Raw genomic sequence first — 72,089 nt, 5'->3', positions numbered from 1 at the left:
ATTTGGTGTACATGACAGAGTTGGGACTATTTGGTGTACATGACAGAGTTGGGACTATGTGCTGTACATGACAGAGTTGGGACTATGTGCTGTACATGACAGAGTTGGGACTATGTGCTGTACATGACAGAGTTGGGACTATGTGCTGTACATGACAGATTTGTGACTGTGGTGTATATGACAGAGTTGGGACTATGTGCTGTACATGACAGAGTTGGGACTATGTGCTGTACATGACAGAGTTGGGACTATGTGCTGTACATGACAGAGTTGTGACTGTGGTGTATATGACAGAGTTGGGACTATGTGCTGTACATGACAGAGTTGGGACTATGTGCTGTACATGACAGAGTTGGGACTATGTGCTGTACATGACAGATTTGTGACTATGTGCTGTATATGACAGAGTTGGGACTATGTGGTGTATATGACAGATTTGTGACTGTGGGGTTCTCAGATTCTACTCGTATGCAGACAATGAGCCTCATGAAGCAACATTCTCTTACATTCGTCTTACATTTTCTCTTCATTTTCTGTTTAGAGAAAAACTAAGTCAACTCCAGGTGCAAAAAATGTTCTTAACCATCCAAATCTGGTCTTACCCTGGCGTGCTGAATGATCAATCCCACCTGTTCATAAATTGGAGGCGCGTGGACGTTTGTTATTAGCATAGGTAACGCCCCCTGAACACTATATAAGGGCAGGTGTTATCAAAATACTCTGGCACATGCTCAAGTCTTGGAGAGATGCCACCGGAAAAAGGCTGTAAGAAGAGGAACTTCAGCAGTAGTGAAATCGACGTTCTTTAAATAAATGTGTATGTAATTTTGATTATATGGTATTCGGATATTTTTATGTTCCTCAAATTTGAAACGTATGTTAGTGTGCTGTTAATCAGTCGAAAAATGTTCTCTTACCTAAGAGAAGAGAAATAATAAGATAAAGTAAGAAAATCAATGGAGGTACTTACAAACTAAGAACAAATTGTTGATACGAACAAAAATAAGAGGACAGTTGTTTGTATATCACTTCCTGAATAAGGCCCATTGTCCGTATCATCAGTTTGTGATTTGTAACATGTATACAGCCATCATCTCCATGGCAACGACACTGGCGCAAATGACCCAGAACTAAATTAAGACGTAAATATATGGAACACGCAACATTTCCATGAGGGGGGTTAAGACATTTCATGTTGCAATCTGCTACAAATAAAATCAATGGAATCAAATGACAAATAGAAGAAAAAAAAAGAATAGCAAGAACCTGTCAGATCAACCATCAATCAAACAGCGAGGAAACAGATCCCGGAGAAAAAGAGCGATGTGCGCAGAAAACAAAACTGCTGCTTGGACAGAAAGACCTCACAGAGTTGCAGTAGTGAGCCAGGCTACTTTAACAAGTATAAATATATCTCTTCCTGGGGGCATCTCCTGCTGGAGAGATGACTCACACACACACACGCACACACACACACAAACACACAAACACCAACACCAACACAAACACACAAACACCAACACAAACACACACACACACACACACACACACACACACAGGGACACACATAGGTGGCTGCAAAGGTCAGAGGCAGGAGGTTGTCTTCACCAACGCTGGGCCAAGAGGTGTCTCTCTCTCTCCCCCAGTCCAGCCTACACAGCACTGGACTTCCAAGCCTCCCACCCAGGCTTGGCCTCCACACACAGCCATACTGCACTCTACACACAGGCTCATACTCTGTCCACACACAGGCTCATACTCTCTCCACACACAGGCTCAGTCAGTTCACCCATGCCTACGTATTCGTACTCGGTTAGAAGAAGTCTCACTCCTCATGTAACATGGATCTCTGTGATACTGACCAGAACAAAGGGTCGTCTTTCTCAAAGAAAAAAATCAGTGGATTCAATTCATTTGTAAAAACCAGGCCACTTCACTTCCTCCAGAGAGAGGGCTCCAGGCAGCACACTTGGCACCCAACACAACACCTCTTATTTCAGTCAATGATAAATAGGTTACACTGCATGTACTATACTTCACTCTTCACAGCACTGGGAACACAAGATGGTCTCTTATTATTAAATATTATCCTTCAAGTAAAAAAAAAAAAAAAACATCTACATGAATCGCAGTTTTGTGTCTGTATTTGTGCTGCCCATCTGTTGCATGTATAATAGCCTTAAAGATGTCCACTGAATAAGAACGTGCACGCTAGCTAGCAGTGCTTCAGTGAGGGGAATATGATGTTAAGTGGCTATCGGCGCATCAACACCCTCTTAGGCTGGGGGGCACTGTAGCTCACATAGTAGCCTCAACCACATTCGGGCTTGAAGCTCCAGGAGGTCATGGGTTTCCATTTCCATTCCTCCTGTCCACTCCCCACATCTTCTCCCTCTCATTTCCTGTCCAACTCTACACTGATCTATCCATTAAAGGCATAAAAGGCCAAAAACAAATCTTTAAAAAAAAAAAAAAAAAAAAAAAAAAAAAAAACACCCTCTGAGGACGAGAGCCTGAGGAGTGAGTGCCCGTGTGTGCTGGCAGTGGCACGCTGCGGCAGAGATGGGCGCCGCTGTGCCCGTGTGCCAGTGGGTGTATGGGTCAGGCTGTGAACACATGGGGCCGACCCCTGGCAGGCTGCACACACAGGCAGCCCCCCCCCCCTCCCCCGCCCCCCCCAGAGACACCAGCCCCTGGCACTCGGGCCAGATGGAACAACTCCCTGGCAGGACGCCACTCAGGGGGTCAGAGGACGTCACCGCAGAGAGCGGGACGCCCCCCCCCGGCAGGACTCGGAGCACAGGCAGTGCTGCCTCAGTGCTGTGCTGCTCGGCATTGCGCCCCGCAGCTCACTGTGGCGGATGAGCAGTAGGGCAAGGGGATCTCTGGCAAGCAGAGTTACTGTCAAGCCAGCGTTTTTGTGGGGATGGGGATTCCTGCTGTGTAGAGGTGGACACGAATGAAAACGGGGAACAGAAAAAAAAAGAGAACGAAATATGAAGCAGCTCGAGAGGGAAACAAGACAAGACTCGGACCATTTAAGTCATCAGATAATGTCTGAAGGTACACCTGCATTCTTCACAGGCCTTAGCGAAGGGTTAATTTCTTCAACAGGCCACTGGCGATTAACACTTATGACCCAAAACAAAAGGACGTCAGATTAATGGTTTTCCCCCAGCGTGGAGTTCATGCTGCATCCTAATTCAGGGAATTTCAGTCGTCTACCTCCTCCAGTGCTTAGAACGTGACAGCCTTAATCCTCTTACTTAAATATAGTTGGAAGTCTACAGCATGCTAAAGCCTTATTGAAGACAGATCTTCCAAACTGCTGACAGGCTACAAGCCACAGAGAGTTTAGAAGTCGGGCGGGAGTGGGGGCTTCAAAGACAGAAAGATAGACGGAAAGAGATTTCTGTTACTGTTTAGTGTACACACACTGTCAACGAAAGCCTTGGTGATATGAACTTTCCCATACCTGCATTCCCAACGCGCTAATGGAATATTCAATGGAACACATGCAGTCTTCTGGATTTAGTTTGAAAATGTTTTTAAAAAATTGTCATTTTAGGGGAAGAAAGAAATGTCAATAAATGTCATTAGAAGGAAAATGCTAATAGGTAAAATATGGATTATATGATTTGAAGTAGTCATAAACCAAAGCCTTGGCATGATGAAAGCCTTTCAAAGCAAGAGGAGGGAGACAGAGAAGAGGGAGCCACATGTGATAATTCAGTCACCACAGTCTATGCCTCTATAAAAGGCCCAAGAACATGACTGTGAAACCTGCTTGGTGTCTGTGTGTGTGTGTGTGTGTCTGTGTGCTCTGAAGCCGCTTGAGAGCAGGAGGGATGCAGGTTCCTACATGTCAAAAGGATCCGTGGTGTTTGTGTGTATGGGTTTGTGTGTGTGTGTGTGTGTGTGTTTGTGTGTGTGTGTTTGTGTGTGTGTGTGGGGGGGGGGGGGGGGGGGGAGTATTTATTTTTGGAACAACAGATAACAGATAACGCAACATCTACACAACATTTCACCTTTAAACAGACCCCAACTAAAGCTCAAACTAAGAAAATGTGTGTGTATGTGTGTGTGTGTGTGTATGTGTATGTGTGTGTATGTGTATGTGTATGTGTATAAGAGAAATGTATCTAATTCGCTCATTTCTGTTTGCTTTTTTTAACCTACTATGTTCTCCTTATGTTTGCCACAATTCACTAGCTTTGGCACCGTGGATATCAGCCATGCTTTGAGTATACCACTACATGCTCTGAGTATACCAATACATTGGTGTAATTACTAGCTTTGGCAACCCTGTATTGCGTTCATGCTATACAATTTCAAAACTTTGAATTTGAGCTCCGCTGATATTTACTTCATGATTATTTTACCCTTGACCTCTCTGGGGTGCAATTACTTCAGCAATGAACTCCAATATTAATAGTAAGTAAGTAAATAAGTAAGTAAGACTTTATTTATATAGCACATTTCGTACAAGAGTTGCAATTCAAAGTGCTTTACATAAAATCAATTAAAGCAAGCAGCAGGAGCAATACATAGTAAAAGATAAATACAAAATTATTATCAATTATCATAGTCCTCCGAAACTAAGCAAGATTTTGGATCAAACAGCGGGTCATTGCCTCAAGGGCGTCTAATGTTTGATATGTACCCAGTCTGCTAGGGAAAACATACAAAGGAATGAACCAGTTAAAATACTGTTTTATTCAATGTCCCAGAACAATTGGTTACACTGCAGACTCTCTCTTTTGAACAATCCAGTTAATTATTTAGTATTATAAAGCATTTCCTTTCTGGTTTACAACCCAAAACTCTATGTCAAATTCATGGTTTGATTAACTCTCACAGAAGAAAAAAAAAAAAAGCTAAATATGGGAGTCATATCAGCAGGCCTCACTTAAGACTGTGCCTGTGTTCAACTACTGTATGTAACTTTACTGACCAAAGCGAGTGCTTGAATCAGGCCTATCTGAGTAGCCTCCACCACAGCGCTTTGAGGGCGTTCTTGGCAGGCTTAGCGTGGACATCCGTGACAAGCCCAAATCCACTCTGACACTTCAGCCTCCCCAATGAGTGAGGAACGCAGGTCTAGCATGCATCGGGGCTCTTAATGGAGGTGCATGGACACTGTAGGAGATGCTGTACTTCCTGAGGGAATGGGCCATGAAGCGACTTATCTTAAGATATCTGTCCGAGGACGGGTTTGTCCCCCAGCAGGCACTGTTTGGGAAGACAGGCCGACTCGGTTCCTCGTGCTCGGGAGGAAAAAGTGTTTGGTTTTAAAATTTGCGTCATGCACAACGGCCTCCTAGCCGTCCTCTTTACATTAGCCATGCCATGCTTTCCTGGCAGTACCTGTCCTTGATGCTGTGTGTGTGTGTCTGTGTGTCTGTGTGTCTGTGTGTCTGTGTGTCTGTGTGTCTGTGTGTCTGTGTGTGTGTGTGTGTGTGTGTGCGCACGTGCTTACCCATGTGTGTGTATATATTGACTGATGCATGACTGTGTGTAAGATGACCAGTGAATCGAAGGCTCAAATCAGACATGATAACATGCCTGTATGTTCATTAATATTACATGGAGAAGCGCATCAAGCAGTCTTGAGTACAACCCTTGGGTGATGGTTCAGAGTGCTTGTTTCACTACACATTCTACGCGGATGGATCAGGGTTGTCATAGACACACGCTAACACATCAGACATCAGGCAGAATTAATCACGGTTAGGCCCATTCAAATAGTTTAAAGCTACAGTATAAAAATGGTCTATGCAGACTCAATACAATGAAGGTTAGCTAATAAAGAAACACCTCATTAACAAGAATGGGAGCATTCAGAGAATGCAAACCTCCGCCTTGTGACCTGACCTTTGACCTTGACATCTGAAAATCGAATCAATTATTGCCATTATATTACCCACTCTCCCCACAAAGTTTGATGGAAATCGGTCCATGCGTTTCTGCGTATTCCTGCTGACAAACAAACATACAGGGGAGAAAACATAACCTCCTTGGCGGAGGTAATTAACAGAGGCTCGCTAGGCTTCCGTATACTGCAACACATGGGCAGATAGGATCCATTCCACTTTCCCGTTGGGCCCAGTGACCCCTACTCACTCGCATGGAGAAAGTGCTATTTAAAGTGACCGACTCTGACCCGCTAATGATGCTAGCTTCAAACTTATCCATAGCCAGGGTCAGCTTCATGTCAGGCTCTCTAAACATCCCCTACCTCGGCCACAGTGGCCATTTGCTGTTCCACCCTCTAAGCAGGCCAATAGGATTAGTTGGGTCATTCTGATAGACTCCTTCCTGTAACACTTAGTTATTTTTAGCGCTCTGACTGGGGATTAGTAAACTACACAATGGCGGATCACGTGACCCGTTCCGTTTTGAGTCACGTCACTATTCGCAACGAGAGGAGAATAACGGAAGGCTCTATACAGAAACTGACAAAAGCGGACTATTGAAGGTGGAGGCTATTTCACAGGCAGGTATAAAAAAGCAGAGCAATGTGAAAAGTCAGATCATTACGCATATTCAATACTCCATAAGAACTCCATTAACATGTCACTACCAATGAACTTAGGATCCAAGCACTCTTTAAAAGGTACAGTCCGTGATTCTGGTGAAGCCGCTGTGTTCATTTCCAAGTTGTAGCCGTAGGACTGCGTGCGAACACCGGAGAATTTTTGAGTACAGACTTAGCTAGGGTCTGACAGTTAGAAGACCGCAAGAAGCCATTCATTGAAATTGACAGGAAGTGTCTGGAATTAGAATTGTGAACTGCGCCTTTAAATATCCCATTTTCTGTTACTGATGTAGAGGTCACACCCCCACATGACTGTGTGTGTATATATATATATATACACACACACACACACACACACACACACACACACACACACACACACACACATTGAAAAAAGAAGCTACCTGTGGCATCATCCACACAGGAACTCAGGGGAGGGAAATCAATGGCCTTTCCTCCGAAGCACGAACCATCGGAGCCCACACAGCCCGCCCGAAGGTGGCCGCCTGAGAGAGGCCCCACGCAGTAGGAGAAAGGCTTCATCATCGCACGCAACATGGAGGAACCCCACGCAGTAGGAGCAGGGCTTGATCATCGCACGGAACATGGAGGAACCCCACACAGTAGGAGCAAGGCTTCATCAGCGCACGGAACATGGAGGAACCCCACGCAGCAGGAGCAGGGCTTGATCATCGCACGGAACATGGAGGAACCCCACACAGTAGGAGCAAGGCTTCATCAGCACACGCAACATGGAGGAACCATCTAAAAATGGCTGGACTGGTGGTGGGATACTGACACAGTGTACCAGATAAAACACTAAAGCATTTGGAGCAAGTGTAGGAGTTTGAATTTTATTTTTATTTTTTTCTGTCTTTGCAGTGACACAGAGAGTGAGCCCCGCAAAGCTTACATAACAAGTCAATGGAGCGGCTGGGAATCAGAGATACATTATGATGTTGTGTCGTGTGCTGCTGACTGAAGGCTGGGGGTTGGGTTGGTTATACGTGCTTCAACATGGCTTAAAATAGAATGAGACACTCTGTATCTTCTCAGTACACACACACACACACACACACACACACACACACACACACACACACACACACACACACACACACACACACACACACACACACACACACACACACACACACACACACACACACACACACACACACACACACACACACACACACACACACACACACACACACACACACACACACACACACACACAAACATACACTCCAGTGACTTCACATGCAAGCAAAGGTAACCAAATGCTTCCACAGAGCAGTGCAAAGAACCGCCAACTTGTGAAGTGCTTTAACCGCCTAAGAGCCCCAAGCTAATTACCTCTATTCGACTTCATAGAAAAACACACTTGAGGTTGTAGTTTTCAAAGGCTACTTATCCAGCTGCAGGTGCATGCTTTAGTTTTCAAAACGCATTTTGAATCAGAAGATTTCAGCTGATACAGATAATCTTAAATTTCACAGTGGATTTAGGACATTTTAGCGGGCTAAAATTAGCCTTGCCGAAACCCTGAAGCGGTTCCTTCTCTTATCAGGATGTTTATTCAGAATACAGAGCGGATCCTCAACGTACCAACTGTACATAACTGAATGCATTACAAGAGTCAAGGCGCTGCAATAGGCAGTTCCGCACTGACTTCGCCTTACAGTGGTATATTTACCATAGCCCATATTAACCATGGCCTACTGCTATGTGATTCATACACATCTAGATCCTATCTCACGAAAAACAAATGTTGTTAAAGTAGTATGATGGACATGATAAATGCAAATAACTGTGGTATATTTGTGATGTCAGTCACATCGCTTCCCAATGTGCCAATCCCATATGTAATATGTATGAATGTCAAATCATGCATTTGTTTTATGTGCTATACGTTGATACAGTCAGGTCATAGCAACCAGTCTTTTATCCGCATCACTAGGGTTGGGAAAAAAAAAATCGATTCATCTCTTTTTCTCGATTCTCTCTAAAACGATTCTGTCTCGATTCAGAAAAATGTATAATCGATTTTGTAATTAAAAAAAAAAACATTTTATGTTGAAATCGATAATCGGTTTAAAATCGATAATCGATTTAGAATCGAATCGTTGACCTCTGAATCGAAATAGAATCGTGAGGTGCCAAGAGATTCCCACCCCTACGCATCACCTGTGACGAAAGATACAGTAACTCTACCAAGCAGACCAGATGTACACCTGAATAAGGTTTCCTTCACTTTTTGTCATGGTAGAAGGTCCAAGGGAAAATTAGCACAGGCCACAGCCAACAATACCTTGTGAGATTCACACTAGGAGCCGAAAGAGTTTCCACTGAACTCACTCGAGTACGACAGGGTGCAAACTCTAAATTATAGCCTCCCAAAAAGATTAGCCCTGAAAAAGGAAACCCACACGTCACTCTAGACTTCATCTTACACACGGACCAAAATAACACCCTTTGTTGACTCCTCACATCAAAGCGGAAAAACAAACAATTCTTGGGAGCAAACAGGCCATAAAACAAAGCCTGTAAGAACATGCACAAACCTTTCCCTTTATCTTTTTAGTGTTTTAATTTCCCACCAGAAAGGAGTACACAAAGAAGATTTACTCTTTAGTACTCAATGCCAACACTTGGGAGTCCAAGGCCTGTTAGACTCTTTCTGACATGCCTTGATATTTTTTTATATTTCACCTAAAATGTCAACTAAAAACATTGAGGCAAAAGTGTCATAAATTATTATATTCTAGAAGACCTCAGTAATAACAACATGAGAGTAAAAGGAATGTAGTAAAAGATTTTTGCTGGGGTTCCAGTAAACACATTTCGGAGAGGATTTACAGCAGCTTGGAGTAACTGGTGACCCAAAGGGACACACACACACACACACACAGCAGGGAGAACACAGGGCAGAACCCAGATCTGGACGAGTACAGCAGAGCGCTGAAATCAGCCAGCCAGCCTCTCAGTCTAAAACCAGACAGAAGAGAGAGAGAGAGACCACGCGTTACATGTGACTGACTGCTGAAATATTTACCATTTACCGCGTCTCAGCTCAGCACTGAAAAAACACCCCAGCCTCACAGGGCAGAAGGAGCAAGCTAAGAGGTAATAGTTCATCACACTACTCTGATCTGGTAACACCAAAAGATACTGTTTAAACCAGTGCAGTCGCACTTAATGAACTCTGTGATTGTCCAGCCTGTGTCCCCGACACTGATCCCTGCTGTAGAGCCGAATGTTTATTTATGGTGTGGCAAGATGGCGGCGCCCTGTGAGGCTGCGGCCAAGCCGGCTCCCGATAAGAATGTGTGTTTTATGTTAAATGTACTGTCAAAATCGTCTTCGAAAATCGCGTACAACAGGAGTACACTACTGGGACTTAGAAATAACAACAGCACAAAGGACTTTACTGTTGCACCTATTGACCACTGATTGTACTTCTACTGCTATGTGTGTGTGTGTGTGTGTGTGTGTGTGTTTGTGTGGGTGTGTGTGCAGGGATTAAAGCAAAAAAAAATCATCTGACTGAAAAAAAAAAAAAAATCGGCCCTCATTTTGGGTCGTGGCTGCATACCGCCTCGATATTTGAACTTCACGTGGTCTATTATCACTTACTAGTTCAAAGCTAGGGCATAAAACCAATATTTTTTGCAAGACTTCACCATTCTTGTTAATGGGCTATAAATGACAAAATGATTTACTGAAATCCAGGGGCATTTAACAAAAAAATTGGGGGCACTTTTAGAAACTTGTGAAAGAACATTTAACCTTTGTTCAAAATAATAAACACACTTATTTAGGCTTACAGTATATGAATATGAACAATTGTCATCAAATGGCAATAATAAGACTATTAGGCATTAGTCTACAGATTCAAAGTGTTTTCTTAGATTTTTTGAACAAAAACCAAACAGACAACGTAAATTAGACAATCGTATTCTTCTTTCTTTGTGGTTATTAGTCGTTATAGTAACAACAACTAATACAATATTTTTAAAAGAAAAAAAATGTTTTAAACAACTATTAACAATCGTTTTTGTTTCTTTGTTTTTTAATAATAATAACACATTATATTTATGGATTTTTGTGTTACCTTTATTCATGTACCTACCATAGTAGGCCTACAGGAAATACAGATTAGACTAGTTAGCTAGTTTGCAAGCAAGCCTTTGTAGCCAATGTACTATCAGAGATAGCTAACGTTAGCTAACTAACATTAAACTAGCTTAACCTAACTAAATCATTTCTAAAAGTATTATTACTAGTTATCATTCACCGTAGGTGATGCGTGTTGTTTGACGCTTGGTGAAAGTACCATATATTTCTGAACGTTTTCGCTCCCCTTGATGGAGCCAGTAGAAGAATTTACCTGTGCTGGTTTGACAACGATTTGGGCAACTCGTTGTCCACAATTCCGACATGCCTTGAAAACAAAACCGGGTCTTTTTATCAACGTCGTCGTCATCCTCCACCACAAGCCAATTTAGCTTTCATTTTTGACAGTCGCTGGGTGTGTGAATTTTATCTTTTAGAACCTGAGATGGTGACAGAGACTGCGCTGGTCCTCATCTCTCCTCACTCTCGCAGTCACAGGTCTGATTAGGAAGCGCTCCAAATGTGTTTTGTTAGAACGTTTGGTTCTTCACGCAACAGTCAAGGCGAAAATCAAAACATTAAATGGCAACTGACCGGGTCATATAGGCTACAATGTTTTTGACACGTTCATTGAATAAGTATTACTCTCCTAGTAATTTTAGGGGCAAAATTATATTTCTTAGGGGTAGTTTTGCCCTTTGCTCTCGTGTATTTCCGACGCTGAAATGTGCAAATCATATCAGTGTCTCATTTTTGGCCTTATGCGAGCCGAGTTGACGGAAATCCGTCATAGCGACGGAAAACTTTAATCCATGTGTGTGTGTGTGTGTGTGTGTGTGTGTGTGTGTGTGTGTGTGTGTGTGTGTGTTGGTAACACTTTATTTGAAGCCGTCTACATAAGGGTGACATGACACTGTCATAAGAATGACATGACACATGTCATACACATTAATGACACGTTATTTTTGTTCATGACTGTTGTCATAATGTGTCATTCGGTGTTTGTACACACAGCTAACCCTAACCCTAACCCTACAAACACCGAATGACACATTATGACAACAGTCATGAACCAGTCATGAACAAAAATAACGTGTCATTAATGTGTATGACATGTGTCATGTCATTCTTATGACAGTGTCATGTCACCCTTATTTAGACGGCTTCAAATAAAGTGTAACCGTTTATTTATGGTGTCGGGAGATCTTCATACAAGGGTGAAGGCTGTTTCTTTTTTTTTCTCATAACCTTACAGACACACTTACTTACGCAGGGCATCCTGGACTGCTCTCCACCAGGGCTATTGTAAATGTGGGCTTTAATTTCAGTCGAGCACAAAACAGTCTTGAGAAAACTGACCTCCTCCAACAAACTGCCGTTGTCACCTGTGTCGCCCAAAGGCGTATGGTAATGAGCAACAACCCAAAGTAAGTCAAGCCATCTGGGCTCCAGTAACCTTCGGGGTGAGAGACACAAACCCTCCCCCAACAGTTGACCACCTGCATCAGCCGAGATACTGTACGACCCCTTACATGCCACCACAAGGGCAAGAACATCACCCATTTTTAGTTACTTGGACACACATTGAGCGATGGCGGTGCATGCCTTTTATTTTTAACCGAAGGAACGCAAAGTGTTTGTAAAAGCACGGCGTACAAGTTCCACTCGGCATCAAGCCAATTGCCTAACCACATCAGCGCTGTTAGCAGTTTTTCTGAAGCCGTTGAGCTTTAGAGACGGACAAATCGATGTGAGATTGGTGACAATCATCTGAGAACCAGTCAAAGACATCATGAGCAAACACAGAGTCTGTGAGGACTCAACTGACACACCTGGTATACAGGTACATCTATACAAACAAGGGCTGCTTCTACGGAGACTATGAAGTCAAGAGAGGTCGTGGGGACTTGCCAAACATAAGAGCAACAATCACAGGAAAGCCAGGGCTAACTGCACACTGTAGCTTAAACTAAGAGACACATCAGTCACATTTGGTCAAAGGCCTTGAGGCCGATGGTTGGAAACCAGCAAGTGTGGATATATTAAGATATAACTGTAGTACGCGTCATTCTCAAATTGCATCAAGCACCATGACATCACTCTGAATGCATTATACGGACTACAGACCATTACGGCCAACATGAATCTCAGCCGAACAGCTCCAACACATTTAACTAGGCATGCAGATAGTCATGAATATTTGAACATGCTTTTAAGACGGCAATCAGTACAATGAGTGAACCCCTCTCAACCATGACGTAATATTCTTCTTCAGGGAATGAGTATGTTAAATATGGGAGTCCTGAAAGCCGATTCACTAGATTACTATCCTTCCTCTGTAGAGTGAGAGAGTAGCTTTCGAGCATTTGGATAAAAAAAACTGCATTACAAACTGTATCCTGTATCCTGCTTAAAAGCATAAGCCCATGCTCTTCAACACGCTATAACAGTATAGACTTAAAGTTATAGCTATAAGGTTATTTAAAAAAAAAAAAAGAAAAGAATAAGCCCGCATCACACACCCATTCTATCCAAAAGCTGTGTGTGTCCACTGATTCACCACACAGTCTCAGAACAACACTAATTGCCAGTGCACAAGACAATGCTTGTGATCCTGAGGTGGCCAAACAGCGTGACAGTGCTTTTCAAACAGTCTCCCAGCTCAGTGGCTGCTTTTGGCTTCACATCAATTATAACGGCACAGGGGTTTCAAAGAGGCTCATTATCAGCAGCCAGGGTCTGAAGTTTTCCGGCAAGTTCTGACATGACATCTCAATGGATGCAGCTGCAGTGGGCTTAAGACCCCCCCTCATAGCCAATCTCAGCCTAGATAGATCACAAAGATGCGGACTGATGTTGACGGATGCACACAACTTAAAGACACGAGAGAAAAGAAGGTTGGGGGGACGCTGGTATAGAAAGCAACCATTACAAAGCAAGGCAGGGCAACGACTTTTCAACCACATACACAATTTCCCCATTGAAGCAAGTAAGAAAAGACGGCGGGTCGAAGACACAAAGCTAAGGACAACCACTGGCGATTCACAGACACATCCTGCAGACATAGAGTGTGAACGATGCAGAGACACCGCTGGAAGAGACCGAGAGAGCAGAGCGCTCCTTCCCTCCTTCCCTCCAGCTCTCGCTCCATCTCACGCTCACGCTCACGCTCACTCGCTCACAGCCCCGCTCTCTCTCTCCTCCTGGCTCTCTCACACACACTCCGTTTTCCTTACCTTAGTTGTGACAATACACAAACAATCCATTCTGGGCAGTAGCAGCTCAACCGGTTCTTGTATTCATCACCACCAAATTAACAAGACAAGGGAGGGTGATGAGAGGGGGAGAGGAGTAAGGGGGGGTAGTAAGCCACCACGGAAGAAAAGGCACTCAAGATAGCTAGTGGAAACGGCCCCCCTCTGAGAAACAGGAGTCCTCCTCCACAGCACCGAAGGCAGGCATGTTCCTTTAGCACGATCTCAATGTCCAGCACACGTCCACCCAGCACAGAGCTCAACGGGTCTGCCTGGGCTGCTTTTATGCCATAGCATTCCTCCTCGCTCCTCTCTCTCTCTCTCTCTCCCTCTCTCTCTCTATCACTCTCACTCTCTGTCTCTCTCTCTCTCTCTCTCCACTGACGACTGTGCACAGAGTGGAGGGGAGAGCACTGGCGATGCTAACAGCTGAACCGGGCAGCTAAGCGGAAAGAATCCGCTTTCCACAGACCAGCCTCACTCTCAGAAGCCGCAGAAAACAGCCATGTTCTCAATGCTGATGCCTCAGTCTTTGGCTCTTTAATAGGCTGTGTATGCGTGTGTGTGTGTGTGTGTGTGTGTGTGTAGGTGTGTGTGTGTATGTGCATGTGTAATCATTCATTGAATAATTTTGTTCAAATACACAAGATCTTAATATGTTTTCCTTCGGGTATAAAATAGACATACAGACGCTCACATAGATGCATTCAAAACTGACGTTTACGCCCTTGCGCTTCTCATTGAGTTTAAGTGTGTAAATGGCAACTTATTATAATTCAATTATTTGAAAGTTTATTTTCACCAAATCTTAAGTAGGAAGGGGTCAAAGTGATATCACAACAACTGTAAATGTTCAGTGCTTAATGCGATGGACTATTCATTTAACATCAAACACAACTGTAGTGTCAGGATTGAAGGGATAAGGACCCAAATAGCCATAACAGAAACATGTGGACCATTCTAAATGAGACTAATTAGCCTAATGTACCATTCTTATGGAAGCGACAATCTTAACCGTTTCCTGAGCTGCAGTTGTGGGTGAAATCGATGGTGATGTGATTCCTCCCACAGAGAGAGAGAGAGAGAGAAAGAGAAAGAGAGAGAGTGTGTGTGTGTGTGTGTGTGTGTGTGTGTGTGTGTGTGTGTGTGTGTCAGCGCCCCTCCCAGCCGTGCGCAGCCTGAGCCTGGTGCAGAGATGGACTCTGGGGTTCTCTGTATGAATCATACTGAGGTGGGAACCTACTGCTGCTGCTGCTGCTGCTGCTGCTGTGATGCTACTGCTACTGCTGCTGCCTAAGCCCCATCCTTACTCCCTCACACTCACACACGCTCACTCACACACACGCTCACTCACACACACGCTCACTCAAACACACGCTCACTCACACACACACGCGCACACTCACAGACACACTCACTCACAGACACACTCACTCACGCACACACACACACGCACAGACCAACACACTCACACACAAGCAAAGACACGACTCAAGACGAAAAAAGAAAAGAATAAAGCAGAGCAGCAGAGGTGGCTGGGTATGAGATGGGCTTTCAACAAATCTAAGAGATATTCATAGACATGACACCTGATTAATCTGATAAAAACAGAGAGAGAACAGAGAGAGTTGCGGAGGAGGCAGAGAACGGGGGGGGGAGGGGGGGGGGAGATCACAGTTACCTACTCCCAAAACAAGAGCTTTTTTAAGCCAACACTACCCAGACAAATGAAGAAGAACTGGGAGCCCTGGCTGCCCTGCCAGAATGACGTGTATGCACACAGGGAAGCAAACCAAAGAAGAGAATGGAAAACAAATGAGTGGGAACAACCTTTGTCAAATAGCATCTCTGAAAAAGGAAATACTATCAAATGCAATGATGTGCTTGCATGATTTAACTCTGTTCTTCAGGTAACTACTGTGAAATAGTCTAATATCTAAGGATACATTGAACAAATAAAACACCTAACTCACATTGAAAAACCATAGCCAGGGATTTTATATTTTATTTTGCAAGAAAAAAAAAAACAATTTGGATACAGAATGTAACAAACAATTCTACCCCAATTGAGATTCTAACAGTAATTATTACTAATTATGGCCAAACACAGGTAAATATTAAGAAACACCTTCTTTGGCAGATAGCTTTGACAGATCTGCTTTCCTACTTTAGAAATTCTGTGCTATGCCAACGACTCCTATCTAGTCAAGAAATATTCAGTTCTCCCATCATTTGGCATTGAAGTGACAAGATGTGTCTTTCCTCAGAGCTACAGATTGTGCTACAGAGTGATCACCGTCACCTACACCGAACCTTATCGCATTAACAGATCCCCCTCCTGTTCAACCAGCTGTATCCCCGAGTTGAGCTTTAGCCTACCTGCTGGCCCCACAAAACTGCGTCGTCAAGCTGAACTTCCTCACAGAGCACAGCTTCGATCATTTGTGTGCATGACAGTGCCGCCGCCGCACAATGGCTTCGGTGTACGGCCATGAGGACCGGCTACTCTTTCTAACAGATGGATCCCAAAGAGGCTTTCCGTGATCACATTATGGAGACAGAGTGCTTTAACTTCCTTTGCACTGCCCTCTCCGTTAAGAGGTAGAGAGCAGCAAAGGTCATGGTGGGGGTAAATGGTTCTCACAAGGCAACCGCGCTGGTGTTGGAGCAAAGAGTTTTCGAGAAATTCGTCACCAACCATAGAGATATCCCACACAAGTGGTCGCACATTTATGAAAATGTCAGAAAAATCTAATTGAATGGTGATAATACTATAAATTTACACCACCAGAGTAAAATAATAATATAACAAGATAAAATACTAGACAAGAATAACATAACTAAATTCATATCATCGTTCAGTGTGGTGATTCAAACTGAAATTCACAATGCTCTCTAAGAAATAATGCAATTGTAAATAGAATTAACTATTTAGCAGGACGGAAAAAAATATGTAAGTCGACATTCTTGGTCTGTCTGTGTGTGTGTGTGTGTGTGTGTGTGTGTGTGTGTGTAGTTTTATGCAGTCAGTAACTGCCTAGCCTTAGAAAAAAACCTCATCAATAGCTTGGATAATTGCTTTTCTAATTTCATTAAATATCTACACACAGAGTTATGTCAAAGCATTATGAAGTTGCGTCCTACAATCACTTTGCCTACTCCATTTCATCTTTGCCTGCAGCCTATAAAACGTAACCCTAACCAACCAGATCTAAAACACAGGCTATTGCCTAAGGTTCCATAACAACACACAACAGAGTCATGCTATGACATTAAGATGTAACTGTTCTGCTTGTGAAGATTTCTGCGCAGTTGAACAGATGTTTGTCTCGTACCAATCAAAGGCTAAACTGATGCTTGACCTCTGACCTCTGCTCTGAGGCTTGAGAAGCAAACAGTAAAGGCCTACAGGATACACACACAAGAGAACGCTACATAGGACTTCATTACCCTGACACAAAACATGCATCAATGTCATATCACTTGTTTCTGATCAACTGACAACTTAAATTGCATTGTTCAACATCTCCTCTCATTTTGTGCCATTTGTTTTCCAGTTGCGCTTCGTAGCATGTGATACGCAAAATTTTGCACCAAGTTGTGCACCAGCTGTCATCCAATTTGGACAGTTTCAGACCGTTATTAATGACGCAACCTCTTAGTCGTTTCCCTCTTACAGAAAGCAAGGAAATGTGACTAAACGTACTGAACGCACATCCCATCAGCCTCTTCCCGCAGCCTCTTAGTTGTTTCCCTCTTACAGAAAGCAAGGAAATGTGACTAAACGTACTGAACTCACATCCCATCAGCTACTGTAGTATGTAAACACCCCACCCCCATGTGTACATGTTCTCCCTATGTGTATTGTTTTGGTTTTTATTGTGATTTTTGTATTTATTGTGATTCATGTTTGTTTGTAAGTGTAAGCTACTGGATGACCTTAATTTCCCTCGGGATCAATAAAGTATCCATCTATCTATCTATCTATCTATCTAGTACAGATGCACTACTACTACTGCTGGATATCATGAAGCCCCCATTCCAACCAGCCTCTTAGTCGTTTCCCTCTTACGGAAAGCAAGGAAATGTGACTAAACATACTGAACGCACATCCCATCAGCCTCTTCCCGCAGCCTCTTAGTCGTTTCCCTCTTACAGAAAGCAAGGAAATGTGACTAAACATACTGAACGCACATCCCATCAGCCTCTTCCCGCAGCCTCTTAGTCGTTTCCCTCTTACAGAAAGCAAGGAAATGTGACTAAACATACTGAACGCACATCCCATCAGCCTCTTCCCGCAGCCTCTTAGTCGTTTCCCTCTTACAGAAAGCAAGGAAATGTGACTAAACATACTGAACGCACATCCCATCAGCCTCTTCCCGCAGCCTCTTAGTCGTTTCCCTCTTACAGAAAGCAAGGAAATGTGACTAAACATACTGAACGCACATCCCATCAGCCTCTTCCCGCAGCCTCTTAGTCGTTTCCCTCTTACAGAAAGCAAGGAAATGTGACTAAACATACTGAACGCACATCCCATCAGCCTCTTCCCGCAGCCTCTTAGTCGTTTCCCTCTTACAGAAAGCAAGGAAATGTGACTAAACGCACTGAACTCACATCCCATCAGCTACTGTAGTACAGATGCACTACTACTACTACTACTACTAGATATCATGAAGCCCCCAGTCCAGGCCCAAGGCACACCAGCACTGCTGCAGCTTGGCCAGGACAGGGGGCCAGGTCTCACTCTTATCCGTTCTTCCAGATTTTCGCCAATTCTGCGACTTGTAAATTCAACGCAATATCAGCAATTTTACGCTTTTTTTTTTCACAACGCTGCATATTTTCTTATTTACCATATAAATTGTGCACAAAACTGCAGAAAATAAGCTTGGTGTCCAGTTGCAACTTATTTCCTCTTCTTCTGGTGTCCTGATGGTGGTATGCGGGTATGCAAAGTCTGTCTCAACCACTGCTACAGCTTCATGTCCCACTTGTTTGGTGTCAGGTGTGTGATGGACTAATGACTGAGGTGAGGTTAGTTTGGTATTAGACATTCGCTTGACATTCACAGCGTAGCTGTATCTATAACTGTTAATTAACGTTAACATGCAGGATACATGAACTAAACTTCTAAACTGCAGATTATGTTATTCTGCCTTGTATTCGGTTGTGAAATAGAAATTAGATTGCTTAATATTTAGCAGGCCTAAATAGTGTCTTAACATGATATTTAACTTGATGGTGTGATACAATGCCATATTGTTGCGTAAAAGCCCATTCCTAAATCCAAGCATTGACCTATTCAAGGGTTACTTGAGTGAGATCTTGGTTCTGGGTTTAACTACTGTTCTGTCAACCAAGGCTCTCATCTCCTGGATGCAGTAGAAATCAAATATTAATAAAGGTTAGGTTTTACGTAACACAAAACATGCAGTAATCTTATTTAAAACAGCTAATAGGAATCATAATTAAATCATAAAACCCCGAAAACAAAACCAATATTTTTATCTCAAAACCAAGGAAACCAAACTTGAGACCTTCTGATTCCCAGGCCTGCAGCAGCCCACTGCTCATTAGTTTCCCTGGAGAGCTGTGAGCGTAAATGTCTGTCTGCTGTGTGTGTGTGTGTGTGTCTGTGTGTCTGTGTGTCTGTGTCTGTGTGTGTGTGTGTGTGTGTGTGTGTGTGTGTGTGTGTGTGTGTGTGTGTAATGCTGAAGGTGTCGGTGAGCTGACTGGGTGGGCGACCGCTGGCAATTACTGCTGATCCTGCTGCCTTCCCCACCACGAGGAGAGCAGGGAAGCGGGGAAAAAAACATCCCCAAAGACCTTGAATGCAGCATCCACTGGAGATGCTCCATCATTAGAGCCCAGCGCATGAGGGAGCTCAGACACCCTACCACCGTAACACCACTGCGCTTGCTCCTTACTTGAGAGTCTGGTGGCGTGTATCTGTACATTTTCAGTGAAACTATGGAAATTAAAGTGTGTGTGTGTGGGAGTACCTTTAATTCAATGGGTGTGTGTTTTGCTAAAGAAACAAGAATCTCTTCCGACAGGAAGGTCGAAAGCACAGACCTTTTATGGACATGCAATACAAGCGCTCAAAAATGAGGCGATTCCCAACCTCTCCACTGGACAGGTTTGTGTATAAAAACCTCTCGAAATGGAAATAAGAGGTCAAACTCTGCTTTGAGAAATGTTCAGATCCCTTGCTGATTACACCACAGCAGTAATTAGCGCTGCTCTCAAAGAGCTGGGAGAGCACCTCTCACAGCCGCCCACGCCTACGCCAGGCGCCAGGACGCAGGACCTTTTATCAGAAGAGGTGCACTTAAAACTGGCTCCAATCCTAACGGTCAGGAGGCAATGCTGCGCTCGCACAGCGCTCAGAAAGCATAAACGCTCTAACACACACACACACAATTCTCAAAGTCTGCTAACATCTTACAGTTGTAAAAAATTCTCTCTTTTCCGGGGGAAAAAAGAAAAAAAAAGATATGGAAATTAAAATGCACTTTGAACCAAAATGCGCAAACTGCCAAATGCTTTAAAAACCACCAGCCATAAAGATGATACTTTTTTTCTATTGCAGCTCTTGGATCAACCAATCCCAATGAGAGTGCGTCCTTTTCATGCGTAACAAATGTGTGCGTAATGAACAGACGGTGAGCTGTTCCAGAGGAGGATGTGAGTTCATATGTGTGTTGTCTCTGTGATGTAATAGTATATATATCCAATAATGCATAGTATATACATCCAATAATGCATAGTATATATATCCAATAATGCATTCACACGGTTTCGGGAAAGCAGCATCACTCACCTCTGTGGCTGTAGCTGTGGGTGTGGCTGTAGCTGTGGGTGTGGCTGTGGTTGTGGCTGTGACTGTGACTGTGACGGTGCTGTCCTCTGTTCTCGCCTTTTCATTGAAGTCTGTGCTACTAGACTCAGTCTGCTGAAAGATGAGAACAAATAAAAAAACAATTCAGGGCATTGGAAGTGTAAGTGATGGCCATTAGCCATTAGTTATTTGGTTTAAAGGTGTTATTATTTATGATGAAATATTGATGAATTCTGTTTACATGTGTAGCCTTGATCAGTGATATCTCTACCAGCTGCGTTCACATAAAGCTGCTGATAAACAAATACAAATGATAAGGGTTTTTGCATTGTTTATTACGAGACATACATGCGGACATTACATTACTTATTACATTTTAGAGCTAAAAAATAACCCTAACGATCAACACGTAATCTCTCAGATTACACTGTACTGAGGAGACAAATGAGCAGTACAGGGTGAAATCAAACAGACACACTGCCCATAGCCATCCCAAGGAGACTCTCTCCAGGCTGATTCTTCACAGACACAACTGTGCATTATGTAACACGATGCACTGAGAGCACAATCAGCCAGGAGAAGAAAGCTTGGCGAGGCTTAGCCAGCCCTTGGAGCGCACGGTGCAATGGGCCTGCCTACTGCTGGAGGAGGGGACGTAGAGGGTTAAATGAGTGGCACCAACAACACCCCAGGGTGTAAGAAGCAGGGCAAGAAGACAGCATTATAGACTGCCAATCACAGAAGAACTTGTCTAATCCACCCTGTTGATCCCCATCCAGCTACTTACTTCCACAGCTATTTATGCACCACAGCTATTTTTGCAGTGTGTGCGTGTTTGTTTGTTTGTGTGTGTGTGTGTGTTTGGGTTTGAGTGCGTGTGTGTGTGTGTGTGTGGGTGTGTGTACACGCAAAGTCCAAAACAAAACATCCAAAAGTGCATCTTTTCATTTTCACGTGCCAGGGTCAGTGAAGGTGGTCTGTGAAAGTCAGCACAAGTGAGCCGTACTGCGTGCCCTGCTGGACCAAGCAGAGCGGTCATCTTGGTTGAGATTCATTGACTTGAGAAAGACAGTGACTTTTATCTCTGCAACTTTATAAAAAGTGTCAAGATTTATGGAGAAAATACAAAGCAATGCAAATTTTCCAAATGGAGGCATTTTTCTAGCCATATCAACTGGAAGTGAACCTACTTAACAAAGGTATTGTAATGTTCTATAACACAATTATTTCATACCACATCATCTTAAAATGTCCCTTCTTTTCGAGCTTCTGCTTTTCTGTAACCGCACAGGTGGTATTGGCAACGTAAGTCACATTCATCAATAAATGCAATCATTCTTCTCCAGCTGTTAGTGAAATAATGCTACAACAAATCAAAAGCCTGATGAAGAATTGACATCAACTAACTAATTTAACACCTGCACTGGAGACATGCCAAGGCCATAAGTGGAAAAAAGGAGCATGATACCCAGTAAGGTATACAGGACACATCCATACATGATGACAGCACTGGGGTCGTCATCACACAAATGATCACTGCATTCATTCTGGTCTCAACATGCTGTGCAGGGGGGTTGCTTGAGTTAGGGGGCGCTGCGTGTTTGTTTGTTTGTGTGTGTGTGTGTGTTTGAGTGTGTGTGTGTGTGTGTGTGTGTGTGTACACCCAAAGCCCAAAACAAAACATCCAAAAGTGCATCTTTTCATTAGTTCTCCCCCCTAGTGGACGAACACAAAATAAACCTGCAAAATATTGCTTATGGATACAGAGCGAAAGCACACCTTAAGGGATTTGGATCAGATCATAGTTAACTTACCACACCCAGCAACCTAAGCAGCCACAGCATCGTTGCCCCTAAGAGAGGCCTCCGAAAAGACTTTCTGCTCAGGTGTCAAGCAAATACATCCAAAAGAAACATCCATAACTTATGAGCACACTGATTCAGCAGCCACATCTTGGCGCATCCACAGCCAAAGGTGTATGGTCAGCTGGTTTTCAAATAACTGGACTTCCTCTTTGCTATTATCTAATCCATTGGCCTAAGCTTGTTGATTGGTCCAGTGAGAAATATACCCGGCCAATCAGTCCTCAACTAAGGATTTAAAGACTATATTCACAGGGAACACTTGCCAAGGCTGAGAGAAGCAGGCTAGGATGCTGATTAAGCAACAATATTCAACATTAAATTTAGCAATATTCAAGATTTCCAACCACAATATCACTAAATAATTTAAATTAGTGGAAAGCTGAAATTCTAGCAACAATGTTTAACGGTTAGACATCTTTATATAATATTATAATTAACGTTTTTTAAGGGTTAAGCATATATTTATTATAGAATAATTAAAAATGAAGGCCAAGCATGACTTGATGAACATAAAGATGGTAACTTAGACCAACAACATAAGAAGGTGATACCTTAGTGTCACCAGGGGATGTTGCAGTAAGACTTTTCACAAAGAGCTAGCTCCCCCCTAGTGGACGAACACAAAATAAACCTGCAAATTCACTCAGAGAAGGTGGCATAGTAAAGAGACTATAAAAAGGAACAGTTGATATGGTGTAGGGTTTGCAATTAATATATGATTATGATTTAATTAAAAAAAGTCTTAATATATATGACTATGATTTCATAAAAAAAAGTCTTAATATATATGATTTCATTAAAATAGAAGGTTTTCTTTGGAATTGGAACAGCAAATAAAAAGCCTACTTACAAAAAAAACACAGGCTACAATAGCTCAATAATTCTATACCATGGTCTTCGGCATTAGACTATAATGTCCTATGTTACAATGATACATTATAGTGGTGTCAGAGAGAGGGGGGGTAAAATATGATGTTTTTTCAGGCTTTCAAATAAGGCCTTTTGTAATCTAAACCAGTCCAGTGCTCCATTCTTTTCATTTAATTAGAATGTCACCGGGCCTTTCCAGACCCATAGATCACAGGAAGGTCCTCTAAACACAGCGACTAGCCGACTCCCCATCCATTAAAGGCAGGGCACTTAGTAAGACAGGTCAAAGGCCTTTTCACTCAGCAACATGCAGAGACATACATTAGCAAAAAATAAATACAAAATCGGCAAGACCACTGGAGGACAGTCTTTTCCTTGAGACAGAGTGCACCGTGATGATCTGTTTGAGGTAAATAAGCACGAGGCAAGTGAAAGAGGTCATTTGTAACTAACTGCTGAATCCTCACAGGGCTCTCGAGTTAAAAGCTTACCTATATAGGACACACCAGTTTGCAGGATTTGAGTACGGCCGACATTATTATTAGAACATGCTAATCACAGACATTTTATCACCTTCCATGATCTTAATCGCAAAATGTACCATTTTTTTTAAGAAACTAAATACAGCTTACCTCCACTTGCCTAATAAGCCTAATATTCTGAGATATTGAAATAATTTACACAGCTTGTGTGAAACTCCATGAAGCTTCTGTGAAGACTCATACATACCGCTATGACTTACACGTTATTGGGGTTAGGAAAGCATAAAACATGTAAGAGCATCAATTCTTCAGGTCGACAACGTCCTGGATGTGGGTGACAGAGTGCTTCAAAATAAAAAACATACATTGGGGCGAGTTAAGGTGCCATTAGGGTACTCAAACGGTCGCGTCGGATAGTCGGGGCGTTGAGCGGGTGGCCGGATAGTACGTACTAGTTAGCATTTGTGTCCCGTTATGGTGCTCCAACGGCCGTGGGTGCTGAAAACAATTCACTGCCACAACAGCAGGCGGGGTAGCGGTTTACCTGCCGCAGACAAGCTAATTCTTGACGTTTTTCTGCGATGAAAATCGTTAGTTGGCCTAAAAAAACATACATTGGGGCGAGTTAGCGTGTGGACTGTGTGGAAAGCGGGCCGGTGTTGTTTGGGGATAATCTCACCTCGTGTGACGGCTGGCCGTGGTGCAGCGTGACGGCAGGAGAGCCGGGGGACTCCCACTTCTCTGCCATGTGGTTGACCTCCTCCAGCTTCTGCTCACAGCTCTTGAGGGAGTTCAGCAGCGTCCCTTCATAAAACTCCTGGATATCTAAGCCCAAAAAAAGACAAGCCTGTGAGTTTATCTGCAGAAACACACACACACACACACACACACACACACACACACAAATCCACACACACAAACACAAACACACACACACACACACACTCACACACACATCCACACACACACACACACAAATCCACACACACACACACACACACACACACACTCACACACAAATCCACACACACACACACACACACACACACACACACACACACACACACACTCCCTTTCTAGTTCCAATCCCCCCCTTTGGATTAAAACCCTCGTAAGTACTCCATTGGCTGCATACCAAATGAAATGGGGGCAATTTATTAAATGTATTTGTTGGCACCAACATTTTTTTTGCAATACGTTTGAATAATACAGCCCAAATGCTCAGCTAAGTCCTGCTCCCACTGTCACACACAAGAGGTCATGCACAACGTCCAGCACGCTAATCACATTCCTCCCCCCGCCCCGCCCCGCCCTGATGCGGTACTTTAATTCATAATGCTAACGAAGCGCTTAAACTGATGTGAGGCAGTGTGTCATTGTCCAGATTAGATATTCTAAGTCATGACCGTCTGTGTCAGTTAAACACATGGGGCCCTAATTTTAATCGATGTCCACTGCGCATGAGCCAAAGCTAACGTAATAACTTTGCAGAATAGTTTTAGCTAATTTAATACCATGACCAAGATCCTAACCGCAAACATGGGTGGTCAGGGCAATGCCCCTTCAATATGTTTAGTTCATGCACGACAGATCCTCGTTCATCGCTCCTTGCCTGTCAATGAAATTAGGGCCGTGTGTGTTTGCACAAGTGTAGAAACAAGCCTGAAACGCAGCAATGGCAACAGACAGATATTATTAGACCAGACTTCAGCTAATGGTCTTTAGTGTGAACCGTGCCAGTCTCAAGTTCATCCATTCATACCAATTAAACTGGAAATAAGCAAAGACAAACCAACTCACCGCTGTTCAAAAGACAGAGCAATGCTTATTAAATACCACTGCTCTGGGCAACACTTTCCCCAAAGCAGCCACAAAGATATGTAGGCACTTAATCCCCCCCACGCCATGATCAAAATCAGAATCTGTCGCTCGATTTGTGCCTATAATTGTATGTTGGCATGGCTGAGAGCAACAGCTTCTTCAGCCCCAGAGTCAGAAGAGGGTGAGAGAGCTGGGCAAAGCCCCAAAGCCAACTGAAACACCACAGCTTTAGCACTACTCAGCTAACTTAGCCTGGCATACAGTAGCCTCTGGCCTAATACATCAAGATCTCAGCAACACTACTTGGGTCTCATTCAGTTACTGCACAGCCTGCACATTGAATTGATAAGCATAAGCTTAGCATAAGGAAGCGTTGTAATGCATCCAATGTATTTATTGTCGATGATGGTTGTTATTTTAGGTTCTTTAAAGGTTCAGTCAGTGACTGAAAAAAAAGACTTCTGGACAGACAGTAATGTAATTAAGACACATACACATACACACACACATACACACATGAAGCACTTTATACATTCTTCATACAGAGAAAGTTAACAAACTGGTTATACAACACAATATGACCACAATCGTAACAGACCTATACTGTATCTGTAAGGTGATAGTCATACGTTTTCTATGCTAGTTAATACTTTGTTTGCCAGCTCCGGACAGGTAAACAAATGCATAGTGAATAACTGACAGAGTAAATGAGGCTATGAGAGTTGCACCTTTATCCAGAAGCATTTTCATTTATTTTTAAAAGAAGAGAAATACAAAAATAAAAAGTAGCCTGGAGCAACCAGGCTTGCAAAATCCACTTCTCATGCCTTTTTAGCTTGCCTCAACACTTGTCATTGTGCTTACTGCTAGAGTGCTACGAGCAGAAACACTGTTTTGAACGTCTGCCACCTTATACAGTATGATGGTGAGCAGACCCCTAAATATTTATGTCAGCCCCCAAGAGCAGCCTGCACATTCACTGGGGACAGGCTACACTCTTGCCTCTAACCCAGATGAACTGGTGTGCACACAGGCTCAGTGGTGTAGTCCAGGGTATAAACAGGTATACGGAGTATACCCACTTCTTTTAAAGTCAGCATTGCGTTTACTTACTTCTCAAAACAGGGCGTTTATCTCGTGCTGTATGGGCTGCTTAAAAAAAAATAAGAGTATACCCACTTCTCCAGGGACCACTACCCCACTGCACAGGCTGGTGTGGTAAATTAGCTGAACTGGTGAGCACACACACAGACTGGTGGGGTAAATGAGCTGAACTGGTGAGCACACACACAGGCTGGTGTGGTAAATTAGCTAAACTGGTGAGCACACACACAGGCTGGTGTGGTAAATGACTGGAATTCACACAGGCTGGTCTGGTTCATGAGTGAATGATAAAACCTAAACCTAATCCACTCAAAGACTTCAATCTAAAACATTGTCGACTTTTCCACATTACTGTGCATCTCACTCTGTGTCATGGAATTCCCTCAAATCTGCCCAACCCACAGTACCCTCTGACAGCTGACAGCTTTACAGCATCAAATGATCTACAACTGTTTAACTGTCTGAGGTTAGCGAAGGCACATGGAGGTTAGTGATGGCATCGTCATATTGAAAAGTTCTCGGACGGCATTTAGTCTTTCTTACATCTGAGGAGCTGTAGCCTCACACTAAACTGTCCCCCAAATGACTCCAAAAAGGTTTTGCCACGTTTCTGTTGGTCATAGATTTCTCAATTAGGTAACAAATGAAAGCATTACAGCTCTATTATCCCACATAGACGGATAAATAACTACATGATTACAATATATATTTCTACAAATATTTCTACAATATAACTTCAACAGTTCAACTATGTTACAAATTCAATACTTGAATCTAAGATCAAATAAAGTAACACATGTCAAAAACGATCATCAAGGAACAGAGCTTGCTCACACAACAGCATCCAAGTTGGCAAACAGAGTTGTTAAAAAGATAGTTCATGCTTTTTTTATCCAAAAACAGCTCAGCTCTTGAAAGAGACACAAAAAGACCCTTTCCATGAGCCCCCTCTTTCTAAGTAGAGACGAACAAAGTGCATCACATCATCCTGACTCAAATGTATGCAAATCCAACACTCTGCGCGTCGGCTGGGGCACAATAGCCCCAGAAACACATACAGATTTATCAACGCTAGCTAGCTTTCAGGGAAGTTTCCCAGACTCTCCTCTCCCAAGTTAGTCTCTACCTGGAAAAAAAAACACATCCGTACAGACAAGCCTCAGAAGTTTTTTTTTTAAAGAGCTATGTGACTTACAGTGAAGTAACACTTCCTGCGTGTCCACGGACATGCCCAACAGCCTGCGCCTTGGAAGCGTGTGTAGAGGAAGTGGCAGATGCTGGTGCTAGCAGCATCTGAGCAGCCAGCCTTAATCCGACGGGAGGCCTCCTGTTCCCTCCAATAGAGACAATGACCTTACACCCCCCAGCATCCCTCTCATTATACGACAGCTGATTTCCAATGCAGCGCTGCGGCGTACTTAATGCCGCCGTGCAGCTCAAAACAAGCCCCCTTTTTTTCTTCTTCTTTGCTGTAGAGCCACAGATTCCACGTATAAACATGCCCTTTTAAGACGAGTCGTGTGGAGAGGGGTGTCGGGACTGGGCTGACAGGGGGGCTGGAGCCAGTGCTGCTGGAATGGTGTGTGTGTGTGTGTGTGTGTGTGTGCGTGTGTGCCCACTTGAGCCTCTGGTGTTTAAGACTCCCAGCCTCCGAGAGGACGGCACACTTGAGCCTCTCAGGACAGACACGAAGGCTAGCGCGGGTCCCAGTCAGTATGGCACACTTGAGCCACTCATGACAGGCACGCAGGCTAACGCAAGCTAGCGCGGATCCCAGTCAGTAGGGCACACTTGAGCCTCTCAGGCCAGGCGCGCAGGCTAACGCAAGCTAGCGCGGGTCCCAGTCATGAGGCAGAGACTTGGTGTGCGCACAGACCCTGCTCAAACACATTCTCTCTACTGGCTTACGGGCGATACACATCTTAGACGTTATGCATTCTTGCTAAAGGGTGGGAGGAAGACTTTACAAGTTACAACAGGAGGACATCAACAATCACAACCTGGGTTTGCTCACAATGGACACCTGTGTCCTGTGCTTCCACAGTCTAAATGATGTTAGCTCCAGAACGACATTGTCTCTACATGACGGACAACTGATTAAGCAGGAGGGGAGACCGTCAGCTTTGGCTATACATTCTGGGATCCGTGCAGGTGAACGTCCTCTGGTGACCACCCTGATGAAGATAAAGATGGGAAAACCTAACGACACGCAATATCATTAACCAGCCTGTTTGCGTGTCTCTTGACATCCCTATAGGAATTCCTGAAAAGTAATTATCCTCAAAGCGATTACTTTCTTCAAATGCTAATTACAGATGAAGAGAAAAATGAGTTACTCCACAAGGGAAAACTGCTGTGATAACCACAGAGCAATATTCCTCTCCACTTACCACATGTTGCACAGCATAGGATCCCTTGGTCTTGTCCCTCAACTACAGCAGTGCGTTTCTCCAAGGTTCTGTGGGCTCCCCCAAACAACTTGATATGGGACAACTTGTGAATGAATGATATCAGAAGTCAACGCGACACAAAGGCAAAGGAATAAAAATGTTCATTATGCAACGGCATTAAAGACTGTATGAGAATACTCGATGCTATGTGGCAGCGCACGAAAGATTAAGCTTGTACTTTAACCTCCGTCTGTCTGTGACCATACGGGACGTTTTTTTTCTTTCCTTCTCCGTAGCGAGTTTTCTCTTAAGGCTTTCTTGCTTCTCATCCCAAGCCTAACTTCATTTGCTGAAGAGGGTTCATTCTTCCAGTGCTGGGAGGAGATTGAATCTAAGGTTCAAGGTGCAGCTGACTATGCGTGTGTGTGTGTGTGTGTGTGTGTGTGTGTGTGTGTGTGTGTGTGTGTGTGTGTGTGTGTGTGTGTGTGTGTGTGTGTGTATGTGTACATGTACGTGTGTGGTGGGGAAAGGGGATTACCCAGACCATGCAATCAAAATAATCAAGTCCTGATTTTCCAGACTGTGGAACAGACTAGTCTCCACATGGTCTCATGCTGGGTCCACCAACACTGGCTGTACAGAGACCTAACAATGCCCAATAAACCAGCACAAACAAATTAAGCACACAGTTAAGCCAGGTCACAATAGGTGCGCCCAAAAAGCAGCTTAATTATACTAATCCTCAAATGCCCACACTAAAAGTCAGCGTGCTACACACATTGCCTGGTAACCACATTGCGCAAGAGAGTTTTGGAAGATATCCCAGCTCACTCATTTCTAGACAGCATCGAAGCTTAGCTTCAGCACTTAGCGATGTTGACGCTGCAGCCCAGTCTGCGCTTTTAGCAGCTGCTAAAGCTGTGGAAGGCTGCCCAGTCACTACACTGAACACACACTGGCACTGGAACCAGAGCCGTTCACACACACACATTTCCTTCTCCCACGGAAGTTTTCACACGAAGTGTTACAGAGCTAGGTCCTAAAAAAACTCCCCACCTAAATAATGAAATAAAGAAGCGTTGGCACCACATGGACCAATATTGTGATTGAGAGGGCTGGTACTTGCGCAATAGCACTCAAACACACAATTTTTACAAAACTATGAGCTCTGATGAATTTAGGCCACATCTACACAAAAGCTACGACAGGGTTACATCATTTCATTGTATCAAGATAAGTATTCTCTTTATTTCACCCTGCATATGGCTATGTAGCAGTCTACTTGAGGACAGCTGTATTTATGAAGGACTGCCTGTGGGCATCTGTCCAGTCAAATATGAAAATTTAATGTACATCACATCCATTTTGAACTTGCGTATGAACACCACTTGCAAAATGGAGCCACAGGCACAAGGTGGGACAGGACTATTTGTGCCACTAATACAATGCTTCTCCATGACCCTCTGATCACAAGACTGTCGACTTTATCTAAGGTAATTTGGCACACAACCGAGCTTATCTTGCGTTCCGGAAAATACTTGCTTTGCAGACAATTATCACACTTTCAGGTTCCAATCAACCGAGGATTGCCAGGGATCCAAGTCATCCACTGGGTTTCCAAGGCAACGGTTTCAGTGGCACTGGAAAGGCACACATCCACAGCGGCAAACACGCACACAATGCAGATCCACTGTGTCCCCACCACCACCGCCACCACCACCACCACTCCCACCACCACCACCACCACGGTTATGTAAGGGGTGGGTGGAGTGGGCTCATCCCTGTAATCTGCCCTTCTCTTCAGGGAGCGATAATTCCTGCTTCCTCCATCACCCCATGGACAGACCTCCTCCACACTGACAGAAATCCCAGATGATATTTCCAAATTCTTAGTCAACGACAGATTGCAACTACATACTGACTGGCAACTGGACGCACCAACAAGCCTAGCAACGCTTCATAGCTAGCCTTCAGTCATCATTGACCAAATGCATTGCTGGAATAACTAACTGCCGCTATGTGCCAAGAAATAAACAGTCCTGAATCTTCAGATATGGTCATTCTGACAACAATTTCACATATAAAATGTTTTTTTTAAGCCAGTCCAACTTCAAACGCACTATAACAACACATTACACACACTACACTCTCTACTAAGCTATAGGGCCAATGATGACCACTATGAAAGATTCCCATCTGCCTAATATCTCTCTCGAACACATCAACTTGGAAATCCCTGTACACTACACAAGATGCATAAGACATCTTAGTGGTTCCGCCACTCTTGAATGAACGGAGAGTGATGATTCATTGAGAGGTGGCTGAACATCGAGTGGGAGTACCGCCCTTGTGTGCAGCTTGAAACAGAACGTATAGCCTGGATACGAGTGGGGATACGAGTGGGGTGTGAGCCTTCCTGCTGCAGCCCACTCACTGCAGCTCACACCACCATCTCCACCGGCAAACCAGAGCTTCACAGAGCCACTATGCTCCACCGCCAAACCAGAGCTTCACAGAGCCACTATATGCTCCACCGCCAAACCAGAGCTTCACAGAGCCACTATATGCTCCACCGGCAAACCAGAGCTTCACAGAGCCACTATGCTCCACCGGCAAACCAGAGCTTCACAGAGCCACTATATGCTCCACCGCCAAACCAGAGCTTCACAGAGCCACTATGCTCCACCGGCAAACCAGAGCTTCACAGAGCCACTATGCTCCACCGCCAAACCAGAGCTTCACAGAGCCACTATGCTCCACCGGCAAACCAGAGCTTCACAGAGCCACTATGCTCCACCGGCAAACCAGAGCTTCACAGAGCCACTATGCTCCACCGGCAAACCAGAGCTTCACAGAGCCACTATGCTCCACCGGCAAACCAGAGCTTCACAGAGCCACTATGCTCCACCGGCAAACCAGAGCTTCACAGAGCCACTATGCTCCACCGCCAAACCAGAGCTACACAGAGCCACTATGCTCCACCGGCAAACCAGAGCTTCACAGAGCCACTATGCTCCACCGGCAAACCAGAGCTTCACAGAGCCATTATATGCTCCACCGCTCCCAGACACCCACTCAGACATCAGAGGTCAGGGGTCAGGGGTCAGGCTGAAGGGGACAAAAGGACTAAACATGAAGGGAGGTGAGGAGTGAGCTTCAATTTTATGGCTCATTTGTGCTTTTGAAAAGCGCTCTGGCCTCGCGGGCAAACACAACTGAATTCCGTTTGGGGATCCAGGAGGGAAAGCTAATAACAGCTGAATGAATTAATCAATCAGATGGCTTATTTATGGTAAATAAAAAATTATGAAGAATGTCACTGTTATTCATTTAATACTTTAAGTCACTAGGAGTAAAAGTCAACAGACTCTTCAAAACACCAACAACAGCACAACTGGCACTGCTAGCAGCTAGCTAGTAGGTTGACTGTTGCATTTTGGCAACATATTTTGCCATATAAGTCATGCTGTAAAAACTGTTCTTACACTTTCACAGAGTTTAAGACCTTAGATCATAACTACAGCCGCGGAAAAAATTAAGAGACCACTTCAAAATTATCAGTTTCTCTGGTTTTACTATTTATTGGTATGTGTTAAAGTAAAATGTACATTTTTGTTTTATTCTATAACCTACTGGCAACATTCCTACCAAATTTCAAATAAAAATATTGTCATTTAGATCATTTATTTGCAGAAAAATGACAATTGGTCAAAATAGCAAAAAAGATGCAGTGTCTTCAGATCTCGAATAATGCAAAGAAAACAAGCTCATATTCATTTTTAAACTACACAATACTAATGCTTACACTTAGGAAGAGTTCAGAAATCAATATTTGGTGGAAAAACCTTGATTTAAAATCACAACTTTCATGTGTCTTGGCATGCTCTCCACCAGTCTTTCACATTGCCGTTGGGTGACTTTATGCTACTCCTGGCGCAAGAATTCAAGCAGCTCGGCTTCTTTTCATGGCTTGTGACCATCCATCTTCCTCTTGATCACATTTCAGAGGTTTTTGATGGGATTCAGGTCTCGAAATTGGGCTGGCCATGACAGGGTCCTGATCTGGTGGTACTCCATCCACACCTTTACTGGCCTGGCTGTGTGGCATGGAGCATTGCCCTGCTGGAAAAAACATTTCTCAGAGTTGGGGAACATTGTCAGAGCTAAAGGAAGCAAGTTTTTCTTCCGGGACAACGTTGTACTTTGCCTGGCTGAGGTTTGTAAAAGACCATAAGGATTGAAAAAAGCGGACTGGAGGGTCTTCTAGTTCGTCTTCTCTGATGAGTCCAATTTTCAGCTTTGCCCAACACATGGTCGTCTGATGGTTAGACGGAGACCTGGAGAGGCCTACAAGCCAGAGAGTCTTGCACCTACTGTGAAATCGGACTCATCAGAGAAGACGAACTTAGAAGAACCTCCAGTCCGCTTTTTCAATCCTTATGGTCTTTTACAAACCTCAGCCAGGCAAAGTACAACGTTGTCCCGGAAGAAAAACTTGCTTCCTTTTGCTCTGACAATGTTCCCCAACTCTGAGAAGTGTTTTTTCCAGCAGGGCAATGCTCCATGCCACACAGCCAGGCCAGTAAAGGTGTGGATGGAGTACCACCAGATCAGGACCCTGTCATGGCCAGCCCAATTTCGAGACCTGAATCCCATAAAAAAACCTCTGAAATGTGATCAAGAGGAAGATGGATGGTCACAAGCCATGAAAAGAAGCCGAGCTGCTTGAATTCTTGCGCCAGGAGTAGCATAAAGTCTCCCAACGGCAATGTGAAAGACTGGTGGAGAGCATGCCAAGACACATGAAAGTTGTGATTTTAAATCAAGGTTATTCCACCAAATATTGATTTCTGAACTCTTCCTAAGTGTAAGCATTAGTATTGTGTAGTTTAAAAATGAATATGAGCTTGTTTTCTTTGCATTATTCGAGATCTGAAGACACTGCATCAATTTTGCTATTTTGACCAATTGTCATTTTTCTGCAAATAAATGATCTAAATGACAATATTTTTATTTGAAATTTGGTAGGAATGTTGCCAGTAGGTTATAGAATAAAACAAAAATGTACATTTTACTTTAACACATACCAATAAATAGTAAAACCAGAGAAACTGAAAATTTTGAAGTGGTCTCTTAATTTTTTCCGCGGCTGTATATAGTGAGAATAGTCTGGATGGAAACGCTAGGGTTTTTATTGGTCCTTCACATAACCAAAATGAGAAACATTCCTCAAAAAGCGGTACAGTGAGGCAAGCTGTTGTTTCATTACCACGTTTAAAGAAATCCTGGATGGCATTATACCTGACTGTAATTCTACAGGAGTATAAAGTGCACATGGTATACCAGTAAAATAAAAGGCTGAACACATTTGGGAGCCAGAACTTTCAAAAAAAGTTTTTACACCAACCCAAAGCACTCAACCACAGTAAAGTACACATCCTTTCCTTGGATCATCTGAACATCAGGGATACAAATTTTTTTCCTATTTAGTCTGAGATGCTCAAGTGAAAATGTACGTTACACTTCCAATAATATGGAGAAGCTTCCCCATTGGCAGATGGAAGAGTGCAACAGACGGAGGTCTAGTTTTTGTCTTCAGACTCTTGGCTCATGATTAGATTACAGACCCAAAATTGTTGTAAGGGTGGGACTATCAGGTTATGAAAGCATCCTGAAAATAAAAAAATATAATAATTGATTTCTAAATAATCAGTCACAATAGGATAAAGGTATTACTAGCACCTGCAAAGGACTAGGCATTGACTTCCAAATAATTTTACAATACAACGGTCAGTTGTCATATAATAGCAAAACATACACTAAGAGTGCCCCCTAGTGGACCACTACTGCCATGAGCAACACCAGTCTATAACCTGATTCTTTCAGCAGATAGACCAGACCAGCACTGCGGTCCAAATCCAGAAAGATCATAAGTCTTTATGTATTTTTCTATATACACATCACAAAAACAGCAAAAAGCTCATATTTGGCTAGAGAGGAAGTACCAGTGTACAGTCTCCAAATAGCCTGCCCCACCTAACAAGCAAGGCCCAGGCATCATTGTGCCCTCACCCAGAGGATAGGGAATGTATTGGGGAACATCTCTCTGTTTATAAAAACATGTTCCATCCTAACCAAGGAGAAACTGAATACGTTTTAGAAAGGAGCAAACGGAACAGATTGTGGCCACAGAACAAAGCTATCATTCATTCTTTTTTTTTTTTTTTTTTTTTTTACAGACTACTTGGTGCCAAACATAACTTGTTCTTCTGCTTTTCTTGTTTTTAGATTTAAATCTTCATAGAATGAAATGTTGATTTCAACCCTGTCTTAGCATCTGTGAAGGAGCCTAGTTCAGAACCAGTGAAAGAGCCTAGTTTAACACCAGTGAAAGAGCCTAGTTTAACACCAGTGAAAGAGCCTAGTTTAACAACAGTGAAAGAGCCTAGTTTAACACCAGTGAAAGAGCCTAGTTTAACACCAGTGCAAGAGCCTACTTTAACACCAGTGAAAGAGTCTAGTTTAACACCAGTGAAAGAGCCTAGTTTAACCTCACAAGAGCCTAGTTTAGCACCAGTGAAAGAGCCTAGTTTAACACCAGTGAAAGAGCATAGTTTAACACCAGTGAAAGAGCCTAGTTTAACACCAGTGAAAGAGCCTAGTTTAACACCAGTGAAAGAGCCTAGTTCAACACCAGTGAAAGAGCCTAGTTCAACACCAGTGAAAGAGTCTAGTTTCACACCAGTGCAAGAGCCTAGTTCAACACCAGTGAAAGAGTCTAGTTTAACACCAGTGAAAGAGCCTAGTTTAACATCAGTGTAGGGTCAGCAAAAGGATATCTGGGCACTAAACTACCAGAGGATGACATTCATACTCTTCTCTGTAATGTCAGCATTGTGGGATACAGTTCTTAGGCCAACCAATGAGAGGACAGTCTATCTTAATCTTAAAAACATGGACAACCCAATTCCAACACATTCCTGGGCTTTGTGACATATAAAGCGGCATTAATGCACAAATCCGATACATACTGGCTATTTACAATGGGTCCTACACACATCCACCACAGCCAAAATAACTAAATACATACAAATAAATAAAAACAGTTATAAAAAATAAGAATATAAAACCTCTAAACATGATAAAAGAACAGCAAAGTCCTCCCTGAGAAAGCCAAAAAATAACCTTAACAAGACTCAGGAAATGTGCAAACATTCAACACATTACTATAGATTGTAATGAGTCCAACATGTATTTAGAATATCTCAGTGGGCACTCATTAGGGATATTGACCCAATGGTCGCTGGGTTAACAGCATTTAGGTAAGCCTCGATTCACTTTAATTCCTCTGCTTTTCAGCCTGTAACCCTTTGGCATGATTTGCACACAACCAGTCTAGTCTAGTCTCTTCTCTCCTCCCCTCCCCAATGTTATGCTGTATTTCTTCCCTATCTTTAGCCAGTTTCACTCTGGCAGGGGGACTGCCAATGAAAACTAGCCTTTTGGCTACAATTGGGTGCATTTACATGTTATTGTTTATTAATGCACACTGTCCCTCTTTCATCAAATAAACAAATCAAAATCAAGTCTCTGCTCGTTCTGTCGTCTCCCTCACCTCAAATGTTGGTCTGCGGCTTCGTCACAGAGGCACTGACCAAAATCATCCGTGAGGCCTCAGCCTCAGATGGTAACTCGCGGAGACCAGCAGTGGTAATCTGCCTGAAGGCTCCTCCCCTGCCATGTGCTGGCAAGCAAGGCGCCAGCAGAAAGTAACGCTAGTGGGATTAGAGACACTCTGACAAGCCTTACAGGAGGCCCAGCTTATTCTGAGGCGGAGGAAAGGAGTGGGAGACACGCAGGAATCAGCTTAAATCTCAGTTCACCGACCGGTTAAAACTATTTTCAGTCAACACACCAGAACAGTGACGGGAGTCTGCATGTGAGCAGCGTCTACAGCTAGGCTAATGGAGAGACCTTCGGCTGGCAGGCCCAGTTTTCCCAGAGGAAAAGAGTTTTAATTACAGTTTATCCCCTTTCTGAAAGAAACTAATTCTCCAAGGAAGAATCCTCTTCGAAACAAGAGAATACAGAATGTCTACTCTGTTAAGGTGGCCAGTGTCCAAGCCTGTTCACCTGACAGTGACAAATATGGCCCATTAACAACCCTCAGAGGCAAATTGGCTGACCGTATTCCACTACCAGATTAGGACTTTGGCGACCATGAATAATTTGGACAGAGAAGCCATGATCCTGTAAATGACTGAAATGCTAAAGGGGGATCACTAAACATATGAAACTCGGTCCCTTAGTGAAGGGACAGTGAAAGTCTGATGAAATCATGTCTATATGTGTCACGGAACGAACAGACTTCGAGCTGGTAATTCTAGTGAACAGAGTTTATTTGCAGATGAAGACAGCCAAGGACACACAGAACAGACAACAGGTTGCAGACACGTAGATTCTGAGGCAGAATTCTCTTCGAGGACAGACACAACCCACGGAGGGAGCAGGCTCGTACGTAGCTCTGCCAAGAACTAAGAGAGCTGGCGGTAAGTTGTCTGGGAATTCCCCGCCCCTTCACTGCATTTCATTTGCTCAGTTAGTCTGGCCAACTACTCAATGGAGGTCTACTTCACTCACGTAATTGGACACGCCTTTAACCAATCAGACCAACGATACTATACAACGATACAACGCTCGGTAATAAAGCAAACACATCTTTTTTCTGTATGAATTGCTCCAGAGCAGGTTTCTGTTCCATTTTCAAAGAAAACTTGCCTTTGAAATCATCCAAGACAGCCGCGAGAGCAGTTTATAGTTTACTGTGCTTTTCTCTTAAGTTTCGCTTTTGTTACGGTAGAAGTGGTTATTTTAAATCCGCCAATAGCGCGCCAGGTAGCCAAAAGCCAGTTTGTGATTGGCTCCAAGGATTCTGGAAATCTTGAAGTGAACTGCTATCCTAAGTTTGCCAGACCCCCTTCAGAGGCTAAATCAAATTGGCCAGAGAAGAGGGGCGGGACTTCCCAGACTAGGCGGTAAGCGCTCAGAAAAGAACAACGTTGAGGCCACCTCTGTACGATCCAAACTATAAACGCCGTTGCGGCAAACAAAACACGAGTCTTAGTCGGCAAGGAATTAACTCAACTGAAACTGAGATGTAACACAAAACGGGAACAAAGGCGAAGCTCAAACAAGAACAAACTATGACTGAAACGGCGGTAATCCAAATGCGAGACAGGCTGCGGGAGTTCTCTGGTTTGTGTATCCGTTGAAGTGCGATACCAGACACCAAGTGAAGGGAGTGTGAGGTACAAGTAGGGGCTGTGACAGGTGTGGGTGATCAGTAACCATGTGAGTGCAAACGCGGTGCAGGTGAGTGAGAACGCAGGTGTGATAGATCAGTAATCTGGTGAGAGTGAGAGTAATCTGGCAGGTGTATGTGCTTGTGTGATTGGGGACCTGAATGCAGCTGGGAGAGTTAGTGAGCTAAAGAGGGCGTGGCCAGAGCGGAGCAGGAACGTGACAATATGGGCCACAGAAATCCTTTTAATATAAAAATCGCCTCCACTGCAGAGAACTGTTGGCAGCTACTTGAAACGACAAGCGCGTTTATCCGTCCTTCACATGACCATGTACCATGCTAATTAATTAGACGATACCAGTACCAGTTTCTTACAGAAACATGCTTCAAAGAGCGACAAATTGTTGTATACAATCTCGTAAACATTATGTTGGCATATTTCATTGAAGGTGAGCCATGGATGGGTTAAGAAGGCAACCGGCACTCTCACTACGTCATGATGAGGGGTCTTATCATGGAACACATGCTGTACAGATTAGATAACATAATGCTTCATAAGATGATTATATCTATTTCAGGAGGTATTAGTTTCATTTGCGGTCCATATTGATCTTTTTGGCTCACTTTCCAACAGTTGGTAAAATATTAACAAGCAAAATTCCATTATGCAATTTTTTTCTCATTGAAATATGTCCAAATACTTTAATACAGTTTTAAGTTCTTCATACATTTAATTCCATTATTATGAAGTCTTCATCATACATATTTTGTTAGAGAGCAAAATACATATAGCCCACATCAATAAAGACTAAACAACAGCTATTGTTAAATTAGGCAAGCATGAAATACACTCTCAGACCAATCTCAAGGATATCCTCTACATAAACCGTTAAAATAAAACGTTCTTCAAACTCTTGCACTCTTCACAGCATCATATGTAGCAGGTCTCCTGGTGTCCCGAGTCATAATCTCCAAACTAAATTCTCACAGACATGCCAAAGTTGACAACAACGATGTTAAATTCATAAAGTCTACAGCCAAGTATACCACAGAGAGCTAAATACTATTCAGCATCCTTTATACACTCCCACCTACAAACACCTCCTACAAACTAGTTTTGATTTGGGCAGCCTGACGGGAAGAATGTCTGATGCAGATGTGGATGAGCTGGTGGTTACATAGCTGTATAGTTCAAATAGCTGAAGCACAAAAGACCAACCTGCACCAATGTCCGCTTGCGTGATACTGTTCATGGCTTTCAAACTTATTCAAACCACATCAGGAACTCACACTCAAATCACCTGTACTGTCCTCTGCCACTAACTTACCATTGAAAATATAAGACCCAGCATCTTGCAACTGGGAGTCCCAAATCAACTGTGCTGTAAAAGATTTCAGGACAGACTTGTTGAAGACAAAAAAAACACACACACACACACACAAGGCACACAAAGGTAAGGGATACACCCAAAAAGGTAACAAAAACACTATGACTAAAGCTAGTTTGATAACACAGATGCCTATGTCTACCTACCTATTCAAACACGACACACATATCCATACCATATCCATGTGGTATATCCTGAAGCAGTTTGATTTTAATATGCGAGGGGACCCTTGGGGACAAAATAGGTGAGTGTTGGTTATAGTCACTTTAACTCTAAGTGGACAAATGCTTGAGCAGCATACTCTACATGCAGCAGTAGCACAAAACCAGCATACTCTTGTGTGTTATTGCACACGATAACAGTGCTTGAACAGCATACTCTTGTGTGTTATTGCACACGATAACAGTGCTTGAACAGCATACTCTTGTGTGTTATTGCACACGAAAACACAGTGCTTGAACAGCATACTCTTGTGTGTTATTGCACACGAAAACACAGTGCTTGAACAGCATACTCTTGTGTGTTATTGCACACGAAAACACAGTGCTTGAACAGCATACTCTTGTGTGTTATTGCACACGATAACAGTGCTTGAACAGCATACTCTTGTGTGTTATTGCACACGATAACACAGTGCTTGATCCAGACAGCATCCAGACCGCATTAACCTAAATAAAGGCTTGAGCAACTACTCAGTGCTCTGCCACTAAACTGGTAGCAGATCAATTCAGGATGATGCAACAGCCCATAAGGGAAGCAATGGAACAAATATGATTTGTCTTTGCAAACAGGGCTGAAAGAAGATCTACCTACATTTTGCAATTGTGATTTACAGCATTATTACAAATATCTGCCCACTGACCATTTTGCACCCATTAAATCAATATAAGGGTCAGAGAAAGTTCTAGAGGCCATTTCAGCACTGGGTATATTGCAAAACAAAACATCCACGGGGGATGGTTCTCACGACTGTAACATGGAAAATTACTTTCATAACATGCAAGTCGAAACTGGATGATGCATGGCTTTCGCTGTCGTTCACCGAGAGTTAAATGAACTTCACTAGTAAAACTTAATTTGTAAACGCAAAATGCAAAAAACTATTCTATCCTGTAAACAGAATCACCCCGATGTAAAAGCAATGCAATCTGCCATGCTTCCACTTCCTTCAGTCCTGAATGAATATGTTTCGTTTGAATTCATTCGAGCGGAGACAACCACTGAAGAGGGGCTCTCGTGGAGCACATTAAAAATCACAGAGGCACGGGGAAGAGATCCAGTGCCAAATCAGCAAGGTTAAAAATAACTATTTCAAAAAAAGGGCTTAAACCTGCAGAATGGGCACACTGCTAAAAAGACAGTGAATCATGAGTGGAGCAAACGCTACAAAAACAGATACATCTGACTCAGAGAAGCCACAACAATTTAAATATGAAGTTATGTGAAAATAACAGCTTTATAAATGTTAAGTAAGTTATAATTTTGTTGTACAAAGAACCCGTAAGCAGACATGTCTTGTGATTCCATCTAACAAAAAAAGCAATGTCATGACCTTTTCTTAGCTAATGCTAACAGAACCTCCGTATGTGGTTCCTTTTAATGTGGAAACAGACGGAGTGCTATAGCAGTGCACCTCGTTTTCTGGAGTAGCTTCACTCCTACACAAATGAAGTGAATGTTCAGATCTTAGTGGACACTTGTTTCTTTCTGCACTGACAGACAAACCTAATACAGGAGACTACTGCCGTCAGTTCTTAACGACAGAACATTTACAATCACCAATAAAAAGGGCACACAAAACTTTCTTTAGGTTATGGATTTCACACAAAATAAGTTTAAAAGTGTATTTATTTCATTCATGTACCTGTGCTAAATCCTAAAGCTATCCTCCTAATAGTTGTTTGGTATGAAGTTTTAAAGTTGATGTCACTGTTGCAAATGCAGTCGTTTTGGTTACCCTGAATCGACCTTATTGAACCTAACCAGTGGCTTGAATATAAATTGATTGGGCTGAAAGGTATGCTGAATTTCAAACTTATCCGTAAGTACTTGTAACAGTTACCATTTTACACATATAAAGGGGGAAAAACTAAGCTGTGCTGGGCCAACACAAGCACACAAAGAACATACTACCCACTCACCAAGTAGTGCTTGAAAAAGACTACTTTTGAAGATGTCCATCACTCTTAAAATGGCAGTTTTAAGCTGTTGCTCTTCTGGCGTTCTTAGTCTGGAGCAGTAATCTTCTAACAAGCCTATGGCACGAGTTGTATCTGTAGGAGACAAAGGGAGGCAAACAGTACTTTTAAAGTAGTTCGGCAGCACATTTATCAAACCAAATATTTAAACCATACATCAGCAGCCACGTCAACTTCACCTGAAAAAATTACAGAGAAAACATAGAATACATTCTTACTCTAAAGGAGACATTTAAGTTAAGCTATTTCATCTCCTTTTGGGTCATGGCTAGCTCAGCATGCCACAGCAAAAGCATGACGATCACTTCCTCTTCACCCATTTTGCTGTAGCCACCTATCCACACACACACCCATCTATTTCTGTTTCTTGTTTAAATGACCACACACACACACACACACACTAAAAGTGACAACCAACTTATTTTACAAAAAGGGAACTGAACCACCAGAATCAGTCATAAATTAAGGTAGAAAATTAGACCCATTCACTGTGTACAAAGAACCTGTACTATGTCCGGGTGCTTTGAGGACCTCATCTAAAAGCTACTGGTAGTGTGTGTGTGTGTGTAGATACAGACAATTGATAATAAACCAATAATCTTAACACCAAAAGAGGGTCTTGACTTGTACGCACATCACATTCAGGAAATGCATGATACCGGTCTAGTAGTATTCTGCATGCTCATCTTAACTCACACTAGAAACATTTTGTACCAAACTGTTATGTGATGCATATGCGGCTTGTGGCATGTGTTTGCCTTTCTTTGCTCACCTCGTTTTCTTACAGGCATGCTTGCTTCCTTGGGAGTCCAGTAACTTTGATGTGCCTTACATTAAAATACCCCGTACTTCCAAATTAGGGCAATGAAAACACGGCCAATGTAAACATGAGTCAAAGTTTTGGCGAGTTGCAACTGCTTAAGAAGCACTCTTGAAGGCAGTCTGGAAGTCTCAAAATAGTGGGCTCTCAAAAATCAAACCTCACAATAAATCCAAAGCTTCAAACTAATGTTGGTCAGTCATCACTGATTCTCTGAATAAACAACCTATTCACATGTCAAAACGTATCCTACATATCCGTGAAATATAGACAACTTCCAACACCTCCCCAAGTGGCGTGACTCGCACTCCATCCTCTCCAAGGTACATTTTCAAGTAAAAATTCACTAAAATTCATTCAGGTGAAAATTCTCTCGAACTAGAGTCCAGCGAGATATGAGTACATAACCCATTGATTGGCTAAATGTAAGGGGTAGCGTTAACATTCAGACGATGTTGCAGGACCGTTGGCATTTCCCTCTGCGTGCGCGGGCAGTCAAGACGTAGACCAAAGACATTATTCAAAACTGTGTTGCGTTGATTGCAGACTTCACTAAAGTGTTTTCCCCAATTTCCACATCTTCTGTCACTTTTCCAGTGTGGCACGTTGTTTGGAGCATTCAGCCGTCATAGGTCTTTGATAAGCCAGTTCTTTCGCTTCTTTTAAAAAAAGAAAACTGCAGCCCAACAATTATTACACCGAATAATTACACCTGTATGTACACCTCGCATAGCCAGGTAGCTAATTTAGCACTTCATGTAATCTACACACTTGATACATGGACATACAGGGTGGACCAAAATAAACTTAGTTATGCATCAACTGACAGCTGGTTACGGTACTTTGCTGGCTGCAAACTGAAAATAGCATAGTTCCTCGCATGACATCAAAATTAACTAAAGCTATGACTATGTTGAGCTATTTAATATACTCACGTTGTTCTCCTTAAAACTCTCATCCTTGAATTCCCACTACTCAATGCCTTTGCAATATGAATGATATTGCTTACTATTATCCAATGCATAGACGTCCACCCATACATCAAGCATTGATAGCTAATGTGTCAACATTTTCATTTCATAAGATCCCTACAATCTCATATGATAACGTAACGTAGTCCTCGCGTATTTGTTAACATGATATAGGATACAAACTATTAAAGATTTCACCAACATACTCATGTAAGCCTGTCGTACTACATGACAAACTCTTTAACCTTCCTGAACACACCTCACACATCATAACCGAATTGCAGACTTACCTAGCTAGCTAACTAGTCGGGGTGGCTAATTCTAAGCAAGGGACAGAAACGTTAGTCTGTCAGTGCGACGCCTATTGGAAAATACCTGCAAGTTTTCCTGAAAACGCATGGCTTTGCCATCATCACCGCAACTCTAAGCATGTAGAGCAATGTCTTTGTCAGCGTTTGGTCCCTAAACTCCAGTTGATAAAAAGTTGTTTATTTTGTTTAGTTTCCGCCACTCAAAGGCGTCAGGGCATCCCTTCACCGTGCATGGTCAATAGCTATCCAGGCAATCAAGCAAAGGCGGCAGGAGCAGCAGCAGCAGCGGCGGCGGCGGCAGCAGCAGCACCAGCAACACCATCAGATTCGCCTTAGCAACGAGACGGCTGATTACTAGCTACACACCGTGATTGAAAGGTCCTCGGGTCCAATTGCAATCGAGTATTTTTTTTCTGCATATTCACGTGTGGACCAATCATCAACTTGGAGGTTAAAGCAGACGCACACGTGGTTATGACATGGCTGCGCCCTGGCTGAGTAGGATAATGGAGTAAACGAAACATATTCAGTAAAAGGGAAAGATAATTAGAGATAAGTAACGAATAGCGGATGTTATCTGTAAGGCGTTTATAGCAGATCTACGTTGGTCAACAGTTCCAGCTGATTCGGTTCATGCACAACTAGCACACATAGCATGTTTGCTAGTGTGATTCAGTCCAGGGTCGGTTCTGTATGTCATAAAGCAAGACAGCATATAGGGTATCTTTAGGCTAAGTGTATCATCTTCACTAAGTACAATTTGGGTTGACACACAGCGCAAAGATGTCAAGTCAAGAACCAGTAACCTCTCAAACAATGCCTAGAGGCTTGCATCTCGAAATGCTTATCAAAAACTTTGAAAAGCTTTCGAACGATGACAGGTACGCTCTTTCGCTTTTACGTTTTGCAAGTTGTGCGAGTATTGTGTCTGTGATACTGACGTGTATTCTATCTTTCCTCGCAGAACCCTCTTTTCAAACGGATCCATGTATTTGGGGGTAAATGCCGGCTTTGCTGGATTGATAGCAAACAGTTTCTTTCGGCGTTTACTCAATGTCACACAAGGGCGCATAACGTCCAGTCTTCCAATGGCAACAATACCTTTTCTAACCACTGTGGCGCTGTACAATGCTACTGTGACAAACCCCTTACTTTTGGGTAAGTTGTCCTCTCACATATATGCTAATAAAGCTATAAGAAACGTTATAATAAACAATTAATCATACATAATTTCTCTTATACAGGAGAGCTCAACTGTCCTACGTGTGTGGTGGTCAGAGGTGCCTTAGTAGGAGTAGCGGCCGCTGGAGTGTACCCTCTTATTTTGGCTCTACCCGTCAATGCAGGGCTTGCATCCAGGTGCGACATGGTGTTCAGTTTATTTTTTTTAATTACAAAGATTAAACTTTTTTATTTCGGATACCCCGAGAGCCGTATAGCTCTATGATTGATGGCAGAAGCACAAACTTCCGAGTGTTGTTATCATTTATCTATGTGTAATCTGACTTGTGTTTCAGATACAACACGGCACCAATGCCAGAGAAGGGAAACGTCATGCGGTATTGGGTGAACGCCACTCGTCCCGTCGTCAGAAAAATGACTTTTATATTTGTGTTGCAAGGAGTGTTTGGAGCCTACGTTTCCAACAGACATTTTGACATATATCTAACATTGCTGAAACTGTCCGGCACGGATGATGAACTCCATGATTAAGTGTTTTCTGTGTAGTGCGTCTAACTAGTTTTTGTACAGAAATTAAACTAAGGATGTACCCCAAGTCTCTAAAATATTATTATTTTTTGTTTGTTTTGCACTTCACGTAGCACAATGCTTTAATATGAAATCAATACTGTGGTAAAAATACAAATATATCACTGCGGTAGTCAGTATCCTACTTGAAACATGATTGTTGTTTCATACCCAAAAAGGTAGGTTAATTTAAAAGCCAGTGCAAATATATAATAGAAAGGTATACACACACCATTAAATACCATCCGGAAACGTGTTCCAAAACACGATTGCTTGTATTTGCAGTGAAAACCATTTCCGAAACCGCCTAATTTTTATGCAGCAGGCTGTGCTTCTGCTAAGCAGTTCAGAGTTGAAAATGCTCAGGAAAAGGTAAAGATTATGGAATACCCCAAATTCGCAGACCTATCCTACTCCACCAAGAATGCTACAAGAATATTTACCTATTAATAATGTTCTTAATTATTTTTTTGTTATGATTCATGTAATTGATGTAGATATGATGGCCTACATACAGGTTTTTGTAACACGTAGGCTACATGTTAGCCTCAAGCACTCCAAACCAAAAAAAAAAAAAATGGTTTTGTGTTTGGTTGTCATGCATTCAATTTTACATTAAAGCAACTAATTACATTTTCATGGAATAACGACTAAATACACACTGGCAGTTTTATCTTGCTGGCATATGTCAATCAGTACAAGGTCATCTGTTAATTCTGTATGGGAACATTTTAACTCTGTAAAAACAGGATTCTTAAATCCACATCCATCGAAAGCACTAAGGAGTGAGTGAATTGCCTTAAATATTTCAGGCCACTACCAGCTCTGGCATTGGTGGGTACTTAAGAGAAGGGGAAAAAACTCAAAGAAAGAGGCATATAACCTATAACGAGCCAACTATACCTAGTTCAGTTCTCTATAAATCCTAGAAGTGTACAAATTCTAGGAACCAAAACAATAGCCGATTACAACCTATTTAACTATGTGTCATGATTATACTTCGCCCAGCCACAGCAGTTCATTTTAAGCCATCTTTAGTGTGAAAATATTCATGACCCCTGGCAGTTTTACTGGCAGATACCGTAGACCTTCAATGCCAACAAATCATTATGAAAATTGTATTTCCACCTATGCAAATGCAGTTGTATTACAAGAGTATGTCACCTTTTCCACAATGATGTAATATGAATAACTAAGTTACTTTAGCCTTTATGAATTTCCCCCATGGTGACTTGACAAGCACAAATATATAAGGATAATATCCACTCAATGGCATGCTCAACAAAAGGGGATTTTTCGAGGTATGTGACCTGAAATACTGAAAATCGTTTCCTGCCTTTGTAAAGGTTTAAAAGAACCAATTCATGACCAATCTGAATTCTACAACAAAAACCCATCCGAACCTAGCTTGGTTAAATTGGAAGTTATTCTTTAGATAACAATCCAAGACATCTATTTTTACCGACCATACGCTTCTTTGATGAAGGAAAGGTAAGAGCTTAATCGGCGGAAATAGCTTGCTGTTTGAAAAAAAGAGAAAGAAGTTCATCAGTTTACAAAAGAGTTAATTTGTTCTGAAATTCACATGACAAACAGATGGCAGGAATACTGAAAATTAAGTTTATTTTCAAACAATCATTCTTAAAACATAATTATTATCTTCGTTTCCCAAACAAATATGTACATTTCACACATAAAAAAAACAACCATAAAGCTTTAAAGCCAACTGGTCCAGTCACTGCTCCACATGTTATGAAGGCTGTCCACCCAAGACCAACAAACTGAGTTACATTCTACAGTCAGATTATAAAAATACCCTGAATGGATGGTTTACTTTTCATTGGTTGCTCTTGCCCAATGTTGACATGTTTGCCATACTGTTGTCTCATACAATGTGTGTGATGTTCAATCACTAAACACTTTACGTGAGTAATGGATAACCACAAAGATGGAACTTACACCTGACATACTACCTTTAACATATACCAGGCCAAGATGGCTGCAGCTGCTCCCGTTTCTTCAGCTTCTCACAGCATATCCACTTTGGCATAGAGGGAAAATAAAATTGCCAAATGAAAACAGTCCTTATAGGAAAAAGTGACATTTCATCAAAAGGAGTTGGCTTACCAAGATTTTTTTTCCAATTACTTTTTGTCTTGCTACTATAATATTTCTGATTGGATAAGCAAAAACACCTCCTGTGAAACATCACTTACTTAAATTATCTTTAACATGCTAACATGTTGTTGACTACTTAAGTCTTCACCGCAGGCATATATATATATACACATAGATATATACACACATAACCTAAAAGGAACCCAAATACCTGTTTGCAAGTAGCAAGCACATTACAAGTTATAGAACTCAAAAGTGTATTTAAAAAAAAGAAAGGAACAAAAAGACTAGTGCTGCATTTCATTTAGGTCGTAACTAGGTCATATTTATATCTGAGGAACTTATGAGCTTCTGCATCTCTCAAGGAAGGTGTGGTGAACGTACATCGTTTTGGGCCGTCGTCTCACATCTTGATTGCAACCACGGAGCCCAGGAATCCCCCCGCCCTGGGTCGTATCTAGGAAAAAACTGTCAACAGGTTTAGCAGTAACTTGCATTTAAAAGCATTGGTTTCAAATTTCAAAACAACATGCCATTGATGACTGCAAATATACACACACACACACAATAAGCACTTTTCGCCATTGCTTAAGATGTCCCCCATAGTGTGCAGGTAATTATCTACTGAGTTCCGCCTTATGATGGCTAGAAAGATATTGATTGTACTTGACCCTACATTTTATATGTCGCGCTTGCACTTTCGGCACATTTAGTGCAGAACTCCACAGAGACATGGTCCTTGTCCACGTGCAAACAGACGCCACCAGAAGTCTCTCCATCTTCCACCTTCACCCTCTTTCTAGGTATGGCATAGTCGTGGTCATTCGCCTCTGCACCCTGGAAAATTGAAGTAGAAAATTTCATGCCGTTCACACCGCTCAGTCTAGATAACAGTGTGCCTAACATGCTGTCGTTGGCCAGAACAGCTCTCAGGTACCTAGTCTCATTTTCCAGCTCTTCCACTCTCTTGTTCAAGTGTCCATTTTCTTGCTTGAGGATGTGGTTTTCTGTCGTCAGCGATCCCACTTTCTTCTCCAAGCCGCCGACGTATTCTTTTTTCTTCAGGCGATTAATTCGGGCTGCAATTGCATTTTTGTTTATCCTGCGACCATAGAAATCCGAGGTGGCTTGGTCTGTTGATCTTCTCTGCAAGGTGTGCACAGGATCACCCGCCAAGAAGTCTTGATCCGTGGAGCTGCCATCTTCTGCCTCGCAAAATGGGTCGATGTCTCCAAGAGAGGGTAGAGGATCCTTATCAAGCACCCAGCTGAAATCCTCCAAACTGAACAACTCAATGTCCTCACTGGGAGAACGGCTGGCCTCAAGTGAAATGTCTCTGCAAAGACCTGCTTGAACTGGCAATGCCTTTTCCACATCAGTGACATCAGGTTTGAACACATCATTCATGCTGTTTAAGGTTCTTCCTCTCTTTCTGGTCATCATTTTCATCTTGTCTGTGCCTTCTTTCAAAAACCAAGTGGTCGTAACAGTGCTCTAGAAGAAAGCGGAAAGTAAAAGAAACATTTAGCATGAAGGAATTATTGCATCCCAGGTCTATACACTCTGTTCACAATGCATTACATTATACTTTAGAAAGGTTAAACTTGCAAAAAAAAACTATGGTTATTACAACAGCAGAGAATGCATTACAACCAGTCATCATAAGTTATGTTACAACTGTCTTGTAGAAGCCTCTTTCAACCGAAAACAACGATGCATTCTGCTGCAACATGTCAAAATACTCTGCATGATCGTACGATTGTATAAACAATTCTATGCCATTGTCCTGTACTTGATGAAAACATCATGGCATAACAATAATTTCGTCAACGTCAGTTAGCTAGCTCGGCTAAGAGATGTAACGTTAACTCTTTGGTGACTGTCCATTCAAATTTCGGTCACTCATGACTGGTCACGTATCTGGTTACATTCTTGTTCTATTTCACTCAATCTTCGTTCCCATGGTACTGAAAATGTTGTTTACAGTTGTCCAATCACAAGGATGTATTTTATTTGAGTACCCAATCTCAAATACCATTGGTTTAGAGACGTTTTACCGGAACAAATAATTGACGGCGCTTCATTTCAAATATGGCGTTTTCAAGCAAAGTGTATACACTCGATCAAGCTGTTCAGCTTTGTTTACAAACGGACAATGAAGAGGATAACGATGCAGATAGTTCAACTGGTAGGATGAGCAGTGGAGAAGAGTAAGAACTTGACAATCTGTAAATGAATGATTGTGATCTGATCAAGAATTGAGGTGAGATGCGTCTATGTTGACTCCTGAATGACACGCTGTTTATCCTTACATTACAATTTCCGCTTTTTTGCGGCATCAATATATACATAATTTTTAGTAACACTAAACGTTTGAACATTATATTATTATTTGGAAGGGGTTATTGGAAGTTATTAGACGTTTTCTTGAAAATAACCGATGTGTTTCCAGTGTTTTGGGTCCACGTGGAATGACGTGTCATTCATGCATTCGTTCGTGCCATATGTCCCGCATTTAGATCGCGATACAAATTATTTTATACAATGCTATCACTTCTGTCTCATAGTTCTTTTGTTTTGTATCTTGATCAACCAAAATAAATGATTATATATTTCTATACTTGCATTTGTGTTGTTATTTCTCGTAATAGCTTTGTAGTTTTCAAGTTTGGCACAGTATGGGCTACCACAAATAGGTCACTCTTGACCTTCCATGCCATGTTTGTTTATTGAAGTAACCTGATCAAATAACTGTTGTTCATGTTGTTCAAATGTTCTATAGTGACATGTTTTATATCTATTTAGGCAAATACATTGGTGTTTCAACAAGATACAGAAAATATATTTTTTTGGGGAAAAAAATATGTTTTTTTCCAAATAATTATGTTTTTCCGGTTTTTTCAGCGACCTATAGATGCATGAAAGGAGATGAAGATTTTGTCAAATTGACTCCAAACTTGGCAGGAAGATTCCTTACAATATATACTAAAACTTAGCGTTTGCACAATTGCAGTAATTTAAACATGATGGCAACCACAGCAGATTACACCTACATTTTGTGTTTTATTTCAGAAATATCGCCGCATAAATTAGCATAAATTATGGTTTAATAATTTAAATTGAGAGAATTTTTTTTTTAAATCTATTCTACATTGATTCTACATCCATCACCCTTTAAAATGAATCATAATATATGGTGTTATGTGCAATATTTGCAGAGATATCCAAGATTTACAAAAAGTCACTAAAAATTGTCAATTTTGGGGCAGTCACCAAAGAGTTAAAGTTAGGATAACACATTACCTACCGAGACAAAGTAATGTCAGTCCGCTAGATAGAATAACTAATTACGCATTCAATACGCTATCAGCAGATAAAGCTTAGCTAACGATGCCTTGGAATGTTTTTTTAAGTTAGTAATTTAAAGGCTCGGTCTTAAGCATAGAATGGTTAAGTGAGCTAACCTATTTAGGAGAATTATTTGAGGAAAGTTCCAACATGGCTAACGTTAATAAGCTAAGGTAGCGAAACGACAGCTGACGTCAACGTGTCGATAAGATTATTTAGCTAGACGTTAACGTACAACACATTAATAGTTACCCTTTTTAAATGAATTTAATACAATCCCATCAAGATTGTGTTTAGCAATGTCTAATAGCGGCTTAAAAATCGATGGCAGTTTCTTGTTGGCTAATGTCTGCTATTCCTATGTTCAGCTAGTTTGCTTGCTAGCAATAGCTACCAACGTTGCCTCCACTAGCCTCCGATGAAATATCTAAATGTATTTTATGGACACGAGTTAACTTACCGATAAAGGCAACTGTGTGGTTTAACACAGCATTCTTCTTCCAGGGTAGAATTCCTGTGAAATATAATCTTTTACGATCGCTGGGTACGTTTCTGTTCCAGACAACACAATAGCTGACTCACAATACTTCCCACGAACAAACGTACATACGACGACAGAATAAAATGGCGCCAATTACATAAGATCAAATCTTTGAAGAATCTTGACATCTGCCACCCGCAGGTGTGGAAGACATATCGATGTGCATGTAGTGTGCATTGCAGAAAGGCCATGTAGGACAGGCCACTCAAGACATTAAAAATAAATAAATGAATAAATCAGCACACATACTTCTCGGTAACACTGTTTTCCCAGAGTATCTCAATGTTATAATATGTCAGAAATAATGTTTTGCCCCAATGCAAATATATTTAGGTTGGTTTATTTATAACTCTTGACAATTTGTACAACACATATCTTCAAAAATATTGGGTTGTGAATTACAATTACACGTGTGTTACAATAAAATCTGGTCACACAATATGTTATGATTTGATAAACATATATTAATCTACTGTGGAAGTGCATAATTTGGAAATGCCTTTAGAATTTGAGACAGGATTCCACCTTCTATTTTCTAAAGCCTTTTTTTACAAATATTATAAATAAAACAATCTTTACATGAACATATTTTGTTTATAATAACAGGAAAGCCATATATGTTTGTTCTTTTACCACACTGTCCTTTCAAAAATAAATGTACTATAAAATATCTTTATTTTGCCATCATTAACATTCTCAAAGGCAACACATCTTCAACCCATTCGCCCTGAGAAATCAGCATTCGGCCCCACAGTGTGGCTTCATCCGTGGTTGAGTCCATCCAGTCAACTTCAGAGCCATAACTTTTACCTTTACAAAGACAGGTAATGCATATGTCAGGGTTCCGTAAAGATATGTTTCTACATACATCCTTACATTCAGTGTAGTGTGCATGCTGAAAAGACAAATTATCCCAAACATTCCAAATATAAGGATTCCTCTCAGGCTAAGATTTGAGCACCTACTGGAATTAGATAAACTCAATAAATATTTTAATCAGTAATGAGAAAAACAAGAGGTCTGGCACCTGTTCCAGGTCCTAGCCTGAGACCGCCCAGGAAGTGGTTATTAAGCCTGTCATGGTCCCACACAGTGAGCTCCGCACAGGCCTCTTGCAGGTCCTCTGGTTTGAAGCCATCATAGACCATTGTGTGATTAAACACGGGATCAGCTGTTTTCTTCGCCACTCGTGTCTTCTGCCGACTCTTCCTGCTCCCGTCGGGGAGCACTGTGCTGAAACACAAATTCACACAACAGTTATCCAGATAAAGATAATAATAATAATAATAATAATAAAGCTTTATTTGTATAGCACCTTTCATACAAAAAAATGCAGCTCAAAGTGCTTTACATAGAGACACAGTCAGGAGCATTCACAAAACAAAAGAATCCAACACAAGCAGTAACATTTCACACATTTCAAATATGTAAAGATTTAAAACATCTAAAACAATCAGGGGTACATCACACAATAAAAGATATAAAAGATATAAAAGATAAAAATAATAAAAGAGAAAAAAAGATATAAGAGATATAAAATAATCTAAAAGATTAAAAGGAAAAAAAACAGAGATTAAAAGAAATTAAAAAGATTAAAAGGATTATTTTTACACATTGAATGTGATGAATTGAGACGATCACACAACAGTTATCCAGGTAAAAATGAATGTGATGAAATGAGACGATGCCAATTATGTAGATTCACTATGAGGTAAGTGTCACCCATTCTAATACAATCAAGCAGAGGCATTTTCAATACGTACCATTTGACAAAAGGATCTATGATGACACCTCTTACAACAGGTAGGTTCTTGCATTCTCTCACCCAGATTTGCACCTCTCCTGTCTTAGATGCTCTCTTACCTGTAGATGTGATAAATAAACAGAAACACATTTACCACCACTTGAGGGCACTAATTCTGTGAGTGCACAACACATGACCCAAAGGTATCAAGGAGCTTTGGCTGTGCACTAGATTCTAGTGACTAGAACCATTCAATATAGTCATGATATCAAACGTGCAAGACACAACAAGCAATTACATGTGAATTCCATGTAAATGTGGTGGCACAAGACAAACTATTGACAAGTAGGTTCACACATACATCCTGCAAGAACCACATCTAAACTCCACCCAATCTGCCTTTTTGTTCGAACTAATTTTGGAACACTGTTAATGACTGCTTTGAAGTGCCTTGTAGTAATAATTACCATGTATGAATAATGTGCTTATGAAAGCAGGAACATGGCTTTTATGTGTTTCAGTGTGTGTGTAACTTAGATTATTTGGTGTTGACGCCACTTAGTCCACATATGTGGAAGAGTCGAGAAGGGACTTCTTGTCCATGTTTGGGTCAGAGGTGATAAGAAGAGTCGAACTATGCTTCTTTCGACCTTGTGTAAAACTGACACCCCTTGCATGACAAAAAGCATAGTTAGATGACCTTGGATGTCGGAGACCCACCACGTGGTTATCCCTGCTGATAAAGTGTTTTGGCGTCAGAGAATGCTAGTTTCTTTCTATTTAAACCTTGTGTGTATTCTTTCCCCTCAGCATTTAGATTGAAATAGCACTTGTGCCTTTCAGCGTGTGTAAATTGAACAGGGTAATTATAAAAATGGTTAAATCTAGCTGATAACACAGAATAGACACATGCTTAGAGGAAAGGAGGACTAGTTGTTTGGTGGCTTACCCTGAGTTCCCTGAGGGAGGAAGCGCAAGGCTACTCTCATATCACCCTTCTGGTCAGTTGTCTTGGGGCGGCTGACAACCTGTACAAGTTACAAATAACAGATAGCTTTAGTGGCCATACGACCACGAGTTTCTTGATTCCTTTTTTTATATAATTATTTGTATTATTGCATAGAAGAGGCAATACAGGTATTAGCATACTTTGTAATGTTATACAGTTTATACACCTCCTTATGAATTCAACAACACTCATATTCACACATTCATACGTGCAACACAGACACTCAACCGCCCCCAGACACCCTCCCACCACTCACACACATAGACAAACCCTCCCCCCTCCCCAACACACACACACACACACACACACACACACACACACACACACACACACACACGCGTTTCTTGATTCCAAATGTGTTACACTGGCGGTGGCCTGCGTCTCGTGGTATCATATCCGATTTACCCGCGGTCTCAGCAAGTAGTCTTTCATCTGAGAGTCAGTCAAGTTCCACTCTCTCAAATCAACATCGGCCTCTCCTAGGAAGCTGTTCCTCCCAAAGCTGTCGTGGTGCCACACAGAGAGGTTCAGGGTTGCAGTCTTCAGGGTATCAGAGGAGATCTTGTACTGAGAGGGGGAAATCATACCAAAAAGATGGAACGTGACTGTTTCCAGTACATCATCATTTTTTTATACTTAATTTCTGAGTTGATTAATGTGTTTTGTTTATTTATTTTGTCTGTTTTGTCTTGTTATGGTTTGTTTGTTTATTGTTCTTCTGAATTATGTAGCCTCAGTCAGGGCATTGCTGCAAAAGAGCCCTGTGCTCAGTCAATTCTCCCTGAATAAACAATGATGATGATGATCATTTAAATATGCAGTTAAATTGAAGATTGTTCTCATACCCTTAGGATCTCATTGAAGGTAGGATTCAATGTCTTCTTTTTCACACTTGTTTTCCTCTTGCCCAACTTTGCTTTGTCAGGTAACAGGTAACACTTAACATACCTTTATTTAAAGGAACAAGATTGCACAGCTCAGGTTAATAAAAGCAAACTCTTTGGCTCCCTAACAGCACGATTAGCAATGAACAGAGTTAATAGAAAGTGAACCCTCATATCATCTATGAATGAAATGAAATAAAATAAAGCCTTCCCTAATGTCTTTGTTATTGTGAATCGTGAACAGCAACAACCTTTGTACTTCAGAAAAAGAAATGTGCTATAGTAATGAATATTAAGGAAGATGCATATCAGCCGTACTTACGGATCAGAACGGTTTCTTTTAGGCTCTGCCACTGCTAGATCTCTGCACTGGACAACAAAGATGTGAAACTCTCCCAGCTTCTCCACATAATTCAGGGCAAACTGTATGGTCCCTTTGACCTCCAAACTGCTGAAGTCCCCACTGTAGATGCTCATTACGCTGCCACTAACCTTACAAAGCCACAATACATCGGGCTTAGATATTCATCTCAAGGTACTCTACGTGGGTCATGATACATATCCAATGTCCACCGTACTAGTTATTTTGTTGTGAGTCGGAAAAAACAGTTAGTTCAAGGCACTCTGAGATTCCTTTGAATGAAAAGTGCTTTAAAAATAAAATGAATTATTATTATTATTATTATTATTATTATTATAGTTCATCTGACAGTAAGTTTAGCCAATGTTAGAAAAGTGCATTTGATGAACACATACAGAAGAGGACATTGATGCCATGCCAGATCTGAAGTTACGGTTAGTGCCCCTTGACTGCATGCTCCCTTGACTGTATGCTGAGTAAAAGCTGTACTCTGAAGTGCAGTCACTGTCTTTGTCATCAATCTGTGAGACAGCATAAAAACACAATTATTCAATTAGTTCATTAGTCATTATCCTCTCCATGCTTACTGAAAGTAAAACAACATCCTTGGAGGATTTTGTATATACTGTATATAAGGTTTACAATTTATCTGCCTATATTTATATGGATTATTATTTTTTTTTGGCTAATGATTTTTTTTTTTTTTTTAAAGATCTATCCAATATTATTACCTAAAGCCAATTATCTCCATTTTGAGTCATGAGTCAGACGCATACTATACAAAAAGAGGATTGGTATCCAAGTATTTTCGTTAGTTGGCTGAAGTCCCACACATTTCAATTCAATTTCAATTTGTTAATGATGTCTCCTTATGGACTTTTTTAGTTTGTACAGGAAATATATGAGAAGAAGATATTTGATCTTAACATCCCTAAGAGCACAAAATCAAGCCTTTCATGCTCAAGCACATTGTGACAGTGACCATGCAGAACAGTGATTAAAACTTGCTTGTGGAGACACTCCATTAACTGGTTATGCTAGGCACCTGTGTCTACTATTAAGATATACATGCATGCCATTAAAAAACAAAAGTGGCGTGAAATTGTTCTTCGAATCATGTTTAAATCATATGTACTACAGGGAAGTTGTTAATATTAGACAATTTGTGTGCACTACAAATACGTGGGAAATGTAAAAGTAAAGTTCAGTTGCAACAGTTTAATATCAAAAGAAAAAAAGTTCAACTAAGGTATAAATATCCTTAAGTCTCAGATCGTCCCAGTGACAATCTGTTTCACAGGCCACCTCTCTTAAGATCATAAATATAGTTTAGTAGACACACACACACACACACACACACACACACAAAGACTGCCAGCATATTTGAATACTAGTCAGAGCGCATTACTGAATCCCTCCACAGGGGGAGTGGTGTTTAGACACATGAGGTATCTCTCCCTTTGCTACCTCCTGCTGCAGGAACGCCGGGACCGACGCGCTCATCCTCTTCATCTGCTCTGGGTTTGGGGAGGAGGGCGAGGAGGGGACAACAGACACTTACACAGAAGAACAGCAGAGACAGCCAAACAGATTAAAAACACACACACACACACACAGAAGAACAGCAGAGACAGAAGGAGAGAGAGAGAGAGAGAGGAAGAGAGAGAGCCGGAGAGAGAGAGAGAGAGAGAGGAAGAGAGAGTGTGGGAGAGAGAAGAATAGCAGAGACAGCCAAACAGATTAAACACTGGGGCACGGTCCCTAATCCACTTCATGTGATACTGGAGTACGTAATTAGATTAGATTGGCCAGTATATACAGCAAAAGATCAGGCAGGGGTTATTATACACATTGTTTAAACAAATACTTTTATAAGAATCCTGCAATGGCCTTATTCTCCGATAGGCTCCTCCTATGTATATGAATGAGAACAGATGTTTGGCTAGAGCATATCCATTATGAATGTGTCGGAGTTGTAGCTACAAAGGCCATTTGATTTGCATTTAATCTGGTCACTAGTTATAAATATCAGAGTTGTGACAGTCTAGCACTGTGCAAGTCTATTATGAAAATCTTGGCCAGTCAAATAGCCTGATAAGCTGTGACAGTCTCATTGTACCTTGTGACGATTATGTAACTGAGGGGAGGATAAGACAATACAAAGAATCTACCATCATTCACACTGAGCACAAGATCGCTCTTCTGGTCCGTTCTCATTCTTTCCTCTCCTGGTGAAAAATGATAAGATCAAGATCTTTTTAAAAGATAAATCAATATTCCAGTTAAAAAAACATCTACACCATTTTTAAAGCTAATAACAGCAATTGCAAACGTATGCTGAACAGTGTGCAAGGGTGCTATCTTCATCAAAATTTGAATATTCTTTAACATTTTGACCTGCAAGTCAAATATGGTTCTAAATATCTTTTAAAATTGTGTCTCTCATTTAAACTGGATGGTGATCGTCACAGTTCTCTGTGTACAGCTATGGATCTATGTCGCTGCACACATTTGGGTAAACCCAACACTTACGAGTTGGCGTTGTTGTAATGTCCTCCAAGCTTTTCGAAAAAGACATCGGTCTTGAATTAGCTCGTTTCAACATCATCCGAACAGGGCTTGTATTCTCACTTTTACCTGACAAAGACCACAAACGATAAAACACTTTTTGACAGAACAAGGCAAACATTTCATTTCAAAATGTTTATGGCTAAGCCTGTGTACTACCAAGCCTTACAAATTGAAATACTACACAGCATTTTTTTCAAAATAAATGTTGGTAGTCTTTGCTGTCAATCAATATACAGTATATAATCAATACGTAGTTCAATATTTCAGGAGTTAATGGAGATTTTCCCTACTATTTTAAATGTATCACAAGTACGGAGGACCACACATCAGGTGAAGGTCTTGATTGATTTTTCTATTTTCAATTTGGTATTGACTGATTGATTCAATATTAGGGACATCAGCACAACAAATAATCACTATGCTATACACAAATGTTTCTGATGCTGCTTGTGAAACCACCTGTGATTAAAGACGAAGAATGCTGAACTTTGGTTAAGGCATAAAGCATAGTATAAATGCACATAATCAATCTAAAATACCACATAAAAAAAATACTCCCAATTCTCAACATCCAAGTCAAGGGAAAGCACAATTGAATTATACAGAAAGTTAAAAAAAATAAGGGTTATTTCTATGTCAACTGAGTCATTTTTTTTTTACTGTTTCAAATGAGGAAGCAGGGTTTGTAGTGACGTTGGAAGTCCAATTTTAACTGCAAACAGCAGTGTATAATCTGAACCGAAGTATTTAATCACAAATGTTTGGAAGCCCTGCTTCCCACAAATGTACCTTGATGTGATTGAAGAGCAATCATTTGTTTTAATTTGAAGGTAATCAGTGTGAGTAAAAACTGGATCGGCATGGCTATGTTCTCTACTGAAAAAAGTCATAGCTCACAGGCTGAACTTGCCCAAGAGTGAGACCATGGTTCAGGTGTACTGCTCCTGGAAGACCCATGATCCTCTGAGGCCAGGAGTGAGTGCCGGGACGGTGAGCTATCACTGCTCGCTCTACCCATGAGCTCCTGTGGGGGGACCTCCTCCTCCACCTGGGTTTGGGTCTCGTTTGATCTGTCAAAGAATGCTGGGACATGCATTCGCTCTGGAACACCAAGGTACTGCTGATAGTCCAGAGAAGCTACGGGTCGCGCAGGATGGACATGAGCTTCTGAGTCCTTTGCCACATCCTGTTGTTTGACTTTAGAGGTGTTTCCAATCCTTTCACTGCTTGCAGTTCTCCTAGCATGGTATAAAGTGGATCCATACTCTTTATGCACCCCAGCATCTGCAGGGGATAGCCGTGGAGGGCTGTTCTGACTTACTTGGATGCTACCTGAGCTGCTTTGCCTCGCTGGTAGGTTGGCAGACTCTGTGGGAGACTCTGGGTTACTACTCTCATCACTCCACTGAGCATGCTCGGTGCTCATTGTTGGCGGTCTCTGCTCAGGTCTTCCTCTCCTGGTCTGAAAACAGGCAACATTTTGGTCGTCAGACCTTTCAGAAGGCTCAAGCTGTGATTGAGCCTCTACAGATGGAGGTCTTGCAGGTCCTACAGACGTTGCTGAATTGTCCTCCGATGTGTGCCCATCTGTTCTCGCTGTTCCAATGTCAATGGCGAATGTTTTCAGTAGAGAACGGTCAAGTCTGGTTTTGTACGAGGTTCTGCGGGTAATCTTCTTTGGCCCTTTTGGACTATGGGCTTTAGATTGACCTTTCCGTTGGTTCTTGGGAGTGGATTTGTCTGTCTTCGAATGAACCACTGGATTTGCCTTAGTTTGACTTCTCTGTTGGCTACTGAGGTTTGATTTGTCTGCATTCAAATAAACTACTTTGCTTGGGTTTGTGGTGCATGCTTTTGTCTCAGTTGAAGATGATCGCTTCTTGGTCTCTTGGAGAGTACCAGGTTGATTTTGGGGGTCCCCCATCCAGTGAGATTGTGATTTGGTTTCCGTCACTCCCGCTTTCCCTGTTCTTTCAATGTTGTGGCCGGCTTTCTCCCTGTTCAGAGAGGTACTTCTGGCTCCGCGCTCCTGATGCGAGACTGAGACTACTTCTCGAAGGTCATCGTGGGATGCACTGAGCCTTTTTCTAGCGTCTCGAAAAGAGGCCGCTCCGGTTGGTTCTGCTCGGATATCAGAAGTCACCTGTGCTTTTGTGACACCGAGATTATATTTACTTTTCTCCTCCTCCCAAAGAGCTCTAAGATTTCTGATGAGAATGGCCTTATCCTCTTGTTGGCTTAAGGGCAGTTTCAGAGGTGGAGTGTAAGCATAGGTCTCTTGCCCTTTCCCTGTGTTAACTGATGACTGATGCATGGGAGATTTATGTTTCCGATGGCCATCGGTACCGCCCGCTCCCTGTGCTAACCCTTGTAATTTTCCATAGGTCATTGAACTAACGCTATCATTTGGGAATTTTCCTTCCTGGCATTTTGGTGGAACAGAAAGGTCTGATTCACCATGTTTGGGGTGTATGTACTGCCCCTCTTTATGATTTTCTCCAGGGGATAAATCGATCATATTTAGTGTCTTAAAGTCCGATTGTGAAGGTTTGCTCTCTACCTCCTGCCTAGGAACTTTGGATGACTTATCAATTTTGTCTGAAAAGACTTTCTGCCCTGCCGTGGGGTTTTTACACTCTTGTCCAACTGCACACTGTGGGGTCGGAATATTAGGTTCCCTCCAATTCTCTTTCACATTACGCAGAGTTCTCTGACTGGTTGAGTGAACAACAGAAATACCTAGTCCCTCATGCTTGCTCTTCATCTTCTCCACAGTCGAAGTTGCCCGTTCTTTGCTCAACGCCAGTGGAACATCTCCGCATGCAGCCTCTTTCTCCTCAGTAGGGTAAGACACCTCATCTTCACCTGGTGTGATCATCTCAGAGCGAGCTTCTTTTACCTCCCCTCTTGAGAACAACGCTAGAAGGCCTCTCCTGGGCTTGGGTAACGGCTTTAATATTCTCTTGCTTTCAGATGCATACGCCTCCCCCATTGACTTGCTCTCTACGCCACCGCCACGGGCACGTTCAGATGCATATGCCTCCCCCATTGACTTGCTCTCTACGCCACGGGCACGTTCAGATGCATATGCCTCCCCCATTGACTTGCTCTCTACGCCACGGGCATGTTCAGGTGCATATGCCTCCCCCATTGACTTGCTCTCTAAGCCACGGGCATGTTCAGATGCATATGCCTCCCCCATTGATTTGCTCTCTAAGCCACGGGCATGTTCAGATGCATAGGCCTCCCCCATTGACTTGCTCTCTACGCCATGGGCATGTTCAGGTGCATATGCCTCCCCCATTGACTTGCTCTCTACGCCACCGCCACGGGCACGTTCAGATGCATATGCCTCCCCCATTGACTTGCTCTCTACGCCACCGCCACGGGCACGTTCAGATGCATATGCCTCCCCCATTGACTTGCTCTCTACGTCACCGGCATGTTCAGATGCATATGCCTCCCCCATTGACTTGCTCTCTACGCCACGGGCATGTTCAGATGCATAGGCCTCCCCCATTGACTTGCTCTCTAAGCCACAGGCATGTTCAGATGCATATGCCTCCCCCATTGACTTGCTCTCTACGCCACGGGCATGTTCAGATGCATACGCCTCCCCCATTGACTTGCTCTCTACGCCACAGGCATGTTCATGGTCTTTGCTGACTTCTTCCGTGTCGCATCTCCTTTTAAGTCTACCAGACCGGCCTGCGCTTTGGCCGAACCAGTCAAGCACCTTAGCAATGGAGTGACCCTCTTCCTCTGTTAGCTTAGGGATGGGGCTCCCCGGCCGCTGCTCATTGCTCTTACCTGTTTCTGGCACAGTGGTATGGAGGTGGGACACCTCACTTGCAGGGGGCTCAGCAAGGCAATCATGGAAACCTGTAAAAAGGAGAGGCATGATTGTACGTAAACAGTGATACAATGATATTGTAAGAACCTCCATAACTTCATGTAGTGAAACACAAAAAGCTCAGGAAATATACGTTGCAATAAAAAGGATAACATTAAGTTAATAGCATGTCCCTTGCAGTCCCAAGTCATTAATCACCGTTGGCAAAAATGTAAGTGCAGACACATGCGCAGACACATGCGCAGACACATGCGCAGACGTGCAAATGTAGGCATGCAGCATGCAGAGATGAGGTAGTTATCAGAGAAGCAAACCACAGGCAAAAGCAGTGTTGACCTAAACTTGTCTGAAAGTAAATCCTCTGAAAGAAAACATGTCTGTAAGTAAATCCTCATTGATGAACAAAGCTCAAAAAACAATCATGGAGATCAAGTTACAATTTAAGAAGATTAATTGTTTGATTATTGTTTGATTATTGACTGGCTTGAAGAGTGATGATTGTCCATCTCTAAAGGGGATTATATCTGAAGAGGCCTTACCATTAGGCCTAAGGGCTTCGCCTTCATTCAAGCCTTTTTGATGAGAACCGTCCGTCTTGTCCAGCAACTCACCTGACGTCGCCTCTTCATGATTTACCAGTTTACTGTCCCATGAGTAAGAACCTTGGGGGACGGATTTTGGACTGATGTAGAGTTCCGGATCATTCCTCTGCAGTGTCTCTGGGAAAACGGGACTTTCACATTCCTCTCCAAGGCCGTCACTGCTGCCGTCGCCACTGCAGCTGCTGTTGCTGCTGCTGCTGCCACTGGTGTCTGACCTGTCCGTCTGACCCTCCTCATCAGAGAGAGCAATGCCGTCGCCGTCCAGGAGGTCATGTTCGCCCAGCTCCTGGCCGTTCTGTAGGGCCGGGTTTCTGCCCCTGATGATGGCAGAGAACCGGACCTGCTTTCTGTCCGCAAAGCTGCTGGACCATGAGCTGGGGGAGTCTGGGAGGATCAGAGGACTCAGTGGCTCTGCTTCAGGGCTGTGGTTGGACTGGGGTGGCAAGGAATCACTGGAACTGCTGCTGGAGTTGTGCTTCAGGATGCTCCTGGGGGCCGGTGTGGCACCCTGTGTGCAGGCATTGCTCTCTGTCGACGAGTCTTGGGAGACGCGTAAAACTCTTTTTCTTGGCACAGGCTTGAGGACATTCAGGGTGGCTTGTAATGTTTCAGAACTTTCTGAGGTTTGATTAGTAAGTGTGTCTATGGGGCTCTCATAAGATGGAAGCAACTCTGAAACAAGACAACAATGACGGGGGGGACAACATGGTGTAGACACAGTATAGATAGATCAATCAAAACTGATTTAAAGAGGAGAGAGGACTCATTCTATATGTCAGTAAGGGTCATATGTGATGTCATCCTTAAAGTGTGATAATAACATGAGGATATATTAATATAGTTAATGGAAAGACAGATGGAAAACCCTAGTGCCCATATCATTATCATAAAGATATGATCTCCCTCTGTTGTAATGTGGAAATCCCCCCCCCCCCCCCCCCCCATCAGATTACATTAATTTCTTTAAAACAACAACAACAACAATACTGATATGGTAGAGCTCACATTCCATCAATCTATGGAAAGAACAGACGAGTCATGCATGGCAGCTTAGGGCCTGAGTCCAGGAGTACATGCCTTTCCATGTAATCCACTCCAAACTATGCACCCATATTTGCATATTATTACACCGTTCTGAGTAGAGCCTCGTACTACTCAGCACTCATTAGTTCAATTTTCACAAAATCTATTGTTTCACCCAATGTCCTTGTATAAGCAAACTCTTGTTCCTTCGCCACCATGGAATTCTATACGTCTAACACATCACTGATGCTAAGTCGAAAATCTTTGCCGAAAACATGAATACTAATCGCACAACCTTTCGTCTGTAAACGCATGACCACGTTTGACCTTTTCTTCATAAGAGCAGGAAAGTGGGAATTCCAGTCAGGCTTAGGCACATGCGCTGCACATCATGCAAAGATCCTGCAGCATGCAAGCATGGACATTATGGACTCCAACACAAGACCCAGTGCCGTGCTGACACAAGCTTTCAAATGGGATCAGTTCGGACTTACTTATGTATGCAAGGAAAATACTTTGTTTCAAGTTTCCACACTCCAGTTGAAGCACAAGACACTGTTTAGAACATTATTCCAGAAATGTATACACTATATATATGCCTGCTTGTAACCATTTGCCAGTGTCAAAATAATATACCTTAACCATCAGTTTTTTTTTTTTACAGATTTTTACAAAAAGGTGTCCATAAAACCGTCTTGGATACAGTTCATTTTTCCTTTAGTAAAGTATATGAATCTGTATTTTGGTAATTGGCTATATGCACCGTGTTCAAGTGTTCACTGTCGTGGATGTCTTACCCCCTGCAGGTGCCTTCTCTGCTTGTGGCGCGCCATTAGACACCAGTCTGCTTGTCTTGTCCGAAGAAGCAGGGGACAGGGGCGTGTTGTTGAATGGATTTTGCCTTTGCTTAAAATCAACCACAAGCAGACCACAGAAGTATTAAGAGTCTGTAATATGTTGTGTGGTACTGACTTGTGTATTAAGTGTCTGTAATATGTTGTGTGATACTGACTTGTGTATTAAGAGTCTGTAATATGTTGTGTGATATTGACTTGTGTATTAAGAGTCTGTAAAATGTTGTGTGATACTGACTTGTGGCTACTAAGAGTCTGTAATATGTTGTGTGACGCTGACTTGTGTTGTATTAAGTGTCTGTAATATGTTGTGTGATACTGAGTTGTGTATTAAGAGTCTGTAATGTGTTGTGCGATATTGACTTGTGTATTAAGAGTCTGTAATGTGTTGTGTGATATTGACTTGTGTATCAAGAGTCTGTAATGTGTTGTGTGATATTGACTTGTGTATTAAGAGTATGTAATATGTTGTGTGGTACTGACTTGTGTATTAAGAGTCTATAATGTGTTGTGTGATATTGACTTGTGGCTATTAAAATATGGCTATCATGATCAATCAAAAGGGGGTTCTTTTCACTAAGTACGAATGTTCCACCAGGTATACCTTCATACCTTGGCTTGGGCCTGAACAGCTGGCTTCAACCCATCTGGTTGGCTTTCTGGTGAGCCAGCATATTCCCTGCTGAAACAATCCATGGGATATTGCTATGTTACCAACAGAAATGTAAACACCAAGAATAGAAACACAAGACACATTGTACTGTATGTTTAGGTCACATCAAATCATGGCTCTGCAATGGTGCTTCAAGTGTTAAGCCTGACTTTTTACAATGAAGGCTGTGGCGCTTTGACTGACAGAGGAAGTAAACGTTCACGGGGAACAGCCTTGTGTTTAAAAAAAAAAAAAAAAAAAGCACTGTTGATTTGTGTTTGATGTGAAGCTTAATTCCTTTTGCTGCGAATGAGGAAAACAAGACCATGTGAGAGTTGACCCCAGAAAGATTACAGAGAACACATGAGGCGTGACCTCTCCTCTGCCTGTCTAGCACACTGATCCCGCTCTCACGGGAACGGCTTGCCCCCTTCAGTCGGTTGAGTCTGTTGACCCCTTCTTTACACCGCAAGCACTCAATACTCATTTCTTGCCACGGTAATTGGTAATAATAGTGGTTTGCTGGCATCAGAACACTGCAAAAGGACACTGTGTTTTTAAATGATCTCACTAGACATAATATATCAGACTTCCAAAGTATTATTTCACATACTTTACACGTAGAGCCCAAGGCAAGCTATTTCCTTATACAATCCTGTCTCTCTTCACTAATAGGGGTAATGGACGGATGTGGTGCTTTTTGGTGTGCAGAGGAAATGGGAAAGGACAACACTCTCCTTAATCAAATTCAGAGACATTCCAAACTATTCCAAAGGAGAAGAAGGCTTAGGCTCTGGGCTCTGTTAAGCGACTAGAGGCAATTGTATTGTTATGGCGCTATACAAATAAAATTGAATTGAATTGAATTGAAGGTAGGGCAGCGCAGTCAGGGAAAAAAATGGAATTTCAGATTAAATCATCCATATTTAGCGCGGATTTCATACATAAATATATCAGTTATGATTAGATAACTTGCTATGGTGACACTAAGAATTATGGTTATTGAAGTACGCTTTAAAGGTTAAAAAAACTAAAATATTTAACAGTGCACTGAGAGCCTTTAGATCCTTGATTCTAATAATACAAATAATAATTCATTTTATTTTAAACACACTTTTCATTCCAAAGAATCTCAGAGTGCCTACATATTAGAAATTAACTATAATAATACAATAACAAAAAATTGTTAACATAAGCATAACAGAAAAGATTTAACACAAGGCCAGAAATGCCTTCCTGAATAAAAATGTTTTAAGATTCTGTAGTTACTCAGCAGAATCCACTTCTGACAGTGTTTAGCATGGGAAAGGGGTTCTTGTAAAAATGATTGGGTTCTTGTATCTATGTATCTTACAAAGACAACTTTCATTTGCTATGAAGGTGACAGCTACACTTACAAAAGCTCTCATTAAAGAATTGTACATAAACCCGTATAAACCCCTATATGCTGTGATGTTCTTTTCCCCTATATGCTGTGATGTTTGAAACAATCATGATGTCATTCAGAGCACAATCAGAGATGTCATTCCTGTGCATTGCGTGCATTTGTATGCTTTCAGACGCAATTATTTTGTATTTGTCTCTCCTGATGAAAAAATGTAAACAAATAAAGAACCAAAATGCATGAAATCTTTTAATTGTTACTCCAGAGTGACATCATATTATTATTATTATTTAGATAGATTTATTTGCTCAAAGAGACTCCTGCTACAGAATTCTACGGGGATAAGATTGGCACTATTTATATGATCCGTGTCAATAGTTAATCAACAGTCCACGGCCCCTTAACAGCTGACCAGGGTTTGATTCCCAGTCAGTGTACGTCGCTTCAGACGAAAACATTCACTATACTTCACCTTTACCTTTCATCATTGTATGTTGTCACAAAGTCACTGACTAAGCATGCAGCCTACCCTGACTAAGCTGCGTCATGGAGGCATGCCTACAGGGGACCACTGGGGGGCTGGGGGGCGCCCCAGAGGGTGTGCGAGCACACAGAGGTTCCCCGTCGAGCGATGCCCTATTGCCTCCGCCCTGACTCAGCACCCCAGCAGGAATCACCACAGCGGGGGAAGCAATCGTTCTTTTGACCCTTTCCACTGACAGGCACCATGTTCCCTTATGCTACAGAATGGGAAAACACCATACAGAAAGATATCTGTGGAAAAGGTGTCTCCTTGGCAACTGTAGATGTACATGGAAAAACCATTCTGGACTGATAACATTAAAACTATTGGTACTTAATCCATAGATGTAGTCGGTACCTTATTTATCATACAGTTTTGACAACAAAAGATACATGCATTTATGTTATACATGTTTTTGTTATCCCAAATAAAGATTCAGACACTATCTGAAGAGGATGTTTCCCTCCACACTAAGAAGACTGAATGGTCAAAATTGTTCAATGGCCATGGCGTTATATAAATAAAATATCACCTGCCTAACACCACATCCTCAGAATTGTTCCTTTTCTCCAAACAATAACCCTAAGCTTCCACACTCAAAACATCAGGCGCCCCCATTTGAGACACGATAAGGTACCCCATTAGGGACAGGAGTTGCACCTTGCAGGATGCACAACCTCTTGTGACTATTTCCACCTGGGCGGGCCATCGTCCCTTGGTGAACCTTGGTCTCTGTAGGAATGTCTGCCGGTAACATGAGTTCCACATGCCTGATGTCAGTATGTAGCCATTGAAGATACTCCACATGGTACTTTTTTTCAACTCTCAAACTAAAGACTTCCCTAGATAAAGATCCCTGTGGAATGCAGCCTTAGTTGTATCTTCCTTCTCCCTTTCTTCACTTAGACAGTCTTCTCTTCACCTCTGCCTGCAGTGCACTAATACCTTCTCTCTGTTCACTATCTGCTTGTTTCCCCTGTTCTTCAGCTGCCTGCTGTCTCGAATCAGCCCTTCTATCCCAACTTGTTGTCTTGACTTGGCTAGGCCTTGCTCCAAACTCCATATCTTTCCATGTCATAATTACAGATGACCTCACCCACGTGATTCAAATGCTTAAAGACATCGGTTTTATAGTACAGTACTTCTGTTGCTAAAGTAAAATGACTCAGATCGAAAAGCAATCTGGATGAAGCATGAAAAGCATCTGTTGTAGTTTTCGGTAGCAGCTGACACAGAGAAGTTGCAGTGCAGTTTCAGTGAAGTTTGACCTCTTTATCCAGTACATACACTTGTTTGTGAAAGGACTGGGAATAATTATGCTTCTGTCATGTTATTTGTCTATGTGCAGCCTGTTTTGCCTGGTTAGAACAGAGCAAATAAAACAAATGTATTTGTGTAGATGTATATTGATATTAGTAATATGAAAACTTGACAGGAAAACATGTACTGTATGTTGGCTTGTTTAAAATTCTGTACGTACCTCTGAGTTTTGGATTGTGCCAGTGGTTCCTCTAGGAGACCAGGAAGCTCAGGAGGGATAAAGACGTCATGATTTCCACTTTTCCCAAAACTGAGATTTTCAGCCCACACCTTAGAGAGCTCAACTGCAAGTATGGGAAGTTATTCTCAGGTCCAACCGAAACACCAAGAGAAACATTCTTTCATTCAAAACATGTGCCATAAACGTTGTCATTTAACGATTCTCACTGGTATATGTTATGAACTCTAAACAAAATTAAGTTTTATGTTAAAAATAACATTTTTTATGGGCATTTGTGCATGGAGAGTGAAAGTTTTAAGGCCTTCTCAATATCAAGGGAATTACCTATCAAAGTGCCAAATAAGGCTTTGGGAATCCCAGACACGAAGAGTTGAGAAATCACATTTCTCATGAGGTGTCAAATTCAAACGAGACTTCACTGAATCACAGAATCAGGTACTCACATATTGTCACAGGCTTTCTCTGCCTGATGGAGGCCCGGATGATGTCAGAGCCATGGATTCGGTCCTTGTGCCTCTGCGACTTTGTCTCATAAAACCACTCCCCAGTCAGGTATTTCATTTTACTCCTGTCACGCGATGTCTTCTGCAGTTCTCTGAGCCAATAAAGGATGACATGAAATATTCAGTCTTTTCTAGCTATTAGGTAGCTATTAAATTAGATTTCTTACTCTCTTAAATGTCTTAAGAATGATTTCATGTAGACTAAGACAGCAGTCATTCCTTTTTGAATAAATCTCCCTTCTCATACCAAAAGGAAAAAACATCCCTACAAACACTCTTCTGAAGATTAAAATTACATTACATTACATTTAGTCATTTAGCAGACGCTTTTATCCAAAGCAACATACAAATGAATAAACAATCAAACTACAATCAATAGAGACCTAGTGTAACAATAAATAGAAGAAAAAAAACATGCAGGAATGTAATTGCTGTAAGTGTAGGTTAAATACTAGGAGAAGTGCAAGTTAGGAAGGGAGGTGCTCTCTGAAGATTATTAGGGTGCTGACATCCCCATGAACAGAATACTGTTATCTTATTTTCAATCGATTTCCAAAGACGCCATCATAAGCTGCATTACATTACAGTTCTACAATAAGCAAACATAGGACACCGCTAAATGCACTGAACGGGAAAGACAGTCTGATTACATTCCATTAATGACTGATACACAAAGATAAAAGGGATCTAGACAAAAGCTTGAACAAAACAAGATCAGTCAAAAGAGAAATGATGCAACTTTAATTTCCAGTGGAATAATGCTGTTATCAAAATGATGTGATATGGAACCATCGACTGTAGATAGAGTATATAAAGTCTATAGACTGATTAAAGAGTATAACAGTCCATATATATCGTCTGTATATACAGTCATTGAATGGAGAAAAAAATAATACTACAAAGTGTAAGATTAATCAAAATGTCATCCCTCACTACTGTAAGTAGCTGTGGAACAATGCTATCGGTTTTGTACTAATATCAACTGTTGAAATGATTGAATTCTTAATATAGAAAACTATTTTATTTAAAATAATAAAAAGATAACATTGTCAGGTCAGTCCCATGCACACTAACTGATAGATGATAGTATAATAATCATGCACAATATAATGCAGCATTTTCCAATAAAAAGTGACAACAATTAGCCTGTGGTGTTCAATAAATGACAATTCATTTTGAGTGTGACTTACTTGACTCGCTGATCCTCTTTGCTCTTCAAATCAGCGTCCCTCTTCAACACAGCCATAATCATCGCCTGCTCCTCTTCAGTCAGGTAGCTCAGGTCTATCATGGCTACTGATAGAGCTCCAGCAGGTGTATTCCTAAGGGGGATTCCTGTTATCCAAAGGGTACAGCGCCACAAATGTGTTGAAAGTGCCTGGGATGGGTGGGGGCCACAGGACAATTACAACACCAAAGCTCAGACTGATGTCACTTCCGCAAAAAACCTTCACTGGGTTACAGATACCAGGTTGTAATTCCCATCATATCGGTTTAGAAAAGCAACACCAGGACGAAAAAACCTGTGGGGAAAAAAAACACAAAGAAAAGCTGATCATAGCATTATACAATCAGTCTACTTACAGTTAACATCAAATAAAGGGACCATGCTTACATTGACATGACAGCTCCACCTTATTCAGAGTGCACTTGACATCGTTTGGCAGTACACATTGGGGATATAATAAAGCCACATGCTCATGATGACATTTGAAGTATCAAATGGATAAACAGGAAACAGACAGCCTTTATAGCCTAATCAACCAATCACAGAGCTTTATGTTGAGGCCTGTTGAGGTTTTCTCTTGTCTGATTTGAGAGGGCATGTGATGTAGCATTGTCAGCTGACTTTCAGAGGATGTGGTATCTGGATGCTTTGATAAACATTTGGAATTCCCTCTAAATGCCTCTTTTATACTGAAATCACATTAGCCCTTAATTCAAATTAGGCACTGTCTTCCTGGCGGGCGGCATCAATCTGAACATCTATCTTGCTTTGTTTCCACAAACCATTTAACTCCTGGTCGGAGCAAAAGGGAAAACATCAAAAGAGTAAGAGACTTTTCAGCGCATGAATAACACTAAATACTTCAATAATATTGCAGGTTTATCACATAAAAAATCATAAAGGTTTGACATAGAATTTTGAAGAATCATACGTTAACAAAAAGGATTTATTCATTTTAATTGCGATTTGTAATTTTTTGTATTATTAATATTTATTATTATTTTGCAACTATGAAGACATAGCACCTATGCCAGCAAACAAGGAAATGTGAACTTAAGTATCCTTGCATGTTGTGAAACCAGTTTATTCTGTACTTCCTTAACTAATGCACTTCCTTGTGAGAATTCCAGTGAGAAAATATGCAGCAACAATAGTATTTCTATGAAAGCCTGCTAGATTGGAATTTAATTGCGTAACTTTCCTTGACTAATCCTCTGCAGCCAAACATTCAGTCGCTCAAACCTATGAGATCACAGTGACTTAAAGGCATCCCTTCTGCATAAACGCCAGAAACTCTCTGGTTGTTTATATGAACAATCAACTATGTACAAACTCCTGAATGAACTAAAGCTATACTATACAACTATT

At 41.9% G+C, this 72,089-nt stretch overlaps 2 protein-coding genes and 1 long non-coding RNA gene across 3 annotated transcripts; 1 reads left to right on the top strand and 2 right to left on the bottom strand.

Moving 5' to 3' along the window:
- Positions 1–12,328: 12,328 nt before the first annotated feature.
- On the bottom strand, positions 12,329–42,962 carry LOC308371791 (disks large homolog 1-like; the record flags this gene model as incomplete). Its single annotated transcript, XM_080846783.1, has 5 exons — positions 12,329–12,427; positions 20,735–20,866; positions 24,649–24,794; positions 42,115–42,246; positions 42,944–42,962. 5 exons carry the CDS (start codon positions 42,960–42,962, stop codon positions 12,329–12,331), a joined length of 528 nt encoding a protein of 175 aa, XP_080702909.1.
- Positions 42,963–44,734: 1,772 nt separating this feature from the next.
- On the top strand, positions 44,735–46,044 carry tmem126a (transmembrane protein 126A). The gene is made up of 4 exons (XM_080853636.1): positions 44,735–45,154; positions 45,238–45,431; positions 45,518–45,632; positions 45,791–46,044. The coding sequence occupies exons 1-4, from the start codon at positions 45,057–45,059 to the stop codon at positions 45,984–45,986; spliced, it is 603 nt and encodes a 200-aa protein (XP_080709762.1). The 5' UTR covers positions 44,735–45,056; the 3' UTR covers positions 45,987–46,044.
- A 1,584-nt stretch (positions 46,045–47,628) lies between these two features.
- Positions 47,629–48,800, bottom strand: LOC308360714. The gene is made up of 2 exons (XR_013968528.1): positions 48,525–48,800; positions 47,629–48,063 (listed from the first exon to the last, which is right to left on the bottom strand). It is a non-coding gene; the product is annotated as an uncharacterized lncRNA (long non-coding RNA).
- Positions 48,801–72,089: the final 23,289 nt, after the last annotated feature.

The sequence above is a fragment of the Sprattus sprattus genome, assembly GCF_963457725.1.
Source record: "Sprattus sprattus genome assembly, chromosome: 1".
Taxonomy (NCBI): domain Eukaryota; kingdom Metazoa; phylum Chordata; class Actinopteri; order Clupeiformes; family Clupeidae; genus Sprattus; species Sprattus sprattus.
The sequence above is the reverse complement of the archived record's forward strand: the minus strand, read 5'-3'. Positions and strand labels throughout refer to the sequence as shown.

Bases quoted from the DNA above. Each gene is read 5' to 3' on its own strand.
- tmem126a (XM_080853636.1), top strand. From the start codon at position 45,057: ATGTCAAGTCAAGAACCAGTAACCTCTCAAACAATGCCTAGAGGCTTG. The intron at 45,155-45,237 runs GTACGCTCTTTC...CTTTCCTCGCAG, and splicing joins AAGCTTTCGAACGATGACAG to AACCCTCTTTTCAAACGGAT. The intron at 45,432-45,517 runs GTAAGTTGTCCT...TCTCTTATACAG, and splicing joins GACAAACCCCTTACTTTTGG to GAGAGCTCAACTGTCCTACG.